The sequence below is a fragment of the Alosa alosa genome, chromosome 12, assembly GCF_017589495.1.
Source record: "Alosa alosa isolate M-15738 ecotype Scorff River chromosome 12, AALO_Geno_1.1, whole genome shotgun sequence".
NCBI lineage: Eukaryota > Metazoa > Chordata > Actinopteri > Clupeiformes > Clupeidae > Alosa > Alosa alosa.
Genome location: NC_063200.1, coordinates 26949657 through 27021745, shown reverse-complemented (window position 1 = coordinate 27021745; position 72089 = coordinate 26949657). Strand labels below are relative to the sequence as shown.

The window sequence follows — 72089 nt, the reverse complement described above, 5'->3', positions numbered from 1 at the left end:
ATAGTCATTATGAGCTGTCTTCAACATGCACATGAGTGATGACAAAACCAGAACTTTCTCATTCACTCCACTTGGTTCTTGTTGGAATAATTAGCTTTTTGTTGGTGCGCTTCATTCCATGTCCATTGTTCGCCTTCACTGTGGCTGTCTGTGGCCAAGTTGCCACAATGCATACGATCACCTTGCAAATCCTGTTGCCTCACTAGTGGAAGTGTCAAACAAAACGTGATTGTTGTTTGGGGAAGGGGGTGACTAGGTGATGGTTTCTTGGAAACAATTCTTTTTGGTATCCAAGACTCAGTCTCCTTGTGGATAGAGGAGTTAATTTGTGTTAGAACACTTTCAAAGCGAAATACATTACTGGTAACAGGTGTTGTGTTTCATGAGTTGTGATTAGGGTAGGGTCAATGTTCTGAATAAAATATGGCAAATTATGTGATGTACACTGATAACAACAGTAAATATGAGTTCTATAAAATAAAGTGTTACATGTTATGATATATAGTAAATATATTGTGTATTATTTCATCATTCAAACCCTTGTGCTTTTGCATTTTGATGATGAATATCCAAACTATCAATCAGGGTGATGAAATTTTGCGCAGTTCGTACATTGATGTTTGAATTTACCTGAATGTCTGGGTATAATTTCTTGATTGATAAATTGCCTTCAGTCACCCAGTTTTTGACCATGTCTTTACAGATTGCATGTTTTCTTCCGAGTCCTTTCATATTATATGTAATGGTAATAGACAGTTCCATTCAAACTGTCAGCCTCTATACCTTCCATTCAAGCTGTCACACTTCCATTCAAGCTGTCAGCCTCTATACCTTCCATTCAGACTGTCAAGCCTGCCTGTTAGCCAAACTCTTGCCCAGTTTACAGGCTTGTTGTCACAGATTAAGGCTTCTGTCCTGTGCAGCCTTAGTTTCACAAAGGTTACTCTCGGTCAGATGTGAGACTTCATAACAAGAGTCACTTTCTATACAATTGGCCGATGTAAGCTCTAGCTGTTTGGCATCGCTCGCAGTGTTCACATTTCGCCCACACGTTTTCTCATATTTCATGCCCATCAGGGATTCGTCTGTGTCGGTAATAGGACCACAGCTTTCTCTGTGCAAAAAAACTGAGCACTCCCACTGTTGTTATCATGGAAGCACAAATTAGCCATGCCTGCCGCTACAATGCAACAACAACTCCGAGGTAATTATCATGGTAATAATGCACTGGCATTGTTTATTTCAGGGGTGCTTTGATGAGATTCACAAACGGGGGAAAATAAGGGCTGTTTTGTTCACCAGAGTTTGAGTAGGTAGGAGAGAAGAAGAGAAGAGCGGGAGTAGGTGAAGTGGAAAAGGACAATATTAAGAAGTTTGGAAGTGGGAAAGAGATAGAATAAAGTAGATGATAAAAGGATAGAGGGAGAGGAGGTACCCAAAAGCAGAGGTAGAGGAAGGGAAAGGACACCCACACACACACAGAGGAAGAGGGGCCAAAATTCAGCACCTGCTGTTCTCAGCAATGAGTATTTATTTCCTAGTAGGTTGTGAGCCAGGTTGTAGTGAGCAGTTTATATCACCTGTGTTCAGATCCAGCCCTTCTTATAGTTAGGTGCCCCTGTAGCGTGTGATTTGATGATTTCATCATGTTTATTGGGGCTGCATATAATGCAGCAATGATGGCCAGACTTGTCTGCTTCATCCTCATTCATTTCTGTTACCCCCCCCCCTCCTCCTTCTCCCTGTCTCCTTTCTCTGTCTATGCTTCATTGCCTGATATAAGTGTCTGTCCCAGATTTGCCTCATCCAAATCAAACTCGAGCCCAAGGGACTCAGCTTTCCCTGAAGATGACAAAGCCCAGTGGATTCCTATTGATCATCTTTGTGTGCACGAGAACCCACTCTTCATCCCCTTGACCAAGTGCCACATTAAACCAGCAAGAGCATGAAAGGCCTAATGGTCTAATGACAGAAGTCAAGTATGGAATTGGATCTGAGGGAGTAACGATTGTGTTCCATTCACATTTATGTGCCCATGTCCTGTGCTTGTCCTATTTATAGTGCCAGTGTTATACAGAGGGGTTTTATAGGCCTACTGTAGCCCTACTCTCATGTGTTGTTGCATCCTTGCTAATTTATTTGTTTTTTTCTGTTTTAATTGGAGGGCAATCTTGCTTGCTTGCTTGTTTCTGCAAATGTTGGTGAGCCCAGGCCACGGTTCCTGCTAATCTGAGCCCTAATCTGGGTGTAAGCTGAGGCCTGCCGAGCTCACGACGCTGCCAGTGGCCAGCACAAACTTTGATCCACCTCGATCTCCCACCCGGAGTGCATGCACACCGCACGTCTCCCTACTGCTCGTCTGTTCAATGTCCGCTGGGCACGGCTTTGCATCGGGAGGACATGCACAAACATTATGTGCCCACACAAAGACATGCATCGATGAACACACACATACACACACACACACATGCAGTGGTGAGACACAGGCTCGCCAAACTAACTCCCAACAGATTTGCTTAACAAATTGCCTATGTTTACCATCAGACTTGAATTTAGTTTGAGTGTAGCACTCCACTCACTGTGGCTTCCAGAGTGTCCCATGTACCACATGCTGTGATTGCCTCAAGCCAGGCAATGCAATCGAATTGCATATGAAGTTTTTCATTGTTGCCACAATTATTTAAATTTGTAGGACAACTTGTAGGCTACCATAATGGGAGTATGTCTCTTTAAAATCTATGTGACTCTAAAATCTTTAAAAGATTTTTTTATTTGGATTTTATTTATGTGGATAGGAGAAGCAATTCAATCTGAGTGTCCTCATCTGCACTCCTGCACTTGCAACCCTGAAGTATTATATATTAGAGGGGCAGTTTAGAGGTTCTGTTGCCCACCTGTGTTTTATGACATCAAGCTCGTTCATGTACCTAAAGTGTACTTCAGGAGTGCTTTGGGCAACTGAACTGCGAGGAATTGGACACTTTGGCTGTGTCTCAAACCGCATACTTCCATCAGTACACTGCTAGAGTACACTGAGAGCGTTGTGTCCACTTTTCGATGGTTAGTATTGTCCCAATATCTGCACTATATAGTATTTGAAGTGTGCAAGTAGGTGGTTTGTCGCTTTAAATTAGTGTCTTTAATGAGTGCCGGTGCTGCCACTCGCAGGTGAATAGAGATACTGCATAGATTGCATTAAGACAAACAGGAATGCAAAAAGGAGATGCCTCTGGGCTGACTCCAAGCACACGTCGAGTCAAGTGTCTATTTAAAATGCCTTTATTGCAGCATATCAGACTTTCTCACAAAGAAAATGTGGTTTCACCCCCACTGGGCCTTCTTCAGGAAATGTATGTTATGTTATGTAATGTAATTTATGTTATGAGTCATTAGAAAGGGCCCTACAGACTTTATTATTGTCATACTTGCAGAAAATGTGTTGTTACATGTAGTTGAATGTGGAGCAATGGCATATTAATGAGAAATGTACTTTGCCTCCTCACCGTCTGTCTCACAGGAGAGCAGGTTGCTGTGTTCCGGGGTCTAGATGGGAAGGCGTATGTGGTGGACGCCTACTGCCCGCACCTGGGTGCCAACTTGGCAGTGGGAGGGCGTGTGGTGGGCGGATGCATCGAGTGCCCCTTCCATGGGTGGCAGTTTCGGGGTGAGGATGGGAAGTGTGTGAGGATCCCGTACGCTGAGAAAGGTGAGCACTAACGCTTCTTCTCATTTCTGTAAAACAAATCCTGCTGTATGATAATATGAAGCAGATAACTTGTTGTGCAGATGTCTATGTCAGTGTGTTTATGTGAGAAAGTACCATATCAATGTCAGCAATCGTATCACCCATTTGTGTCTATTTTATATAGATATCTATTTATATTCCTTTTAAAGTTCTACTCATCCAAGTTTACAAAAATATCGCGATTAATTCACTACACGTTGTGCCTACATTATGCATTCAACCCCTCATTAAAACCCTGCTAATGACGATATCTGTGTGCTAATTTATGTGGGTGTGTGGTGCCCTGTGCTGTCCTCAGTGCCAGAGTTTGCTAAGGTGCGCTGCTGGCCCAGCTGTGAGATTAATGGGCAGATCCTGGTGTGGTTCCACTGTGATGGGGATGAGCCTGGCTGGAGAGTGCCGGAACAGAGGGAGATCACCCGGGCGAATGGGTCTACCGCGGACGCACCGAGCACTTCATCAACGCACACATAGAGGTAGGATGTGTGTGTGTGTGTGTGTGTGTGTGTGTGTGTGTGTGTGTGTGTGTGTGTGTGTGTGTGTGTGTGTGCGCGCGCATGTGAATATGAGTGTGCGTGTCAGTGGTATAGCTCATAGCTTCAAACCAAGTATTCAAAATCACACATGGCCCTCGGACAGATACAACAAATCCTAAAAGAAAGAGAATTGACACGACACAATGGAATAATGAGGAACTGAGAAAATTCATTGATAATCATTGCGAGTCTTGGTTTGTGTCCACTGCAGGAGATCCCAGAGAACGCTGCGGACATCGCCCACCTGGCACACCTGCACACGCCTGGCATTGTGAGCGGGGTGGACCTGCGCTACACCAATAGCAAGACCTGGGAGTTTGTACGACATGACTGGAAGGTGAGGGAGCGGTGTGGGAGAGACATGTTCGCTCTGATCTGTGTGATGTATTCATCATATTTAGACTTTGTTTTCAGTTGCATTGCTTTAGTGGCATGCAGTTCTGAGAAGAGACTATAGCCCATAGAGTATCACAATGTAAGAATTCCCCCTTTCATCAATTTTCAACATACTTGGTATCTATTTAGCATTAAGGAGGTACCCAGTTCACCAGGAACAGATGAAAGGGTCACATTCCAAGTCAGAACCACAAAGTTACATGTACAGTACACTGTAGAATACCATACCAGGCATTCTGGGTGCACATTGGCATGAACAGAGATGCAATTCTACCTATTATAAGTCTGCATATCATCAAAATGACCATGGAGCCATTATTTTAAGGTAAAAGAACTGTGAAGAAGAAATGTGTTGCTTTAGCCCTTAGCTCTTTATCAGGGGAGTGAGCACTCGGCAAAAACGTAATAAGGTAGAGCAGTGTGGTGCAGTAGTACAGCAGAGAGCAGTATGGTGCATTACAGAGAGCAGGATGATGCAGTAGTACAGCAGAGAGCAGTATGGTACAGTAGTACAGCAGAGAGCAGTATGGTGCAGTAGTACAGGAGAGAGCAGTATGGCGCATTACAGCAGAGAGCAGTATAGTGCAGTAGTACAGCAGAGAGCAGTATGGTGCAGTAGTACAGCTGAGAGCAGTATGATGCAGTAGTACAGCAGAGAGCAGTATGGTGCATTAACAGCAGAGAGCAGTATGGTGCAGTAGTACAGCAGAGAGCAGTACAGTGCAGTAGTACAGCAGAGAGCAGTATGGTGCAGTAGTACAGCAGAGAGCAGTAGTACAGCAGTAGTACAGCAGAGGCAGTATAGTGCAGAGAGCATAGTACAGCAGAGAGCAGTAGTATGGTGCAGTAATTACAGCAGAGACAGTATGGTGCAGTAACAGCAGAGAGCAGTATGGTGCAGTAGTACAGCAGAAACAGTATGGTGCAGTAGTACAGCAGAACACAGTATGGTGCAGTAGTACAGCAGAGAAACAGTATGGTGCATTACAGAGGCAGTATGGTGCATTACAGAGAGCAGTGTGGTGCATTACAGAGAGCAGTATGGTGCATTACAGAGAGCAGTATGGTGCAGTAGTACAGCAGAGAGCAGTATGGTGCATTACAGAGAGCAGTATGGTGCATTACAGAGAGCAGTATTGTGCAGTAGTACAGCAGAGAGCAGTATGATGCAGTAGTACAGCAGAGAGCAGTATGGTGCAGTAGTACAGCAGAGAGCAGTATGGTGCATTACAGAGAGCAGTATGGTGCATTACAGAGAGCAGTATTGTGCAGTAGTACAGCAGAGAGCAGTATGGTGCATTACAGAGACCAGTATGGTGCATTACAGAGAGCAGTATGGTGCAGTAGTACAGCAGAGAGCAGTATGGTGCCGTACAACACAGAGCAGTATGGTGCATTACAGAAGAGTGGCGGTTTGGTTTGTGTCTCTCTCAGGTGGAGTGGAAGCCCGAGCCGGAGCCCAACAAGCACTGCTCCCAGATGCTGGTGAAGCATGCACTGACCGTGTTCGGCCGCCGCTGGCCCCTGCTCGACCTGGATGTGGTGGCGAGACAGGTAAAACAAAGACAACAAACAAAAACAACAATATGGATATCCCCAAGGCCTCTGTACACTCATAGCCTGTACACACATTCACACCATACATACGCGCACATACACACACACAAACACACACACACACACACACACACACACACACACACTCACACTCACACACACATACACACAGACACCCATGCACCAGCATACACACATTTATTTCTGGCCAGGTGCATTGTTTTTATTTATTTTGTGTCCACACTTATTTCCACCTCAATGCACTTTACTTCTGTACTTCACATTTCGTGTCACTGGACTCGTGCCACTTATATAACTGATATAACTTTCTGAAATAAATATAAAAAACCTTTAAAAGTTGAAGTAGTTGGATATTTGATGTGCAGCCATAATGCATGTAAAAGCCAGGGGGAGACAGTGAGCTGCTTCTTGTGGATATCCCAGATTGCTGACAGTCACTGAGGGCTGCTGCAGTTTCTTCTGCCGGTGCAGTTGCTCTGCTGTAATGAGCTGTGATTCGTTTTTGTAAATTAGATATTTATTCATTGATTGCAAATTCTAACTCTGATTTATTACCTGGAATTATCCATACATTAATATAGTCTATCATGGGAAAATATTGTATATTTTAATCCTATTTATTGCACATATTGGCTGTGAAGTTAATCTGAGGTAACAAAGTGTGAGGTCCAGCACCACCAGTACCATAAGGCCATCTCGTCTCTACACTGAATTACAGTAAACACAGGATAAATACTATCCTGTCCTAAAGGCCAAATCCAGTTGGAATTATCCTTATAACGACGTCTAAGCATCAGAATTTAACACGGAATACAATCTATCCTAACCCAGAAGTTCAAATGTTCTCTGTTAAAGGAACACACCAACTTTTGGGGACTTTAGCTTATTCACCATATTCCCCAGAGTTTTCATTCATTTCATTCAGGCAAAGCTCTGCTCCTTGGGGTTTGAGGAAGTAACACCTGAGCTTTTCAGGTACTGGCTGCAAATCACTCTGCCTAAGTAGCAGTGCTTCGCCTGAATGTGAACATACTGTAGTACCAAGTATACGCTTACAAAATGACTCTGTCTCATTTGACATTGTTATTTGTACATGTTGTAACTATACAAATCACAGCATGTAAATAGGAAAAATTGGAATTATTTTGTTCAGGGGAATATGGTGAATAAGCTAAAGTCTCATAAAGTCGGCGTTTTCCTTTAAGGAAACATATAAGTAGAATCAGACAATAAGTCAGACTATAATGTGTATTTATACACGTATATGTGTACCATTTATACACGTATATGTGTATAACTATGGCTGAAGTTCATTGGTTCCTCTTATAGGGTTCTACTTTTGAACCCAGTCATCAACTATACACCCTGCTGTGCCAACCATTTTATACTCATACTTTTCCAGCCCACTGACAGCTGACTACTCAGTTTAGAGCTAGAGGGATGGCAGTGTTGTCACCCCCACACACACACACACACACACACACACACACACACACACACATACACACACTACCCTCCCTAGTTCCACCTGTCTGCCTCTGATTTAAGCCTGGATTCTTGGTTCAGGATTTGGGAGCTGTGTCTTGCTGCAGCAACAGCAGCTAACAGCATCTTAAAGCAAGTCTACAAATCTACTGCCAAAACTAAACCCCGACACTGTTTAATAGCCATCAACAGTATTTTAAGAGCCTCCTGACAGCTCTCCTGACTCATGGGGGCACACCTCAGCCAAATGTTTCCATCCATCAGCTTAGTGCTGTCAGTACTGTCACATATACCATATGATGGAGGCCAATTTGACCTTGTCATTTCGACAGTCTGATCATATATGTTTGTCCAGTTTAGAAGTATTATGAGTAACTCGTCTACTTTACTGTGCCACTGTGGTCATCATCACCTGATCTGAATAAAAATAACATTCTTAAAAAATCACTCACTGGGCTTCTTTGCCTGTTCTGGTACAAAACAACCCATCTGAGTGGGCTCCACATCCATAACTTCTCATCTGTGCCACCTTTGCTTGTCTCTTACTTGTCTGCCTTTACAGCAGCCATGTTTGCCAAGACCAGATCTACAGTACTACCATGTACCAACCATAAACAATTCTTTATAGTCCTGTCCTAAATGAACTGTTTATGGGCAAACGGCAGCCCAGCATTCGCATCCATCAGCTGAGCGGTACCAGCCCTGTCCCATATATTGTGCCTTTGCTGGCTTTACCGCTTTTGTGCTTAGACATTGCGATCAGGGCCCCTTCTAATACTAGCTTTCCTCTCTATGGTGATGCCAGCCTTTCCCTCTGGTATTCTGAGATGGGCATCGCCAACTTACTGGCATATTACTTCCCAGCTGAGGAGGCTAACAAGAGAGCAGGTTACATTGCTATTTTAGTGTTGTGACTTTACTGTAAGTGGACATCCAAATGGCTGTGCTTAGAGAGAACATAACAGAAAATGTGTCAACTGAGGAACACAAGTCTCATGCTTTGGTCAGCGTGTATTTTACTCAGTGTTTAAATGTCTAAAAGTAGTGCTGCACTCTTTGTTTTACTCCTGTACTGTTTTTTAGAATAGTCATGCTCAGTTACTTTCATTCTGTGTGAACAAATGTTGCCTAAAGGCACTATGGTCTTCATCACCACATATGCTCAATTTTTTAGCTCAAGCATTTCTTATTTGTTTGTGTGTGTGTGTGTGTATGTGCGTGTGTGTGTTGTGTGTGTGTGTGTGTGTGTGTGTGTGTCTGTGTGTGTGTGTGTGTGTTCATGCCTGTGTGTGTGAGTTGTGTATGTGTGTGTGTGTGTGTGTGTGTGTGTGTGTGTGTGTGTGTGTATGTACATGTATGTGTGTGTGTGTACTTTCAGGTGGGCCCAGGCATTGTGTTCCTGCTCTTTGACCACAGTTTCCTGGGCCACGGGGTCATCATGCACTGCGTGACCCCCGTGGAGCCGCTCCTCCAGTGTGTGTCCCACACCATCTTCTACCAGAGCAGCATCCCCCCTCTGGTCCCCAAATTCATCCTACGAGCTGAGTGCATACAGGTAAGGCACACATACAGTACACATGCACACACACACACACACACACACACACACACACACACACACACACACACACACATACTGAGAGAAACACACACACAAACACATGAGGGAGAGAGAAAGATATATATATGTATATATATATATACAGCAGGGGTCTCAAACTCAAATGAGCTGGGGGCCAATTCTGCCAACGTCATCTGATTGGAGGGCCGGCTTTTTCTGAAAATGCAATGTTCTTTTTTTCAAATACCACACAAAACTTCAAACAGAAAGTGCAAGTGTTTTTATCTAGTTTTAGACACCTGTGCTAGCAACCTTAGCTTATAAATAAAATAATGATAAAATAAATATTAATACAAATTATAAAACTAATGAAAAGCATAAAAACAGGTATGTGTGTGTTTCAAACCAAATAAAAATATTTTCCTTTCATAACTTTTTTAAACCTGGCAAACTATAGGCGTCAGGGTTAAGAAAGCAACACCATTGGATTTTTAAATCAAAATTTCACAAGGCCATGGCTTGAAAGTGGTCAGAGATAAAGTCCTACTGTAAATGTAAAAATCTTTGAGTAAAACAAAAGTTAATGAAGGGGGTACATTTACCCATCTAATTTGCCACTGGATGGCAAGCACCTCAAATTATGCACCTTTCAGTAAATACTGGATGAACATATTTGAGCAGGTTTACTTTCCTTTTTTCATATTACCCACATAACAAATTAACAGGAAAACACCTTCGATGTTTACCAACACCTAAGATGTATATGGTTTCTAAACTACAGCCTACAATAAAGTATTCTGGTCAAATCAGTTCCTATCGCGGGTAATCTGAGTACCCAGAAGTTCGCATCATATTGCGGGTGACTTTGTAGTTTAGAGCCCTATTTCTACTAGCCCTGCTGTCTGTACCACGTCCATTACGGACACTATCATCACGATTACCACTGCAACCTCCAAGCTATGTTGGGCAGAGGGTCGAAATAAGCATGGTATGCTTAGTGGACACCGTCGTATACACGCAGACGCACCTCCATTCAATAGACGATCGATCATAATCTCCAAAAGGATATTCTCCTTCAGATTTAAAATAGGTGAATAACATAGCCTACCTAAGACTTCATCACACGTAAACGTTTTTCAACATTTGGTGTAGGCCTATTTCTGCTTAATTTCTGCTTCAATTTATGCAACACTATGGCCTGCATCGCTTCCGTGTCATTACAAATGCACGTCTTTGTGTTTCTCGCTACAAGTATTTCCTGAAAACTTTGCACAGCGATTTTGGGTTTGAATGAAGCTCTGGATGTCTAGCACATAGTGGAGCAGAGTAGGCTACAAATGAGATTTGTCACCGTACTTGGAACTATCGTCTATTTTAATCAGTATCGTTGTTTGTCGCAATTAAAAAGTCTCAAGGGCCGGATTACATTATTATTTTGACATACGTCGCGGGCCGGGTGTTTGAGACCCCTGATATACAGTATAGAGAGAGAGAGAGAGAGATAAAAACACACACACATACAGACAATTGCACACACAAACCGAACATACATACACTCACATGATAACTCACACAAAGGCTCACAATGCCTACAGAATGCCACAGTCCAGGTCATCCATATCTGACACGCGCACACCGCCCTCACCAAATGAGGAGCCTGGTGCTATGACACCACCTCATTTATAAAGTGTCAAAGGAGGCTCTACAGAGTACACACATTCAAAGGTACATGCAGACTGCAGTGCAGACAATGATAGTTGAAGAGGGATGCTGAAGGGAATCCACAGTCGCACGCTGTTTTAAGAGATCCCCAGAGGTCTTGGGCAGAAATCGAATTTTGTTTTGACAAGAAACCCTCTCCGGTCAGAACATCCATTATTCGACGCCTCATCGGGCCACATGCGCAATCGGCCTCTTGAGAAACAAGTTGCCGTGCCGGCACAAACCGAGCCTGAATCACCCACTTGGAATTGTAAGCTGTGAACGCTAGCAGGTTTTGTTCTTTGGGAATTGAGGTTATAGGTTTTCCTTGAGATAGCATTCCATGAAAGCAGCACCTTTTTGTGTGAAAGAAAATAATAGCTGAATTAAAGCATGAATGTACGGGAGGTGAATGGGGGTCGCCACGGGGTAAAATGTCCTTTGAAACTCATCCATTGTGCTGTGTCTGGCAGTTTGAACGAGACGTGATGATCTGGAACAATAAGACGTACATCTCCAAGCCCATGCTGGTGAAGGAGGACTCAGCCATTCAGAAGCACCGTCGCTGGTTCAGTCAGTTCTACAGTGACAACAGCCCCCGACTACGCTACCAGCACGACACAATGGACTTCTGAACATGCTCTGGAGGTATTTATGTCGATCTATCTATCTATCTATCTAATCTATCTGTCTCTCTGACTGTCTGTCCATTCATCCACGTGTAGATACAGTGATGGCCAAAAGTATTGGCACCATGCTAAAGTTGACTGAAAAGAGGAATATAAAATCATCTTTTGGAAATTGATCTTAATGCCTTAAGTGACAAATGAGGAAATATCTAACCTTTAAGGACACCAATTTTCTTAGTGAATTAATAATGTATCATAAATAAATACATGTTCTTCCTTAAAATACAGGGGTCATAAGTATTCCCACCCCTATGTTAAATTCTCATAGAGACAGGCAGATTTTTATTTTTAAAGGCCAGTTATTTCATGGATCCAGAATACTGTGCATCCTGATAAAGTTACCTTGGCCTTTGGAATTAAAATAGCCCCACATCATCACATTGGCATGGGTGTTATTTCAGTTAGCCTATTAGCTGGTTTGATTTGCATTGAGCTCAGACTGAAGTAGATCAGTAAAAGTTTAGGTGCTTTGCCTTGAGAGACAGGAGATTTTGAATGGAGGCCCCTCAAGCACACTGTGTGGGAGAAAGTGCTTATTCAATTTCCATATGAACTACAGGCCTTAGAAATTCAGTTTCTCATAAAACCTTGTGGAAGACAGTCAATTGCACTACCCATACTGTGTCTACACTCCCACAGAGAGAGACAGAGCCAGTGGCCAAGACAAATACAATTCTGACAGAAGGTGGAGAGCAGAGAGAACAAGATGAATGACATCCTAAAGAAGGCTAAATGAACTGCAATGAAAGGGGACCGACTGTGAGAATGAAAATGAGTGAAATCCCCGTTTTTATCAGCACAGTTTCTAAACCTACATTGATTCCATCTCACCTAACACCGAGCCCATTAAAGCTAATGGCTAATTATCCGTGGATCGTGTGAATAGGTGCGTTGGGGATTACAAAGAGTCAAGAGTAATAAAGCCAACACACTCATATTCTTAGCTGCCGTAATTAAAGCTTAATTGCAAACCCAAGCTCCACCACTGAGACACGTCTCCAAAGTAAAGTTACTGTTTCTCCCCACTGCTTCCATAGGTGTGTGATGGAGCCTTCCAGTGGACTCTGCATCCCACTGGATCCAGATGCTGTTTGGATGCATTTTTAAAAAAAAAAAAAAGACTTTTGATGACTGAGGGTGAACAAAAATTACTTGTGAAGAGGACGATCAGATATCTCTAAGGGTAGATGAGGTAGGAAAGGGTGTTCACTAGGAGTGTAACAATGTGCCAATGACAAAATGCTCAAATTAGGTGATCTAAAATGAATTATACAATTGAGTTTCCCATCTTAAACATAAGAATGTAACCAAAAAATTTAATTTTAGAATGTTGCATACCAGAGTAAAAGCACCCAGTTGTGATTGCATACTGCATTGAATTGCAAAATCATGAAGTTGTGCAATTATTATATTTCAAACCGTTGCACTCCTAGTATCAGGCATCTCCCATATTTGATACCAAGTGCAAGCTTTCCTCATGGTGGGGATTAGGAGAGGGGGTTAAGGATACTTTGAGAACCTAATAGTCCTTGTTAAAGTGCCTGAGAGGCCTAAGAATCCGTGGACTGCGATAGCATCTTGGCCTGTTTAATACAAGGACGCATCAAAGTCAGGCTCCCTTCAAGCACCATGCTACATGTTCAATCTCGAAAGCCATCCCAAAGAAACAGATGTCATGAATCTGCCTGAGAAAATCGAACAGCTTCAAAGCCAGCAGAAGATATCCGAATGCCAAGATTACCTCAACCTTCTTGCAAGCCTGAAGGACTCATTGCACAAAACTGACACTGACCTCACAAGCTGTTTCAGCAAAAAGTGTGTGTGTGTGAGAGAGAGAGAGAGAGAGAGAGAGAGAGAGAGAGAGAGAGAGAGAGAAGTGGTTTGACGATGAATTTGTATGTGTACGATGTTACTGTCAATGCTTTTGCTGTAGCTACAGGATCATAGGTCATGTCAGCTATGCATGTCTTGTTTATTTGTTTGATTTTGTTCGAGCCGAAGAGGAAAACAACATGCGTGCGCTTTGATCTGAGCGTGTTCACTGCACTGCTGTCATCACGCTCAGTGACCCACGACGATGGACTCTGTTCCATCCCGGTCCCCTGACGGCCACACCTCAGCACAGATCTGTGAGGGGCGCTGGCACGAAATGGGCACAGATAAGCCTTAAAACACGACGTCACTCAGTCCTGGGCCATGCCCAGCAGACTGCCCCCCACTCCCCGAGTGCCCCATAAGCCAGCATTCTTTAACCACACCAGGCGTGTTTGTCCTGCAAAGTCAGACGTGTTTGCTGTCCAGCCCCTGGGGGGTATGGCATGGCACTTATCTAGAGTTAGCAGGGCGGCTGATAGCGGATTGCATTAGCCACACAGAAACCTGATAGCGCAGGGCTAGTCCAGCGCTGGAGTGGGCACCTGAATTGAATTTCATATTTTTTGCACCATCTTAGATTCAGATAGATTTAGGTATATATAAATTAGATTTAGATATGCATTACATGGATAAAATATATGTATTGTTGTTTGACATAAGACATATAGTAAGTAGGCACATCTTTCATATACAAGAATATTAATCTTTGACAATATGAATATACTGGCTTTCAATCATTACATGTAATAAGAGTTAGTATGCATAATGAAATTATAGCAACAACAAATTTGGAGGATGTAAATTTAACCCCCATATGTTGAAAGAAATACTACTATAAACTAAGAGGTCATCTTGTTGGAAAAAAGATGGCAAAAAGATGCACTAATGATGACCAGGTAATGCTTTTGTCTTTGCTTAGTCGGAACTCCCACGGAATTCTTGTCAGCTACTGAAATAAGTTCAATAAGTTAATGTTACTTATAAAACAATGAATCAATTCATAATGCAAATCTGCTTTCGGTTGAAGTTATAGTAGTGAAAAATGACAGAGCTTTGCATAACACTTCCTATCTCTTGAGTATTAATTCTTCTGTATTTTCTGAGACAACTAAGGCCTCCAAATCTAATGTAGCTTCTTCTAAGACCTGGATCACCTGTCATTTGTCTTCAGCCTACACGCTGGCTGCATCCAAATCCCCAGCATTTGGAGCAGGCTGGGCTAATGGGCTAACATAACTCACTTCGCTGCACAGGCTTCATGCCAATGAATATAATCAAGTGGGTTGAAGAAAGGAGGGAAGAGGGGTGGAAATCTCTTTGCCTGCTCAGCATTCATAGCAATCCTTGAACTGCACTTTTATTTCTGGATGAACACTGGTTGGAAGAGATATAGATGACCATTTACTGTTTTGAGATTTTTAAAAAATGGTGCTCTGTCATCATAATTGTACAGGTGTCTTTGAAATGACTTGAGTCATTGTGAAAATGAGTTTTACATAGGATGGGCCAACCTGCTGATCAGGCCTATATAGAGGAGATAGCCATGACGTTTGTCAAAAGCTTATAACATTGTTGTATCTTGCTAAATAGTTCTGTGTCCCACACATTGTCACGTTACAGTAATTTCCAAAGTTTGTCCTTCACCTTTCAGCCACAAAAATAAGTTGTAAGGGTGCCATTGTTTTATTTCTATGAAGTTTCCAGTCATATTGGCTTCTTAGCTGCAATGTTACTCAGAAACGCCAGTGAGTGATTTAGAGATGTTTGAAAGACTAATAGTTGATGGGAAAAACAGTACAAATGCAGCTTGACTGATAAGAAGTTTAAGTCACTGAGGCTGTTTCTTGATTTTTGTGCTTTTGACTGTCTGTTTGATTTTCATCTAATTAAATCTGTGAAAAACTTTGTTCATGTGAAGACTGGGTGATGCTGTACAAATCAATGATCTAAGGCTTTAAGCTGTAACTGCATTTCTGTAAAGTGCATTTCCAATGTATATGTATGCATGTGTCTCTACCGAAGCAACCAGAGGACAAAACACGACTGCTCAAATTCTCTTTAACAGCAGCCACTATGTAGTGGCTAATTAAGCTTGATGGTGCAACGGGAAGAGCATGTTCAACACAAGTCTACATCATTTATGCCGCCCTCATAGCAATATTTAAAACATTTCTCTGAAAGCCTATTATTATTGCAGATTATTTTTGTAAAAGCCTAGACATAACATACTAATGCTATCATTAAAACAATCTCCTCACAATGTATTCTGTATTTAATATTATATCTGTATTAGGATCATTTATGAATAAAAGTTCCTATGTACATTTCTGTCTAACTGCCAGAAATGCTGCATGCTGCTAACCATTTTAACAAGGCCGTATGTGTGTTAGAAAGGCTCACATACTCACATAAAGGCTCACATACTATGCTGTTTCTAACAACCACTGCCATAACTGCTGTTGTTGGTTGCAAGTGCCAGTATGATGATAATGTTGTTAGTGGGAGCTGCCAGCTCTTCTCAGTGGCGGGCCTAAGGGCTTATCACACCTTATCACTGTGAGTAGCGGAGGGCCAGGAGGAGGCTTTTAATGAGCGAGGCCCCTCCTTACGGCTGATAAGCCAGAGAGAGTGCCGGCACCCCCGCCAGCTCGCCTGCTTCATTAAGTTTGGGACACGTTTTAATTAAAGCATGCGCTTCGCCGAAGTGCTGGTGCAAAGTGTCCGGAATATTTCCACGCGGGAGGGCCAGCAGTTCGGCGGAAATCTCCTGAGAAGGTGAGAACTTTTTTTTTGCCGTGGTGGTGGAGTTTTAATCGGACACAGGAAATGAGAAACGGCAGTGACCTTGACACAGGTGACCAGGAGAGCGGTATGTCGGAAAAGGAGACTGCTTGTGTCTCAGTGGGAGAGTCACCTGCTGCAGAGGTCTGTCTAACAGGTCACCCCCCACCACCTGATAGGCAATCACACTGCGGACTGCAAGCACCGTGGTTGTCCTCCAGAAGAAGTCTGCCTGACCTGGATAGCCGGCCAAAAGAGGACACCTTTGATCAGGGAAGCATGCGGCAAGAAGCTGGCCCGGAGTGTCCTCTTTCAGTGGGCAAACTGGGACACCCAGACATGAGCTCGAAATCGCTGCAGCGCTTAGTCACGGCCAGCCTACTTCTAGAAGGCCATGTCTTGACAGAAGACGCCGAACCAGTGGACTCAGCAATTAGGCTGACAGATGACGTCCAGCAGAGTCCTACAGCTCTTGTGTCAGACATGTCTGGGAATGAGGATTTGATTGGCGGTTGTGATGATAGTGCCCAGACAGATGAGTGTCCAGTCTGCAACGAGCTGTACAGGTCTGTGGGCACACACCGGGCGGCTTTGCTCAACTGTGACCATACGCTGTGCGAGGACTGCCTCTCCAAGATGGTGCGTCGCACGGCTGACCCGAGCCGCGTCCAGTGCCCACTCTGTCGCCAGCGGACGCCGCTGCTCTGCTGGGAAATCCGCCAGATGCAGGAGGAAACCATGCCCTGCGGAGCCGTCATGGTCGACATGGACCTCGCTGACCCCTTCCTCGACTCAACAGTGTCGTCGTCGCCATCATTGTCGTCTCGTGCAGCGCCCAGCTCCCGGTTCTGCGTGGCTCTGGAGCGGCGGCTGTGCACCCGCGCTGAGTCGGAGGTGGTATGCGGCTGCTTCCGGCGGCCCGGCTGGCTGGCGCGGGCCTTAGGGCGAGCACGCCGACGCTGCCGCTGCTGCTACGTGGCACTGCTCCTGGCACTGGGGGCTGCCGAGCTCGGCCTTCTCCTGCTGGTCTTCCTCCCGGTCGCCATACTTGTGCTTCTCTTCACACTTGTGGGCAGATAGAGGCCGGCCCAGGTCATGGCCAAAAGGGACATCCAGATGAAAAAAAAAGTTAATGTGGACACACCACAGGCAGAGTGGAGGGAGACATTTTCTATCATTACATATTTTGTTTTGTGAAAACACATAGCTGAATGCAGAAAAGATTAGAATTTCATTATATCTGGGTGACATTCCCAAACTCCCGATTCCCAAATGGTTCCAAAATACACCTACGTCCAAAATGATCCAGACTGAGAATGGATGTAGTTGCTCATCTGTCTTCATTCGTATTAATGTATGGCCATCACATTTACATATGTGCATTTCGTGAGTCTGACACCGTCATGTCACATCAAATGTAAAACATCTAGGGCCATGTTGGGCTATGCAGGGCCAAAATCCCATAAAATAGTCCACAATATTTTGCCCCAGCCAGAGAAAACATGTGAACTGCTTTGGCAGCTGCTTTTATTGTGCCACTCTCATGCATTCTCCTCTTGGTGCAATATTTTGCAGATCCTCAGATCTCTGCCTGCTTTTCTTTTTTTCTCTCTCCTTTTGCTGTGGCCTAGTTTGAGGCAGAGTTGTTGCAGCTTTATAAATATCCAGTGCAACCTTAAGAAATTATCCAGTTATTTCTGTGTGGATGACGTGGGCTTGGGCTGAAAAAAAAAATTGTGAAGCCACTGCCCTCTGAGTCAGTTGGCCTTGTTTGAACACAGTAGTTTCTTTTCTCTCTCCCAGCTTTGAGCTGGCCTGCATGAAACCAACATCCTGTGGTGCCAGTCTGAATTTCACCCCACGGGGGAAAAGAAAATTATCTTTTTTTTTTTCATTCAAATGATTATCTCACTTTCTGCCGACTAACTGAGAGATTTGCTGCAGGACTGTTAGCGTGCCATCTAAACCACTGACTGTGTTAGTGGTGATGACCAAGGCACTGATGGGATGTACTGTATGGACTGGGCCATCAATAATGCATGTCCACTTCATACACTACATGGGAGACATCAGCCCACACACGCAGCCATGGGAAAGGCTCTCATCCATGCCTTCATTACTTATGTTGCATTGCAATAACTCGTCCCCCTCCCCCGCAATCAGACCCATACTATTTCAGACATGCACAACTTCCGGGAGGCTTCTAAACTGGCAAATAGTGTAGTGATGGGTCTTCTCTTGCCTTCTTAAGCCTGCCTGCAAGGGAAGGTACACAGGGTACACAGTCTCAGTTTCAGACCACCTCTCGTATGTTTTTCTATTTTCATACGACACTATTCTCTCATGCCAATAGTTTTGTTATACAGTGAACTGTAGTGTAGGTCGATAGTCATTGCCCTCAGGGGCTTGTGCATGTATTGTGTATCTGTGACCCATCTCTCTCTCTCTCTCTCTCTCTCTCTCTCTCTGTGTGTGTGTGTCAGTGTGTGACGGTGTATTAGTGTGTGTGTGTGTGTGTGTGTGTGTGTGTGTGTGTGTGTGTGTGTGTGTGTGTGTGTGTGTGTTAAACTGACTGATTTGCTCTCTATGTATAATTGTGCCTGTGACCATATGTTTATCACCAATCAACATTACTCACTCCCAGTGTGACAGTATTCACTGTTTAGGCTTCTCTCTGCATGTTTTCACCACTTCTACACTTTAAGTGTTTTGTTGTGATGGAGAGCTTCTTCTTGGCCGGGGACTGTGTTACATAATGGCTGCATTGCAGGCAACCCCAGCTATATTGATGTGTGGAGTGTTTGGGGAGGCGGAGTGCAGTTGAAGCAAACGCAACTGAGGCCAGTGAGAGCCTTTATGTGCAGCCAGCCCTTTGTGTGGCTCGCACAACAGGCAGGGCTCTGTCCACTTAGTCACAACAATTTATATGAGCAGTGAGAGAGCCCGCCTCGGCTCAGCAATGACCCTGACCCAGACTCAGCTCAAATGCAGGAGATAGCTCGGTTTTCACAGCCATAACAATCACTGATATTCCCAGCCCTTTGGTCTTCTGTCCACTTAGTCACAACAATTTATATGAGCAGTGAGAGAGCCCGCCTCGGCTCAGCAATGACCCTGACCCAGACTCAGCTCAAATGCAGGAGATAGCTCGGTTTGAATGGTCTCTGTGTGGCAGTTTGGGGGTTGTGGAAATGTAACATTGCGTTTAAAATCACAGCCATAACAATCACTGATATTCCCTTTGGTCTTTACCGCTACACTTTAAGTGTGGTGGCCTACTGGATAAACATTGACTCGTACAACCCCAAATCAGAAAAAGTTGGGACGTTGTGTAAAATGCAAATAAAAACAGAATGTGATTATATACAGTACAAGTCTTATAAACCCATAGTTAGCAGAAAAAAGGACATAGACAACATATTTTGACTATTTTATGGAAAATATATGATCATTTTGAATTTCATGCCAGCAGCATGTTTTTAAAAAAAGTTGGGACAGGGAATGTCCACTGTGCTGCTTCACCTCTTCATTTAACACAATTCTGTAAATGTTTTGGAACTGCGAAGACCAGTTGCTAGAGTTTTGAGAATTAAATTCCTGCCTGGTATAGGATTTCAGTTGCTCAATAGTATTAGGTATTCTTAATCATGTTTTTCATTTAATGATGCACCTAATTTGACAGGTCTGGAATGCAGACAGGCACCTGGACTCTGGAGAAATATTGTTTAAATATGTGCAAAATGCATTTTGGCATTGTTTTCCTGAAATGTTCAAGGTCTTCCCTGGGAAAAGAAACATTGCCTGGATGGCAGTATATGTTGCTCAAAACCTGTATACATCATTCAGAATTGATTGTACCTTGCCAGATGTGCAAGATGCCCATGCTGTAGGCACTAATGCACCTCCACACAGTCATAGATGTTGGGCTTCGAACTGACCACTAAAACAAGTTCGATAGGTTGGATACTTGGATAGGCCCTCTTTTTAGCCCAGATGAGTCCATGATTTCCAAAAAAATTGCAAATTTTGATTGGTCTAACCACAGGACCTTTTTCCATGTTACCTCAGTCCATTTTATAGAAGCTCAGGCCCAGATAAGATGGTGGTATTTTTGTTTTATGTCTAAATACAATTTTGGCTGTTGGTTGCATGCAAGTTTACACTAGCATTTCTTGAATATCAAACTGTGCTAATAGACAATGGTTATCAGAGGTTTTCCTGAGCCCATACAATGATTTTCTTTACAGAAACATGTCTGGTTTTGATGCAGTTGATGAGTGGAGGTGCAAAACGCACACCAGAAAAGGAGGTGCTGGCAACCAGTAAAACACTTGCAAAAGGACAGAAGTGCCGCACACTCCCGAGTTACACATATAAATCTTTAATGTGACAACGTTTCGGCCACAGGCCACAGACCGAAACGTTGTCACATTAAAGACTTATATGTGTAACTCGGGAGTGTGCGGCACTTCTCTCCTTTTACAAATGGTTTTGATGCAGTGCCATCTGAGGTCCAAAAGACCACAATATTGTTTTTCAGCTCTATCCCTTGTTTGCAAAGATTTCTCTGGGTTCTCTGAGTGTTTTAATTATATTACATCCTGTAGATGATGATATTTCACAATTTCATGTTAAGAAGCATTAAAATGACATTGTTTCATTTGTGCACACAGGTTTACACAGAGTGATGCATACCCCTACATCTTTACTTCTAAGAAACCTCTTAAACCTCTTAGCCTCTCTGGGATGCTGCCAGTTACCCTAATTAGTAATGAAACATTCTTCCTTTTGTTTTCTTTATCATTACACAACTTTTCCAGCATTGTGTTACCCCCATGCCAACTTTTTTGAAACATGTTACTGGTATCAACATTAATATTTTCCATAAAATAGTCAAATTTGTCATATAATGTATGAGATCACATACAGTAGCTTTAGTAAACCATATATATATGGCTTATTTCATGTGGGGGTTATTTATAATTTAACAGGCTGTAGATCTATTGTGACCTAAATTTCCAAATCCTCTTTCATTTCGATTTCAATGCGGTCCTGACATTCACATAATCGCGCGCCCATGAGTCGGTGGCAGGAGGTTTATTTCCCGCTAAATGAAATATTCATCAGGTATTGATTAGCCTACACGTGTATAATGCGAGTATATCGCATGTGCGTGTGTGTTTGCGCAGGGTGAGATTAAATCCATAGGATTCAAAGGTTCTTCTAATATAAAGTGCAATTTTGTGTGGGAGGATGAGCGTTTTAGCGCGCGCGCCTGTGTGTGTGTTTGAGGGGGTTGAGTGGGTGGCATAACCCACACTCTGGCGCTGTCACTCAGAGCTGTGGTTGTTCTATCACCTTATGTGTGTTTATTTTGGCAGCTGATATGCGCTGCCTTTAACGGAGGCATTTCACACGTCAACAGGAATGTCAGATTATCTTATTAATATTCCCTGTCGCCGATAGCCACAGATTCAGATTTCTCAGCAACTTCACGCTCACGGCAGAGATGCTTGTTTCCTTGGTAACCACTGCTTTTTTGCCACCGCTACTGATTTTTTATTTATATGTTAAACTTTGACTCTCACCTGAGTCATCAGTCAACTCAAAATTATTTTCCATGGATATTTTCACATAGATACTGTCAACATCTAAATATATAAAAACTCAGTTTTCTCTGAGAATGTTCAACAAGGCGTGAGCAAATGCTTAAAAAGGAAACGCTGCGAAATTATTCAAGCGTTTCCGCTCTCTTCTTTTGCTCTATATAATTGATTTTGTCAGTCTAGAGAGAAGACATTCACTGGAGTAAGGACTTGCAAGTTTGTGCATGATTGAGAAGTTTTAAATATGAATGACGTGGTTGCATAATTGATCTGCCTTGAGGATGTGGAGACGCCTCCCACCAATGACAGCTACAGCGGGTTGGAGGTGTTTAGCCTTTGCTCGTGCATGCGCACGCGTGTGTAAAGATGTAGACCATGTAGTCAGAGGTCTATACACTGTTCCACTGGTATTCAAACAATTTACTCTACGTTTTGCTCATGAATATAAATAAAGGAAAATATTTCTCTGTCTGTCTCTCTCTCTCTCTCTCTCTCTCTCTCTCTCACACACACACACACACACACACACACACATAGAGAGAGAGAGAGAGAGAGAGAGAGAGAGAGAGAGAGAGAGAGAGAGAGAGAAAAGAGAAGAGAGAGAGAGAGCTACTACGGATTTATACTAGTTTCCAAGGCTGGGTATGCATTCCAGTGGAAGGAACAGATAGCCTACCGTCCATCTGCGGTTTTATGGGAATGCTGTGGGGGGTGGGGGGTAAATCACACACAATCACCAGTGGCAGATAGCCTATGTTTGGTTGATCTGTGAATTGGGCTATGTTGATGTAATTCACTATAAAGACATATCATATAATCAATCAAGTGTTATCCAGTTACAGTCTAAAATGTTCATGATTTTATAGAACGAGAGTATACTTTCATGTATTTCTTTACACTTTATTGGCAAATCAGTCCTTGATGCTGAAGGCATTGGACCTTCATCGCCTCGCATCTGAATAAAACGACACTCGTCCTTTTTCAATGATATGCTTCATTTACTGAATATAATGAGCATTCCAGCAGAACGCCAACGCATAAAAACAGGAGGAGGTGAGGGATGGTTCGAACACGGGTACGCGCATTTTCTGGCGCGGGCACAGCTGTCAGCACCAAGGACAGCAGCTGAGCCCGGAGCGCCGAATCAGTTAATGTGATCACCTCTCTGCTGCCAACGGACAGAGAAACCGGCGATACACCGCCGGCCAGAGGCGCATTCCATGCGAAGACACTGATTTGAAATAGCATATAACTTGCCTCAGCAACAAGAAGGGATACAGGATGAAACAAAGGACAGAGTCTATCAGGATGTTGAAAGGGAGCGAAGATGCAGCCAGCTTGTGCATGGAGAGACAGTGGTTTGAAGTCTAGAACCATGCACATTCCATCGCAAACGGAATAGCTTAATTTCTTACAAACTCTATTGGTGTCTTTTTTAATTTCCTTTTTCTTCGTTCTTTGTGTGAGCATAGGGGACGGCTTGCAATTGCGGTTTACTAAGGATAAACCGTGCCGTCTAAAGGCTATTCTCATATACCCACCGACAGTAGTGGGCGAAGCAACCGGGGTGCTCTCTGCGCGCTACTCGCTCACACAATGCGTCTGTTTTTGCTAGCCGTTTTCTTCTCGTGCTCCTGTGTGCGGGGCGGCTGCGAACCAAAGATTGTGAACATCGGGGCCGTCCTCAGCCAGAAGCGGTATGAGCAGGTGTTCAAGGATGCGGTCACGCAAGCTAACCAGGTCTACGGCAGGGACAAATTCAAACTGACTGCAATCTCTGTCACCCACAAACCCAATGCGATTCAAATGGCGCTTTCCGTCTGTGAGGATCTCATATCAAGCCAGGTGAGAATGTGACTAGTGTTGGGTTTCGGCTTACCCCACAATATTTTTTATAGACTGCTCTGTTCTTATACACATCAACTCGTCATACTTGACGATACATACAGTGATGATGACACTGGAAAGTAATAGTCAATTAGTTTTTGTGATAGGCTAATGTGGTATCCTAGTTACCGTCCTGAAAGCATTGGAACAATGTCCTCACTCATGCATAATCTAGCTGTGAGAAGAAAAGACCAGTTTGGAGTGAAATAACTACGACAGAGAGGTTTGAGATTCATTACGCGTTGTCGTGTTGAATACTAGTGAAGGGCAGTTGAGGTCCGTGCCGTTCCAGAAGCGCCAATAAAACAAATACACACGCACACATCTTCGAATCTCTCTCTCTCTCTCTCTCTGACAGTGAGAGGGGGTAAGCCATTAAACAGTGTTATATTTTATTACAAGGGTGGTTAAGACAAAGACTGCGAAAATACGCATTAGAATTAACTATATAATATAATAATCTTTGGGAGATTAGATACTCTCGTTGAAATAGACAGAAATGCTATACTGTAGCCTACTTAAAGAAAATTAGTAGATTATAGTTATTTATACAGTATATAAGGAAAATCCTGAAGGATGTATTAGGAATGGGTCTGATCAGTTAAATAGCCTACTGATAGGGCTTTGCAAGTAGATTTGCACAAATATGCTTATATCATTACTGATACATCAGTTACGTAGTAGGCTACAGAATAAGACCATGAAGATACAGTTCAGAGGAAGGGAATCAGTGGTAATAGTCCCATACTGAGCAGGACGCTTGAGGCGGCTTGCCACATGTCACCCAGCTATACTTCTTCCCGAGCAGCTGTAGACTCGATGGAGCGCGAGGAGCAAGCTAACTGTGAAGTGATTGACGCATTCGCAATCATAGCTTTACGCCGCAGTTGCTACCTCCACAGCCCGTGCCATACTATGTTGCGACGCAAAAAAAAGAGGCCAACATGGCCGCATCTGCAGTGGTAGGTTTGTGAGAGGTAGGAATGAGTTGGGGAATACAAGATGAGGTACATCTTAAATGCGAGGCAGGCGACAGCAGTTCCAACGTGATATTGTTCCTCACAGCAAGTCTGGTGACAGCTTGTGTAACACAATGACGTTGGAGTCAAGATGTAAGCTACACTTTTCACTGAGCTTAGCAGCATACTACATTTTAATTGACCAGATGCTTTGCTAACACCGTCTTAAAAATCTATCTGAGTCACTGTCTCTAGGTCTATTTAGCCACAGAACCATGAGGAGTGCACATATGTGTAGGGAGCAGAGTCTGTTCAGACAAAGCATTCCTTCATTAAAAGCTTGCCTCCACCAAATCAAATTAAGTGCTGTATTTTAAGTGTTCTTTACAGCAGTGATCTCATTTAAAAGAGCTGAGGGAAGCATTTCTCTCCCTCTCTCCCCATCTCTCTTTCTCTCCCCACCTCTCTCTCTTCCCCCATTCATTCATCACATCACCTATTACTTTAAGCTGTTGGTGCAGCAGACCACAGTTTTTGCGTGGTGCATGGTAGTAGTTAGTCATGGTTTAGTTATATTTTCTGTTCTGTGTGTGTGTGTGTGTGTGTGTGTGTGTCTGTGTTAGAGAGAGAGAGAGAGAGAGAAAAGATAGAGGGAGACAGAGAGAAAGACAGAGAGACCGGTGATGAGGCGCAAGATTGTGTGTGTCTGTGTGTGGTGTGTGTGTGTGCGTGCGTGTGTGTGTGTGTGTGTGTGTGTGTGTGTGTGTGTGTGTGTCTGTGTGTCTGTGTGTGCGTGTGTGTGTGTGTGTGTGTGTGTGCGCGCGTGTGTGTGTGTGTGTGTGTGTGTGTGTGTGTGTGTGTCGTGTGTGTGTGTGGGCGCTATCTCTTGGCTCAGCGGAGGGGTTTGCTGGGCTGTATGTGTTGGGATGGCTTCTTCATGGCAGATGGTAGATGCCCGTAAGCTCCCTCTGGATGAGGAACTGTGTTTGAGGCCCAACCATACGGCCCAGCTTGCCTACAATGCCATCATGGCTTTGCACTATGCCAGTGCAGTCCACCCCCACACAACCTTTCTGTTCTTGTTTTTCAACTTTGTGCTATGACTGAGATTGCCTTTCTCCAGATTCCCCCATTTCCTAAATGTTGATCCATTGGTTCATCTTTAACATCTGTAACTCAGTCTAGGAGAAACCCAATGCAATTGTCAGCTATGTTCTTTATAGCTTTTGGTCTTGTTTATTGGTCAGATTGCCACTATTTACTAAGAGCCTGTAAACAGAAAAACAGTCAAACAGTCAAAAGCTGTCATTTCTGTCGGTCTACGCTCGGCGGGTGGCTGGTATTGAGTGGTTTCCCGCTGAAGCGTTCTCATTTGTCTGCGTCAGTCCTGGCCCGAGGTGGCCCTGGCGTGATGCCGACACAGTGGCTCAACAGAGGTCGTGTCGGAAGGTGTTTATGTCTGTCTGACCGGTGTACGCAGGTGTACGCCATCCTGGTGAGTCATCCTCCACAGTCCAATGATCACCTCACCCCAACACCCGTCTCCTACACGGCCGGCTTCTACCGCATCCCCGTGGTGGGCCTAACCACCCGCATGTCCATCTACTCCGACAAGGTGAGTCACAAAATGGAAAGGAGGAGAGGAGAGCGGGGGAGGGGGAGGAGAGGAGTGGGAAAAAGGGATACTAAGGACAAGAAAAAAATGAGACTTGATAGAACTGGAGAGGGGTGAGGAATTAAATGGGAATTAGCAAAAGCGGCAAAGAAATGAATAAAAATGCTACTCACTGGGAAGGCTGGGTTGGACTGACAGTGAGAATTATAATTGTGGAGAAAAGAGGAGAATGAAACTGTGGATAGCTGAAGGACAGAGACAAATTAAAGCAATTTATTAAGAAGAATGGACAAAAGAATGGACAAATTAAAAAAAAGTCTGCTTGAGAGTTTCAAGCAGAGATTCCTCTCAGGCATAATATTGTTCAAGGACATCTTTGTCTGTGAAATAGAAATGCTCTCTAGCGAGAATTCTAATGTCCATGTCTCTCTGGTACCCTTTGCTATTCTCTATTGTCTTTCGGAATTAAGTTACCAGAAAATTCTCTCTCTCTCTCTCACTTTCTCTCTCTTTCTCTCACTCTCTGTCTTGCACTATTTCTCTCGGTCTTTCTCTCTCTGTCATTGTTTCTCTCATCAGAGCATCCATCTGTCCTTCTTGCGAACTGTCCCCCCCTATTCACATCAAGCCCACGTTTGGTTCGACATGATGCGCGAGTTCCACTGGAATCACATCATCCTGATCGTCAGCGATGACCATGAGGGTCGAGCTGCCCAGAAGAGACTCGAGACGCTGCTCGAGGAGCGTGAGACCAAGGTGAGATATACCTGTGAACACGGGCCGAACATACGCGTGCTTGGGCGTATACGCCAGTGTGTGCGTGTGTGCATTAACGTAACTATCTCAAAGGTCTTCTCTGTTACGTAGTTATTTTCTTTTCTGTTGTGTGGCCACATCTTTCTTCTTGTTCTCTCTCCCATCGTTTTTGTAACTGTTGGCTAACCCTCTATTGCTAGAGGCATCAACAGCGTCTTAATGTGGTCCTAATCTGAGGAGAGTCTGTACATTTTTACCCATTTCACATTGCTTTCTGCCATAGTCAAATTCTCCTGTGTCTTTCCACTACGGGAGCAGAATGAAAGAGTTACTTAACCTGGGGCTCTGCAAACCATCAGTGACTCCCGACAGTTTCAAAAACATCTCAGTCTCTCTTACAACAATCTTATATGGCATTTAGGGACAGTTGTTAATGGGCAGCATATTGTGTCATGCCATTCTTCACAGCAAAATATAATGCGAGCTATTGAACAGCAACTTATGCAGTCAGCTAATTTCTGTATGAAACAGCTGCTGTTGTTCACGTGGAGTAGCTTTCATGAGAAGGATGTGTGTGTGTGTGTGTGTGTGTGTGTGTGTGTGTGTGTGTGTGTGTGTGTGTGTGTGTGTGTGTGTGTGTGTGTGTGTGTGAGCATGCTAAGGGAGGGGTGGTGGTGGTGGTGGTGGTGGTACAGAAGCAATGTTTTGTCTCAGGGCTGAGCCAACAGTCATGACTTGAGGTTATCTGACATCATGTCAGCTCCTAGCTCCCTCAGGATAAGCTTGAAAACGTTTAATCAAGACAGGGACCTTCGTTAATTACAGTGGGCCAACCAGCCCCCCACCCCACCCCAACTCTGATGGTTATTTATGTCATTAATAGGATGACGTGTTGGGTTTTATTCAGTCGATGCGCCTCTCCCCGGGGATGTTTTCAGACGGAGCGTGGCCTGGTTGAGATGTGAAGCAGAGATGAAGGGCCATCTCATGAAATATGAAGAGCTGCTTTCGGAAAAGCAGTACTCTCTCTGCCTAGATGCAGGATGCTGCTCGGAAGCAAAGTGCAAACATTTTTGGTGCATTTCTTTTTGTTTCTGGGGCATCTTCCCATTTCATATCGTACATGGAAGAAGAGGAGGTATACAGCTCTGAAAAAATGAAGAGACCACTGCACATTTTTTTTTATGTCATCCTACGGTTGTTGAGTGACATTCGAATAAGTTGACGGTCATATTTAAAATTAAGAGACCACTGCAAATTTGAATATGACCGTCAACTCATTCAAATGTCGCTCAGCAACCATAGGATGACATCAGAAAAATTGCACAGTGGTCTCTTCATTTTTCCAGAGCAGTATATCAGTGTTCACTTCCCAGCGATCTGAGAATAAAAAATAAGCCATGCTATTTCTGGAGCTGAGTGGGTATGTATATGGCCAGAATACGGTGTACCGTGGCAGCTATAAATAGATGGGAGATACACGCAGTAGGAATATAAAAATATCTTATTTCAACTCTATACTACAGTATGTATTTGTTCTTCACACAGGAGCTTCCTAAATAATTTTTGACTGAGTGCTCTCTCCATGTTGTGTAAGGCATTGTGCCATTTCGCTTATATGACTCATGGTCTGTCAGTCAAGGAAGGTTTGCCCCCAGATCTTATCCACCTACCCTGACACTGATAGACAGCAAGAGCAACCCCAGATCAGATGGGTGATTCACGTATTATGTAAGGGAATGGTGAAAACACTGTGTGTGTGTTTATATAAACAGTGACCTTTTATAATGCTACAACGAGGGGTTTTGGACAAATATCTTGCTACTAGATGCTTAGGAAGAGTAGACAGATAATTGTAGGTTCAGGGGTTCATTTTTTGAAGAAAACTATGTATATTTAATATTGACTTTGCTGTAATATGTAGGTTAGCTTTAATCTTAAGCAAATTACAGTAAGGCAGACATTTAAACACCATATGTGTTCCCTGGGGCTTTGAGCCATAACAGTGGCGCTGAAGAGAAGAACAGATCCCATTGATAGACATTCTGGCTTGATAGCCTGCGTTTTGCTTGTTGTTCTTGTACAGGTTGTGGACGTCACATTCAGCGTTGGAATCTGCATAAACTGCGCTTTGTGTGGACGCAGAGGAATTCTGCGACATGATTTATTCAGGGCCGTTTAAGCTGTGTATATGCAAGCTCTCCATTCCTCTGGGACTTTAGCCCCCTCTTAACTGAATACTATTCATTGCTGTCTGGTAGCTGCACTCTTTGCATCTCTTTAGATTGTCAAGGAGGCCCAAAAATTTCTCATCCAGGCTGACAGCCAATGGGTTAGCTGCAGTGCGTGGCCTTAATATAGATTTCAGTGTTTACATGAGATGTCAAGTTGAATAGCTACTTGCACCTTCAGGAAATTGTTGGAATACGTAACTAAACCTAGGAAAATGAAGTGCAGCTCTGTTAAATTATTCTAATCAGCAGGATTAGAGAAGCAAAGCCACCCAGCCATCAATGCAGTCAAAAATAGATCCCACATTAATAGATCCTATTTAATATTGATTTCAGAGAAAACAGCATATATTATATTCTCATTGCAGTAGTCAATGACTATAAGGCAATAGGTAATGTTTAGTTATATCCATTCTATTTTGGAAAAAAACAGTGCAGTATCTGCTGAAACAGAAACTGACTATTTTTAGTTCACATACAAAAAAAAGACTATTGTCCGAAGACTATTGTCCGATGTTGTCCCCCCCCTGGCAGGTATCATGTCAGGCTACCACATGGCATTTGTTTCTGAAAATAGAGCCACATACAAAAGTGTACAGTAAGCTATGGCACGGGTGGAGGTGTCTGGGAGCAGAACGGATGATTTGATATATATCCCATCCACAAAATGGTCACTGTTTGGCCTTTGAGATTCCCCCTGGGGCCATGACGTCAAAGTGTTCTCAGGATGGGACAAGATGGTGGCACATTCGTGCTCTGTCTCCTCCTAGTCATGGAGACTGTGCTGTAGGAAAGCCACACACACACACACACACACACACACCCACACACACATACACACACAAGTATGCAGGCACACACACACCCACCCACATACAGCTACATGCGGACATTTTTGGTGGTCTGCCGACTAGTGACAGGCCATTACTTTGTTGATTCATCTCTGCGTATCCAGACCTTAACGTGCACCGTATTGATAAAGCTGTGGTTGAACCAAGGCCTCCTTAATCAATTTCCCTTTGATATTTTATTACTGTCATCACGAATGATAAATGCACTACTCAAGAGCTTTTCACCTTGGGACACTTTTCGCTTCCAGTCCACGTTATCTGGACAGTACTCTGCAGCAGACATTGTCAGTTTCATAAAGATCGCAGGCCTGACAACCCCCCCACTCCCCGAAAAGCAATTAACTTGATCAATAACGAACCCACTTAGCTGCAACAACACCATAACTCAGACCTGGCATCATATCAAAGGGTATCTGTGAACCTGTGGCAGTCTTTGATGTCTTTTGCAAGCCCCAGTGTTAGGAATTCCAATTTGGCACAGAACAATGGGAGATTTTGTTGGATGCTTTGCTGCTCTTCATTTCAACTGTTTATAATACTCTTCTGTGTCTGCATATTTTCTCTGTGCACATTACTCATCAGAATAAAAAAAGGAACTATGAAAACCTCGACCAACTGTCCTATGACAACAAGCGAGGACCAAAGGTATATTTGCATGGTCAATGCACGCCGCCCACCAACTTTGTAAAAGTAGCAACTAGAATCCAGCCCAAACCAGTCACTGGCCAACCCACAACTGCCCTTATCACTGCCCTTATCTTGGTAGCACGTTTTTTTTTTTTTTCGTTGAGACATTTTTTTCCAACCCTTATGATTTCAATGAAGAATGGGTTTGTTTTGAGCGATGATTATGATTTCGATTATGAAGGGAAAAAAAGGAAGCTACACTCCGCTTTGATCATTATCATTTTTTTGTTCCTTTAATGAAGGAATGCATGTCCTCAAGTTCACCCAGAGAACAAAAAAGTTTGCAAGCCTTATGGAGATCCGGTAGTGTTAGGATCCAGTATTTTCCCAGATACTACCGCCTCCCCCGTTTTTTTGTAGCACTTCCTGATTTTTTTTTAGTTTGGGGAAATGCAGTCCCCTCACTTCCTCCTCTCTCACCACCCTTTTCACCTGGTTTCCTTTCCGATTGCATCGGTCTTATTTTGATTCCTGGCCTCTAACTTGCACGTCCTTCTCTGGAGCCTTGACAACCTTCAGTTTGCATGCAAACAAGAAATAAAATTGCAGATTTTTTTCTCTCTCTCCCCCCTCCAAGGCTTTTGTTTTATCTCATTTTTCCGTTTTTTTGTTTTGTTTTTGTTTTCCGTTGAACCGATTCCCTTGGAACTCTGTCCCTTTTTTCTCTCCCCTCCTTTTTCCAACACCAAAAAAAAAAAAAAAAATCGAATCAAGCAAAAGTGGTTCAGAGGTCTCGGTTCAGAGGTGGTGGGTAAGTAGACCTGCTTGACTGATTCTGTGCCCCAATCACCAAACAGGCAGAGAAAGTCCTCCAATTCAGCCAGGAGACTAACTTAACCGCTCTGCTGCTGGAGGCCAAAGAACTGGAGGCACGTGTTATCATCCTGTCGGCCAGGTGAGCACCATGTGTAGTGTGGACCATAAGACACTGCACTGCCCCTGTGGTTTTATGAGGACTCAATAAATCAGGTCACTTTTCATACACACCTACCTGACATCAATGAAACAGATCACTCTTTCTGAGGTCCACACACACACGCGCATGCACACGCAAACACACACAGACACACATCGTCGTTTGATGACAACTCCTATAAAACACATAGCTTCACACTCCATACACACTTGTCTATTGAGGACTATAAAGCATATTCATTGATGTGTCGATCTTGTGAGGACATATCATATGAGTGGATATATCAGTGGACATATGTAGCTCTCATAGAGACATAAATTCACAAACTAGTCCCACATGGTTTCTAACTTGTTCTGCTTCTTAAATACATGCCTGTCTGCCTCCAGCGAAGAGGATGCTGCTTCAGTATACAAGGCTGCACGCTTCCTGAACATGACCGGTTCTGGCTACGTGTGGCTGGTGGGAGAGCGAGAGATGTCCGGTAAAGCACTGAGCGAAGCACCAGACGGTACGTATGGCCTTATCTCTTGAAACAGTCCACAACGACATCAGAAAAATAAGCCCGGAGAGAGAAAAAAAGCACAAAAAAAGAAAACAAATGGTGGCCTTTTTCTGATGTCCCTTCATTGTCAGCATCATACAGAGAGACATCATGCCAGGGAGCATAATCGTCCATATGGTGTGAGTGGGTGTCTGTTGTGTGTGTTAAACGTTTAAACGTTTAAACATTGGATATGTTTAAAGGTTTTAAACGAGCCACCGTTGAAGACACTGTAGAAGCTCTGGCTGAGTGTATCTGATGGAGTGTGTTGTGTGTGTGTGTGAGGTTTTTCAAAGAACTGTTCTTTGACTCAGCATCCTTGCTGGATAAAATAACCTCCCATATGTTTTATTTCAATTCAAAACATATGCACGGGGAGATCTGTCTGTCTGAGTTTTGAGTACATTACTGTGTGTGTATGAAATATTAATAGACTGGCTCTCATGAATTTATGAAGGGTCTTTGTCAGTCCCCTACTTTGAAGTTCTGTGGTAAGCGATAACTGTCCTTTCTCTGTCCTTGAATACTACACTAGTCTGTGTGAAGTCTGCACTTTTTTGTGGTCACTGTCTCTCCTTTAAGCACCGTCACTCAAAAAACCCTTGTTTCCGAGTCTCACGTCACGTCCTTGTCTAAGCACTAATGGTATTTAACCGTTCACTGTGCAGATTTTTATTGTAAATGTTTATGAAAATGTGTTGATGGTGTAGGTGTTGATATATTGAGACACTACTGGGGCCATTTGCAATAAAAAACTCAGCTGAAGTTGGATTTGAATATGAAGTATATATCGCTTTGGATATATTTCATAGATAAATGTGTGCTGGTCTTTCACTGATGCACTGAGGTGTCGACCCTCCAGATATATCTGGTCCTGTGATGAAATCCAACCTCAAGGGTCTGTGGTAGCCATTCTGGACAAAACACTTACAAACGAAACCTTTGTCTGATGGTCTAGCGAGCTTTCATCTGGTTGTCTTTCCAATCCCCCATGAATTAGAAAAACAACCGATAAAAAGACTCACCAAATCACAAAATGGAGGTCAACCCTTTGTCCTGTAATGGTTATACAAGAGACCCTATGAGTTTTTTTCTATCCACTTCCCCCCATGTCATTGCAAAGGGGTGCCTGAAGGTCAGCCCATGGGAATTGTGGGTAATTTGCTTGTTTTCTGGTGTGGGCGTATGGCAGGTCTCATTGGCCTGCAGCTGATCAACGGGAAGAACGAGTCGGCGCACATCAACGACGCAGTCGCTGTGGTAGCACAGTCCATCCAGGAGCTGTTTGAGAAGGAGAACATCACAGAGCCCCCGCGGGGCTGTGTAGGCAACACCAACATCTGGAAGACCGGGCCGCTCTTCAAAAGGTCAGGCCACGAGCATGGAGAAATGTCAGCCTTATTAGGAGCACATACTGTATGAACCTGTCTATCACAAGTCAACCGTGATGGAGTTGCACTATTTTTAAACCCTGTACAGCACGGGTCATAGCTGTACATTACTGTATGTCACACATGTTGTTTGTGTTTGTGTATGTGTTTCTGTGTTTTCGGTAAAAAAATGAAGCAACTGTTTGTTTGTCTGTCTCTGTGTGTGTAGCCTTCTTGTTACTTGTGATTTATAACCTACTATCAGGTCTGTGGCTGATAGGTGAAGGTCATTCATTAATCTCACTCTGTTATGTCCTCACAACCCCTCCCCACACACAGACACACACATACATACACACACATTTACAGAGATTGGGTAATTCTTTTCTGTCAGGGTGCTGATGTCATCAAAATACCCAGAAGGCCTCACGGGACGTGTGGAATTTAATGATGATGGTGACAGGAAGTTTGCTCACTACAGCATCCTCAACTACCAGAAGAGCAGACTTATTCAAGTCGGCATTTACAACGGGACCCAGGTAAGGAGCACCAGAAGTTTTGCCAATATGCCCTACTCCACATTTATCTAAAATATTATTGATCGTCTTAATTTGTTATTGCACAGTCTCTTCCAGCCTCCAGCTTCCCTCTTCCAGCTTTACATTCTGAAAGCATGTGGACCAGACAAAGGACATTTAGTAATGTCCTTAACACTAAAAACATTGGCGACATAGAAAAGAGATGTTGATCGAATCATAATAACCTTGGTTAAAGTAGGCTAATATGGTTCTTCTTGGTCTTTAGGTGGTGTTGAACAAGCAGAGGAAGATCATATGGCCCGGAGGACAGACAGACACACCAAGGGGTTTTCAAATGTCAACTCGACTAAAGGTAGCTAGAATATTTTTACTGCAGGACCTTACCAGCATTCAGTCATGATTACACAAATGCTATGCTACTTATGTTTAGCACATTTAAGTGCTGTTGGGGATGGTGACACTTTTTGATGGTTTTGATTATTGCTGTGATATCCTGTGTCAACGATACTAATAATGATAATAATACATTCCTGTCACACCTTCCAAGAAGCAAAGACCAGTATTTCTGGGCATCTCTCACAGAGCTATGGCTGTACACTTGGACTGCTGTTAGTGGCTCATATGATGTATTGCACATGCAGCAGAGAGTGGATATCTAAAGGTCAACTGACATCGAACTGCCGCTGTGCAAAACAAGTACTGCCAATCTCACTGCCTTGTTCTCTCACATCTCTCTCTCTCTCTCTGTCTGTCTCTCTCTCTTTCTGAGTAGATAGTGACTATACACCAGGAGCCTTTTGTGTATGTGAAACCGACAAGTCTGGAAGGAACATGCAATGAGGAGTATACACCTAATGGAGTCTTAATAAAAAAGGTGATCTGCACTGGGCCGAATGAGACCATCCCAGGTAACATCACAGGGACGTTTATGATATCACTGTGCTTTTACTACGCCCGCCATTCCAACTGGAGATGCATACATATATATGCAGTAGGTATTTATATATGTATGCATGCAGCAGCGTGTGCCATGTGCTGTGTGTGTGTGTGTGTGTGTGTGTGTGTGTGTGTGTGTGTGTGTATGTGACCATGGTGGTGGTGGTGCGCATGTTGTGTGTACATGGGTGCATCTGGGATTTTTCATCAGGGGAGGTGGGGCTCTGACCTTGTGTGAGTGTGTGTGTGTGTGTGTTTGTGTGTGTGTCTGTGTGTGTGTGTGTGTGTGTGTGTGTGTGTGTGTGTGTGTGTGTGTGTGTGTGTGTGTGTGTGTGTGTGTGTGTGTGTGAGAGAGAGGGGTGTGAATGTGTGTGATATCTTGTTTGCTCTCCTGCAAACTCACTCATTTGCTTTGCTGTGTTTGCCATCGATCATAGGTTTGTATAGGTATGTAATGTGTGTGTGTGTGTGTGTGTGCGTGTGTGTTGGTTGTGTGTGGGTGTGGGTGTGTGTGTGGATTTAATCATGTTAAGTATTTGTAGAACCAGTGTGGTGTGTCTGTGTGTGTGTGTGTGTGTGTGTGTGTATGTGTGGTAAGGCAAGGTAAGCACTTATGTAAGCTGTGTGGGTTGTATCTTAAAGATAGAGACAAGATTAATTTCTCAATTTGCCCCCCGAGGCAGAATGTGAATTTGAGAAAAACAATTGCCTCTATTTATGAAGAGTGTGAGCCTGCTTAAACCTATCTGCACGATTGTATATCTGGTTGGATTTGGGTATATGGTTGAATGTGTGTGTGTGTGTGTGTGTGTGTGTGTGTGTGTGTGTGTGTGTGTGTGTGTGTGTGTGTGTGTGTGTGTGTGTGTGTGTGAGAGAGAGTGTGTGCACCGTGTGTGTGTGTGTGTGTATGGTCATCCAATCATTAAACCATCCCAATTTGAACCTTCAGTTTGATGTAAACTGCAATCCCTTTCTGGTTTGATTATAGGACGCCCAATTGTACCTCAGTGTTGCTATGGTTTCTGCGTTGACCTTCTGATTAAGCTGGCAATGACCATGAACTTTACCTATGAGGTGCACCTAGTAGCAGATGGTAAATTTGGAACACAGGAGCGGGTGAGTCACCATGAAGGACCAGCTATGAAGGATTTAAACAATTTTGACAAGGCTTTTAGGCTGTGAAATTAAATTTTCATGGTTCATATTGAGCAGATGATTAAAATCGTATTTGACAACCTGTACAGTAAACATGCCGATGGTCTTGACACTCCAATATCAACCATGAGCTTTAATGAATTGTTGTAGAGTAACATGACAGCTGTTTGTCTTTGACTTTCAAACGCTACGGAAAATCAATACCCTTTTTGTGGTAGCTGCTAACTGCCTGCTGTTTTAAAGTGCTACTCCATCTTTGAGAGAGGACTCTCCTAGCACATAAGCATGAAGCATGTATACCTTGAGAGCCATGGAAAAGTAGTGATCTGATCAGTGCTCCTGCCATGGTGTGGACAGGAAGTAAAAAGAGATATGATCCATCCCTCTATCCTGGAGTGGCTTGGTGGTGAGATCCAAGCGTGTGTTGACATGCCAAGATCCTTTAGATCTTTCAAACAAGCAAGATGGGTTGCATGCCGCTTTTCCTGAAACAATTCCACAGATAGAGCCCATACTAAGAAACGCGCATTCAGCCCATTTGTGCTTGTTTGAATCTTGAGAAGCTGAAAAAAATATTTTGTAAAAAATGCTGAAGACTCATCAAATTTCATCATGTATCACTTGACATCTCATACATGAACATTGTAATTAATATCTTTAGTATACTAAGTGCAACAGAAAATGATAGGGCAATAATAGTTTAAAAACAGTTTCAGAAATTACAGTTCAAATTCAGAGCCTTCCCTTGGTGTGGGAGCCTATTAGACCTCAGAAGTTAGCCTACAAAAATTACCCAAAAGCTGCCATCTTTGCCCATATAAGCAGATCTGAGTATCATCTTTGCCCATATAAGGAGATCCGGATCTCCTTGTATGGACAAAGATGGCACCTTTGGGTCCTTTGTGTAGGCAAACTTCAGAGGTCTATGGGAGGTCCTTCTGACTTGAAAAGTTTTAACTTCCTTTTTTATATCTCCCCACCAAAATAGAAGCCCTCTGTAAGGCCAAGTGTAGCAATTTGATAGGTGACTGTAAATCCTCTGTTTCTGTGTAGGTGAACAACAGCAACAAGAAAGAGTGGAATGGAATGATGGGTGAGCTCCTGGGTGGTCTGGCAGACATGATTGTTGCTCCGCTCACAATAAACAATGAACGAGCCCAGTACATAGAATTCTCCAAGCCATTTAAGTACCAGGGCCTTACCATCCTTGTCAAAAAGGTATCAAGGTTTAATTCTCTTCATTCATGATTTCTGTGTGTTTTTGTTTGGTGTTGTACATGTTTTAAAGGGATAGGACCAAAAACCGGCAATGAAGCATCACTTTAATCTGGTTTGTTTCAATGGATGGATTTCAAAGATTATACTGGATTAACAATATACAAAAATGCTACTATTTTACCAATAATACTGTAAAATACAGATGCAATTGATTGTATAACTTGTAGAAATCTACTGCTAATGTCCTTCTGCCAGTGCTCAGACAAAGAAACCTTGAACATTCCATATAAATGACTCTGATGCACTGCACTGTGGCAAGCCAACTGGCACATATATGGGATGAGCCAACTTTTTTATGAACAACTTCACACAAAAAAAAATGTATCTGATCAGAAGTATGTGTGTGATGAAATTGGTCTGAACAGCACTTGCCGCTGCCCGATCGTGCTCTTTGTAAACAGCAGAAGAAGTCTCTTTACTCAACTCCTACCACTGGTCCCTCCATCCATGTCCTATTCTGTGTGTGTGTGTGTGTGTGTGTGTGTGTGTGTGTGTGTGTGTGTGTGTGTGTGCACTAGGGGGCGCTATGCATGGGAGGGGGCCTAACTTTGTGTGCTGTGTGTTGCAGGAAATCCCTCGCAGTACGCTGGACTCGTTCATGCAGCCCTTTCAGAGCACACTGTGGCTGTTGGTGGGTCTATCGGTGCATGTGGTGGCGGTGATGCTTTACCTACTAGACCGGTTCAGGTACAAGGGGGAGATTATGTGTGTGGACGTATGTGTGTGCGTGTGGATGTTTGTCTGTCTGTCTGAGTTTGTGTGTGTGTGTGTGTGTGTGTGAGAGAGAGAGATAAGAGAAAGAGAGAGAGAGAGAGAGAAGAGAGAAAGAGAGAGAGAGAGAGTGGATAGAAGCCTGTGAGACAAGCTCGACACACATGGCTTGTCTGTGTGTGTTTGTGTATGCTTGTATGAGTGTGAATGTGTTTGTATGAGGGTTTGTGAGTGTATGGTACACATGTGTGTGTGTGTGTGTGTGTGTGTGTGTCGTGTGTCGTGCGTGCGTGCGTGCGTGTCTGTGCTTAGGGGGGGGTGAAAAAAATGTCTTTTTTTTGCTAAGCCTCAGGACCAACGCTGGCCATGCATCATTGTCACTGTCGGCGTGGAAATGGGGGTGTTGGTTGACTGCGCTCTGTGAGGCCATTCACTTTATTTCCTCTTCCCCTGGCACTTATATCTGTCCCCCTTTGTCTGTCTTTTATTCGACTTCTTCCCCTCTTTCTAACTCTCTTTTGACCTCTGTCTGTTCATCTGTGTCGTTTCTCCTTCTGCCTCTCTGCTTTAAGGGTCAAAGGTCGTGATGTCTGGAGTCTGACAATCTCTTGTCTAGTTTGTTAATCTATCATTTTTTTCTTTCTTGAGTCATTTTTCAAGAGTTGTTCTCACGCGATGTCACTTGTGTTCTTTTAACTCCAATCCCCCTCCAGCCCATTTGGAAGGTTTAAAGTGAATAGTGAAGAGGAAGAAGAAGATGCCCTCACGTTATCGTCAGCCATGTGGTTCTCATGGGGAGTACTACTGAATTCTGGGATTGGAGAAGGTAGCCAACCAGAAATGGCACCCAAGTCTGTTGCCTGATCATTCTCTTTTGCTCTCTTGGTTTTGCCATTAAGGAGACCATCTCCTCAAATATCATATGTCAGAGGCCACTGCATATTTTTCTGATGTCATCCTACGGTTTCCGAGTGACATTCAAATGAGTTGGCAGTCATATAAAAATTTAGAGACCACTGCAAATTTAAGTATGACCGTCAATTCATTCGAATGTCACTCAGCAATAGAAAGATGTGCAGTGGTCTCTTCATTTTTTTCCAGAGCTGTAGATGATTGCCATATAGCCAACAAATTTCACAAACTCTGTCATTACCTTCAGTGACCTTCAGGGTTCTTTGATGAGGTTTCTAGTTAAATGGGGCAGACAGGTGTGAAGATAGAGCACTTTGCAAAAGGACAGACAGCCCATATGTCACAAGTAACAGCTTAAATGTCCTATTCGCTTGGGTAACCCTCTCTAATGTGCGTCTGTGCATTGGCTGAGCTTTCTCCCAGGCATCCGCAGGTCTCTCAGTGTGCCCCTTGTCTGTGCCCAGGTGCACCCCGCAGCTTCTCCGCGCGAATCCTGGGCATGGTGTGGGCAGGCTTCGCCATGATCATCGTAGCATCGTACACTGCCAACCTGGCTGCCTTCCTAGTGCTGGATCGGCCTGAGGAGCGCATCACCGGCATCAATGACCCAAGGGTGCGCATTCCCCCTGTCTGGCCCATTATCCACTTTATCATCTGCACCTTCAGCACACTAGCACACACTAGCACCTCCTGATTATCACAATCAGCAAATCTGATCTTGACAACTGAGCCGCATGTGGTGATCTGGGTGCAGCTCCTTATCACTGACGTGAGAAGGAAGATGACAGTATCATTGCTACAGTTCCAAGTCTACCCCAAGTCAATCAAATCAGATTGTTACTCCTCATTAAAAATACAGTCATTACAATTACATACTCTAGCATAGCACTCTAGCCAATGCTATTATAATTATGTAGTATAGACTGGACTCACTAATCATTTTCACAATATATCTACTGTAAGTTACCAGGAGCTAGCCATAGTTTTGAATCCTAAATAATTGTTTCTTGCTGTCTTTTCCCCTATTATTTCAAACAAATACCATCCAAAACAATTCCGAACCGCAGCTGAGGAACCCGTCAGACAAGTTCATCTACGCCACAGTGAAACAGAGCTCGGTGGACATCTACTTTCGGCGGCAGGTGGAGCTTAGCACCATGTACCGCCACATGGAGAAGCACAACTATGAGAGCGCCGCCGAAGCCATCCAGGCTGTGCGGGACAAGTGAGTCACCGCTGGGTCGACACGTGGCAGTCTGGCCGCACCGCCTGGCCCGGTCAGTCGGTCAGTCGAGGGGTCCTGGGCCTCGCTGGGATCGCAGGGCGCAGCGGCAGCACTTACTGCCAGCTAACCTGCGCTCCAGGCTCAAGACTCAGCCCAGGAGAGGCCTACCTATGTCTCACTCATACTAACCCCAAATTTAGCAAAAGGAAAAAAGCTGGGAGATTACCCCGATTTTTCAGGGTTTTCACAGTCCCAGCCAAAAAAAAAAAAAATATGAAATAGCAATTGGCATGGAGTCCAATGGGGGACGACACATGGACGACGTGTCATTTCTCGTCCATCGTTGGGTTTTTACTCTAAATTTCTTTCATTTGAAATTGAAACCAAATGTAAACAAAAACGCATCCTATTGAGACGGTGGAGGCGGACCCCAAATTGGGTAGCACACACTCATGCACATACACACAAACAACAACATCATCGGCGTGCCAACCCAAGGCGGCGGTGACAGGGTGGGGAGCGGGGGTAAGCCGCGAGGCCGTAAGTGTGTCTTCTTCTTCTATTTCCTTGTTACTCACTGTACTGTTGCATCGTAACTCCCCCTCCTCCTCCTCCTCCTCCCTCCTCCCATGCCCTCCAACTCCCCACCCCCAACCCCCAACCCAACCCCCCTGCCCCACAGCAAGCTGCATGCTTTCATCTGGGACTCTGCGGTGCTGGAGTTTGAAGCCTCGCAGAAGTGCGACCTGGTGACCACGGGAGAGCTGTTTTTCCGTTCGGGCTTTGGCATAGGCATGCGCAAGGACAGCCCTTGGAAACAGAATGTGTCCCTGGCAATCCTCAGGTCTGTCCCAGCCGAAGCTGCAAAAAAGTACAACATCGCAAAAAAAAAAAGTTCCCACTCTTGTAATCCATTTTTTTGTTTCTCTCTCCTTTGTGTTATTTTCTTCTCTTCCTCTTCTTCTTTGTTTCAGAGGTGAGAGACTCGAGTTACATGACTTGACTCGAGTCTGATTTAAGTCGCAAGCATTGATAAAAGATATGACTTTACTTTGACTTGACACCTGCCTTAGACTTGAAACAAATGACTCAAAAGGACTTGACTTTCTAAATGAAATGTTTGCATTGCTTTAGACATTGAGACAATATGTTTTCTTCTTGAAAAATTATTGAGTGATGATTAGTGCAATGTATGCAAACCTGGCAACTTGCCAGTATGCAGTAGAGACACAAAGGGAAGCCCTGCACTTTAAGACTCATCCAAAGAGAATCTAGATTCATAATGTAACCCTGTGGTATTTGGCGGTGTGTGTTGAAATAAAAACACTGACTGAGTAGAGAGTGTGAAATTTTAATTATTTCTTAATTGATAATTCAGTTTTCTCTGCTTTCTGTCATGCCTAACAATGCCCCTTATCTGTTCTAAAACCACCATCCCACAGCCTCTTGGGACTTATTGCTTAACAAAATACTGTATGCATTCAGGCAAACTGGAAATACCAACAGCTTCAATGTTTCCAAACACTGCAAAGCAAAATCGAGATAAATGACGTGCGTGAATATATTAGTTAATTTTAGAATATTAGTTTTAGAATCTGTGTAGATCGTCCATGTGTTACATGACTTGACTTGTGCCTTGACTTGAGTAATGACTTGACTTGACTTACTTGATGAACTCGACTTGTTTAATTTTCAGCTCAGTGATTTGGGACTTACTTTAGACACGTGTGTGACTTACTCCCACCTCTGCCTTTTAACCCCTCCCCTCCCCACCCCTCCATCTTCACCTCTTTATCTCTTTCTCATCGTCTTTCTCTTTTTTTACACCCCCCTTCCCCCCTTCTCCCACCCCACTCTGTCTGCCTATGAATGTTATTTTTGTGCATTAGTATGTGTGGCTAAGTGTCTCAGCTGTCATGTTAGCATTGTGTGTGTGTGCGCGTGTGTGTGTGTGTGTGTGTGCGCGTGTGTGGGTGGGTGTGTGTGTGTGTGTGCGTGCGTGTGTTTTCGTGGCTTTGATCGTAGGTGAAAGAGCATCTCATGGCTGCTCAAGCGGGTATATTTCTGGATCTTGAAAGTAACCTCTGACTCTTCTCCCCTCACCCCCACCCCCTACAGTTCCCATGAAAACGGCTTCATGGAGGACCTAGATAAAACCTGGGTGAGATACCAGGAGTGTGACTCTCGGAGCAATGCACCAGCCACACTCACCTTTGAGAATATGGCAGGTATGGTCGTCCTCTCGCGAGACAGAGTAATCTAAAAGAGATTGGACAAAAACTGCAGTGGTAAGGTACTGTAGCCATTTTTTGTCCAATTCCTTTTCCCCTTTTGCTGTTGTTTTTCTTTATTTCTTTGTCGCCGTGGGTGTTGTAACATTCCGTGATCTACTTTGAGTCGTATTTTCATGTCAGTGCGAAAATATGCCGAACTTGCATGGCTTTACAGCAGTCGCTGTTACTGGATTGTGACCGTGGCAATCGATAAAGACGCTCCCTGTGCCTGGGTGGCACAAAACAACAGTTGTTCTCTCGATGTGTGCTTGTGCGCCGTGCCCACGTCGGTGTGTCTGTGTGTGGTGTGCTGCTGTCTGACAGTGTCACCTCCCTCTCTCTCTCCCCCATCCAGGCGTATTCATGTTGGTGGCTGGTGGCATTGCGGCGGGGATCTTCCTCATCTTCATAGAGATCGCTTACAAGCGCCACAAAGACGCCCGCAGGAAGCAGATGCAGCTGGCCTTCGCGGCCGTCAATGTGTGGAGGAAGAACCTGCAGGTAGGGCGCTCTCCCTCTCAACCCCCTCAGGAGGGAAGCCTCTCTCCCACCACCGCTCGCTCTAACAGGGGGCCCTCAATGCCTCCCTTTCTTCCTGTCCTTTCCTGCGGTCCGGGGGTCCACGAGTTTCGCTGTTCGTTCCAACTCCTGTTGGCTAGCCCAGTGTGGAAAAAGAGTTTTTTTTTTATAAATTCCCACTGGGCCATGGCCAGTTCTTGGAACAGTCGTGTGGTCAAGGCTGCTCTGTTCTGGTGAAAGACCAAACTGTGGCAGTTGCAAAGCCTGAGGCAACCTCGGAATTATTTAGGCTCCAGTCCTGTCCAAAACTGGAGCACTGTCTTTTGTTTGTCCCAACAGGACAGTAAGGAACCTTCTGGAAGTCAAGTTTTGGGCGCAGCTGCAACGCCATCTTTAGTACGTAATACACAATAAGCTAAGCTAATTCTGTTGCCATATCACTTGAGGCGGAAAAAAATTCATCAAGAAGTGAATTAAGCTATTCTAACTGTAAATGTCTGATGAAATTGCATCTTCAAAATCATGGCTGTTCATTTTGTTTTTGCTATTCTCATTTTGAAAGATTGGGCTACAAAACAGACATGTGATGACACATCGCACATCGTTAACACCACATTAACACTGCATAAATATAACAGTTGTCATCATAAGTCACCAAAACGATTAGCTAAAATATTCCCTCACTGTTTGGAACGAAATCACATAAGATTCAAACAAACAAGACTACACACATTGGCTGTTAGAGAGAAAGTAACTGTCAAGTTTTTTTCAAGGCAACATAGCACATAACGTATCAACATAACACAGCTGATGAAGGCTGTTATCAGTGGTAATCCACAGACTGTTTTGGCCTGATAAGTCAGATTCTTTGGAGCGAAGTGAATAAACCTCAGCCCCCTATGTAATTACTGCTTTAGCTCAAGTCCCGCTAGCACCTCAGGTAGCCTGCCATCAGAGAGGTTAAAAATAGAAAACCAGGCAGGGAGAGCATTTCAAACACAGTGGCAACGTTGTGAAAGCCCATCTATATTTCACAGAAAATCCATTAAAATCGCACATCGCTTCTGGCTCATCAAGCATGTAGAAAGAAACGGAGAATAAAGATGCTATAGCCCAGCGACTTCTGCTTTATCTATCCGCTCTCCCCGACCCCAATCTCTCCGGCGGGGCAGGGAGGGATCGGAGGTCTCTCCCCTCCTCTCCATCCTTGTGCTATTTCTGGCCTCTCCCACTGCTGTTCTCTGAAGCAGCAGGAGAAGAGAGGGGGGGGGGTGTGCAGGGATGGCGGTGGAGGCAGAAGGTGGGGGTGGTGGTGGGGTTGTCTGAGAGGAAGCAAGTCAAATAGCGTGCACTGCGAGACTGTGCTATCAGTGGGCGGGTGGGCGGCGGGAGTCAACCAGCCGCACGCTGGGTCTTTTGTGCATGTCTGACAAAAGGGCTCCCCTGCCGCTACTGTTGAGCGGGCAGCGGGGCCCAAGACAGGTAAGGAAATCACAGTCTCTTGGCTGCCTCAGGGCAGCGCCAGGTCTCCACTGGATAGCGTCTGTCTGTCTGCTGCCTCCAGTCCAGCACATACTCTATATGTCTCTGTGTGTATTTTATCTATGTGTAGGCAGGCACACATTTGTCATTTAACAAATGCATGTAGCCTCCCTACCTGGAGGACAACCGCGCACAAACTGCTGACCTGTGTGACACTGCATGCTCCTGAGGTAGTTGAACAAATCCCTTCTAGTATGTTGGAACTGGATCTCAGGTAGCGGAGACATCAGTGTGGCTACAACTGCAGATGCATCTGGAGTTGGGATGCAGTGTAGCAAGCAGATCAGCAGTATGCATGGTCTCTTTGTGTCTCTGGGAACTCCCCAGTCAGTCTAAACCATCTATTTGACTGCTTGTGTCTCAGTGTCTGTGTATTTACGTGTATATATCTGTCGGTATGCTTGTGCAAATGGAAGCTCATTTGCACTTGTGTACAATGAATTATACGTAATTCTATAGGACTGGGTACACTTCTGAATAACCTGTCTCTTTACCTGTATAACTGTCAGCACCAGGCTTTGTCAGCTTCGCTTTACTGTGGAGAGGTCTCAAAGTGCATGTATGTTTCTCAGCTGTTGTTGTCCCCTTTGTCAATAGCACCCTTGCAAATAACTAGCATTTTGTCCTGAGCAGCAGTTATTCAGAAGTGTACCACTTGAAGGAGTGGGCATGGGCAAATTGGAAACAAGCCTGCTGAAGTGATGACATTTCAACTTCATTGAATCGAAAGGGTCCAGAGAGCTACAGTCCAGTTAGCATTACACAATGCTTCCTTTTGCATTTGTACATGCTAATGTGAAAGGCAGAGAGCAGTCATCAACTGCTGATGCCTATGACAGGCTATTCCAAGTCCACAGCAGCTTGCCTGTTGGACTCTAAGGGCTCCCCATAACTAAGCTAACATCACAGCTAATGGCCACCTTACACCAAACAACTTTGACAAGATTTGGGAAAGATTCTTGAAAAATTGTAGTCTTTCAACTAATGCCCCCCCAAATCTTGTCAAAGTTGTTTGGTGTAAGGAGGCTATAAGACGCACACTTGAGGCTATTGTCCAAATTCTCTACATTTGCTAATTAGTTTCCTGTGGTTTCTTCTTCCTTTGAATAGCTTCAGCTACACATTAGCTGTATCACTTCAAGCTATATGGACCACATCCACATTATGACTCATCATTTTACTAAGATGATGAAAGGAAGACAGTTGGTGGAAGGACTAAAAAAAAGCAAAGAAGGAAGCTAATTTAGAGGATTGGAACTAAAGCCTAGAGTTCTAATGGATCTTAATTAGTGTACATGTGTCACAGCGTGCAGCTTCCAATTGGTGTAGCATGCGTGGCAGAGCCGGGACTGTGCTGAAGCAGCACTTCGCCATTGGTCAGGGTTACACATCAATCAAGTTAGCAGATGTCTTCAAGAAATCAGAACAATAAAAGGTTTAAAGATTGTCGGGTAAAGTAACATTCATCTTTTCAATAAAAGGTAACCTAAATGTGAATGTCAGTTATCTAGGCCTACAATTCACTTGTAGTTTTTAATTTTTTCCATTCACATTTCTTACAGATATTCCATTTATTTCTCTTTTTTTACTCACCATACATTTTTTCAACCATAGGTGATAATTTATTTACATACCCATGAGTGCAGTAGAGTGGTGTGTCTGCGCCACTACTGTCCATATAATTTGCCACCATCTACAGTAGATTGCGCTTTGCCCCTACTTCCTTGAGCCACACCTCATGGCATTCCCTCCCTAAAAACAACTAAAGAGAGATGAGAACACTGACCATATGACCTGACGTAAGGGGATGTCCTGCTGGTCCAGTGCTGGCCTGGGTTGAAGTATATACAATGTTCTTTTTTCGCCTCTATTCCTTTCCCCCTTTTGCTGCATGTGCTAACCAGAAATTCACATCACACTGCTAGCTAGCTGTTAGCTATTACCACAGACAGTAAAGAAATGGATGAACAGTATTACATGCAATACTGTATCTTTCCGGCTTAGATTCTGTTATTTAGTCCCCCTGGTGGCCACCATACTTAGCTTATTTTGTACTTTATTGAAATAGTGTAGTGATTACAGATACAGATACACAGATATGATTACAGATATTCAAACCTGTATCCTACAGGAGGTAGGCTGTAATTATAACACCAGTCTGGTGTAACGTGTGTGAGGTGAATTTCCGTTATACCCAACTAGTGGTATAATGAATATCGGGGGCTTTTATAGTTCTCCATTTTGATATGAATCTCTTTATTTGTCTTTTTTCATTCCTATTGCTTGCCATGCTATATATATCTGCCAGTATGGTTTTCAAGTGTTTGGCTTTTGATGTTGTCATTTCTGCAGCAAGCTGCTTTCTTTTCTTTTTTTATTATTACAATTTTTTTCCGTTCCTTCAGCTTTCGCTTCTAAATCTTAGAGTATAACGATCTTATAGTAAATAAGATGATTATTCATTTATTTTTTCTTTTCTCCCCCCCAATGCAGCCCTCTTCCTCTGTAGAGACACAGGATGTAAGGATACCTTAATATGACCTTTATTTCACACAAACACACCACAGTCTTGGTCTGTCTCATGCGCATCATAAGGAGAGGTCTGAGAGTAGCCGAGGGCCACGTTTACGCTTGAAGGGAGAGGGGTCCAAATAGCCAAACCTCTTGGAGCATGTTTCTTTTCCCTTGTTTTAATCATTGTTATACTGTTGTGAATGGAAAGTGCCATAGCTGCAGAGGAATAGCTGGGTGAGACAGTTAAGAGGAGATCGTCCCTCCCAGCTGATGTGAAGCCTTGTTTATTTTGTCTTTGTGTTGATCTTGGGTAAGGTTGACTCAATTAGGGATATAGATGCCTTAGCAGTGGCATATAGTGATTGGTTGTTCGTGGCCAAACACACACCCATCAATCAAACACTCTTCCCTGATAAGACAAGCTGGAGACAGACAGCGTCCCATTCATCATAATATCAGATGGTGTCTGTCCATCTTTTGAGTGGGAGCGTCCCAGTCCCAGAGGATGGAAGGGCGAGCGCTAATGCGTCCCTTCAGAGACTGGTCAGAGTGGCATCAGTCATGCTATGGTCCCCATCTGAAGGTCACCTCTGTGAGATAACAGAACAGTGAGTGCATGTGCACTTTGAATGCGTTAACGCAATAAATGGGGAATGAGCCCACAAGGGTAGGGATGCTGGCTAAAGGGGGTTGATGGGATGGGGTCAGAAGGATGTAGGTAGACTGACACTAGCTGTGTGGCATAGCCCGAGACCATGAATAATTGTTGTGCGTATATTTATTTTAGGATAGAAAAAGTGGTAGAGCAGAGCCCGACCCCAAACAGAAAGCCTCTTTTAGGTCCATCAGTACGTCCCTGGCCTCCAGCATCAAGAGACGTAGGGCCTCCAAAGACACGGTAAGGAGAAGACAAAACGGCACCTTCCCCTTTACTCTATCACTCAACCTCTCCCTCTGTCTCTGTTTTCTCTTCATCCCTCTCTTCTTTCTTTCTTTCACTTTACCTCCCTCTCTCTCTCGCTCTCTCTCTCCGTCTTCTCTTCCTGTCGCATCTCCACTGGGGCGTTGTCCTTCACACATCACATATGGCGACTGTTGCCATGGCCACGTGTCTGTCAGTCAGCCATCGTTCTGCCATTCAGACACCATCTCTCAGGACACGCCCCCCTAAGGATCCTAGACAGGCAGGCAGGAGGGATAGGATTCAGGGTCAGCATTCAGCTGGGGGATTCTGGAATACTGGAGGGTTTGTGGAGCAGGGTAGGGGGGCGAACACATGAACTACAGTGTTGTTTTAAGTGGTATTTCTTTACTTTTATTTACTTCTCCCACTTCTTTTTTTTATTGAGGAAGGGCCAGCCAGAGGGATGTTTGGGCTGCTGTTTACCCCAGCGCTGTGTTCATTTCAGTGATTTTTATGTTGTGGTTTGTTTTGTCATGTGTTGTTTTGTATTCTTTTGATTGTGGTTGTTATGTTGTTTCCTTGAATCTGCTTGACCTTGGTATTTATGAACTAGTTTCTATGTCACTCGAATCTTGCATTTAGTTTTGTAGTGCATTTGTTGTCTGGAAATGCATGTTTCGATGTTGTGGCATTTTGCCTGATTTCAACACACCGTCCCTGACATTATCCAAGATGGAAGTCAATATACTGGGTGAAACTAACCTCCTTGCTTCAACAGGAGATCATCATTTCCAGAACTCTGTTTTCAATTATATTATTTTGCATGTGTTGAAATTAGGAATAATCTATTTTGAGGATCCAAAATCATAATTTTCAGTTGCTCTTATTCTATTTCTTATTGTCAATTTTCCATGGTACCATCTACAAATTGGTTTACTGGGACCCAAATAGATTATAAATTGTATGCTATACTTTGGCCATATTATTCTATATTAATTTATAGTTTTATAGTTGCCAAAGAATAAAAGGTCTCCAAATTTAGTCTAAGCTAGTCTATGGTCCTGATTTATGGGAAGATATGGAATGATTTTTAGTGTTATCTCAAAAATAGGACACTTTTGGAGCCCTTTGTTTCTTCTGCAACCATATATAGTTGACCCAGAGTGTTTTTACATAACTTCCCTAATTACCACTTGCCATTAGGAAAGCATGGTTAGCTGCTGCTGCAAGAAAACACCAGGGGAGCACGCAACAGTATTTCTTCCTCACTTCTCTTTCTTTTTTCCCTGGCCTTGGTTTCGAAACCACAGAGGTTTCATCATTGCGATTTCTCTCTCTTTTGGTTGTACAGTTCTGTGTAGACATCTTGTGTTATTTCTCCCCTGATGTGACGCAGGTGTGTGAGCCTCCGGCCGCGGGCAGGAGTCAGTTGTATGAGTGTGGGAGATTTGTGGATGCTGGGTGGGAGGGAGGTAGAGGGAGACAAAACCCAAATCAAACCACAGGGAGAGGAGGCGCCCAAACCAGGTGACATATGACAGCAGAAGACAAACGACAACAACAAACAACATCAGCAACAACAACAACCAAACAAGCACTAACCCCTGTTGCAGCCATCCGTTTCTCCTGACCCATCGTTTTTCTTTTGATATCAATGTTGTTTCTTTTCTATATGAATGGATATCTATGGATCTGTTGAGTCTCAGTGTCCCTACCCCCTTCCACTCACATGCCACACAGCTCCTCTCCTCCTCTGCAAGCATGCCAACTCTGTTCTTTTATCTGTCCGTAGAAGTAGTTGATTGTCGTTGGTCATTAGTAACAGTAGTAGAAGCGATGTGTGCTGGTGGTAGTGGTGGTAGTCTTAAGTGTTGTGTCTTCTCTTGATCCACTGTCTCTCGGCAGGGGGGCACTGTGGTCAATGAGCATTGGGAATGCTAGCAGCGAACCTCCGCAGTGATAATGAGCACTTTTATTGACAGCGGTATTGAAAAGCATTCGGATGACGATGATGCAACTCCACGGGCCCTGTGTGAGGCGAGCCATTTGGCACATGCCAGTATTGCTGACAAACGCGCCAGAGAAGTGGTTTCTCGGCAATATAGGAATGGCGCTGAACGCCAGGCTCAGAGCGTAGCAGTTGCATCATAAGTTTTATTTTTTTTTCTTAAAAAGTGAATGCAGTGTAAGCTTGTCCTGTGGGCAATGCACTGCCCTGATGGAGCACTCCATCACCGATTCAAACATAGAACAAAAATAATTATGCAACATGCAAAAGATTATGTGCAATACAAAAAAATAGATTCTGCTTCTAAAAAAAGAGAATCACTTTTAGAATAAAAATTAATTTCATTAGAAATTATATTTTGGATTTTTGTGAAGGAAGAAATCTATTAGTAGTATCTGCTTTAAACAGATCATTTTAGTATGAGGAATGGTTTTAGATTTATTTTATTACGGATAATATATCAAAGTCCATTGAATCATTTGATAAACATGCTGGAAAAATCTGAAAAACAGACCTCTAATATGGAGAGACATGAATAGCAATGTGGTAAATTAATACCATTCAGGACAATTTGATCAGCTTCACAAAAAACTGTTGTGATAAAGTGCTTAAAGGTTTTGTACCACATTTACAATAGATAAGGAATTAATCACTACCCACAAGATGTGTTTCACTGTGGAGGAAGTATCCTTACTATTGTAATCTGTGGTCACTGCCATAACTGGTATCCAATTTTATGGCTCACTGCTTCAGTTGAATTTCTCACAGCACTTTCTGAGATACCCACCCGGTGAACAGATTCTCTGCATGCATCTGGGTGTTCAGAACACCCAGCATTGCAGAGACCCTTGAGTGAGAATTTACTGTCGTCCTTCAGAGTCGTTCACTTCAGGAACAGAAAAAGGACTCCATCTGTAAAGCTTGTGTCAAACTTAATAACGGTAACCTCATGTACAAGTTTTTGTTGATAACTTATTACATAACTTTAGAATAATGAGGTGGACAAACCCTTAAATATCAAATTTGCTTTACACAATGGACTTCACTTTTCCCTTCCTGGTTGTGATTCTGCCAACCCACTTCAGGTATAATTGCCATAAAATATGGGCCAAGATTTTAAAAAGATTAAAAACTCATATATCCACCATAAGGTTGTGCGACTGAATATTTCTTCATGTGCACCATTACTAAGCACCCAATTGAATTACCAAATTTGTAATAAATTTTATTTTAAGACTCACTATTTGATCAGTTTTCCAAATGGCATTACCTCTGGTGGGATTTGAAGGAACCATTGGTTTGTCTGTTGAAGTATGTGGTCACTGGTTACCCTGCATAGCAAGTGAACTGACAGCCCCCTCTCCTGTTGTTTCTTTTCCTCCCTTCTCTATGCCCCTATGTTCGCAGCAGTACCCACCCACAGACATCACTGGGCAGCTCAACCTGTCCGACCCGTCTGTGAGCACGGTGGTGTAAGGAGCGAGAGCGAAAGACAGAGAGAGAGAAGAGGGAGGAGATGTTCACTCCGAACCGACAGAGAGAGCGCGAAAGAGAGAGAGAGAGAGAGAGAGAGAGAGAGAGAGAGCGCGACAGGAAGGGGAAGGGGTGAGAGATGTGGGCCCACTCCCAGCTCCCCCTTGTCGACTCATGGGTCAATCACAGCTTGAACACTGACGCTGAACTTCAATCCCCAAACTTGACATTCCCCCCCTAACCCACCCCCCGGCACTTTCCAGTGGAGCCGAGAGAAGAATCACCCCCCCTGCAGGGAAGGAATGCTCATCAGAACACTGAAGCTGTCAGAACCCATGCTTGACATTGCACTAGCCTCTGAGTCTGCAGATTAGAGCCTAATCAAAGCCACACAAACACCCATACACACACACACACACACACACACACACACACACACAGACCGGGATCATTTATACAATGCACTTTCAATCTCAGTTTATTTAGTCTGTAGATATTTTTTCTCTTATTTTTTCTTAATATGTACAATGGATTTAATTAGTTAAATATGTTATGTTAATACAGTTAATACATAGACTTACAATACTGTACATATCAAACCCATATTGTAGGGATTCAGATATGTGACTCATTTAAAGCCATTATTGTTCTTATTTCTCCAAGTCAGTATAATCTGTATGATCTTAGGTGTAGTATTTATTGTATTTTTGCAGACAATATTATTTCTCAGATTAATCTATCTTCATTTCAACATCTGAACCATATTTGCATTTATTAAGCACTAGACAAGTTTTAATTTCACCATATACACACTTGCTATCTTAATATGTAATCAGTCAATATAGCAGATAGGATTGCATGTAAACACATCCATGGTGCAAATTATGTTTTGTGCATTCTTTGTTGACAATACCTGATATTTGAACAGCTATTAACAGTACTTAATAACATCCTCTGACCAGTGAGCCCATAAGAATGACTTTCACTAACTCTTCCCTTTGCAAAGACACTTCATATCTTATTGGGATGTTTTTGCACTGCACAGACTTGCACAGAATGCATGGTTCCGCAGTTAAGACCAATGATTTTGACCCCATCAAAACTAACTTGCAGATTTCAACAAAGGGGATTGTTTGGCAGGACCTAGTGATGCGTGTTTGCATGACGATATACGTCACTACACATTTCCCTCTTTTTATGTTACTGCCAGTTTAATGGTAGATTTCAACTACTTATATATATATATATATATGTATCCATCTACACACTCTCTCTCTATACGTCAAGTCACTGTGTGCGCCGTTGTGTGTAAATATAACCTCTCTCTCTGCCTGTGATCTTCTGCACAGTATTTCTAGGCCTCACTCTCTTCTGGGGTGCATCAAAGGGCCGGGTTTAGCATCCAACCAGCTCTTGGTCCTTCATGCAAAACCCTAACCATGTGCGGTCATTCCCAGTGGTGGTTTGCCCCCAGGTTGGCTTTTGCATGAGCCCTACCAAGTGTCTCCACCTTTGGAGAAAAAAAACCCAGGATCGTTGCTTTTTAAAGAGGAATTTGCCGGTCCGCTTTGGTTTGGTGTTGAAACAGGCCGTTTCCCGAAGACTGAGGCAGAGAAAAAACCCTGCTGTGTCAGAACACACAGATTACATGCACACAGATAACCCCCAAAAAAGATGTGCAATTTGCAACACAGCACTTTAATTATGGGAAGTGTTTTTTCTATACCATCCCCTCACATGACACTGAGAAAATATGTACAGACATGCATTTGCATATATTTTATGGAATTAGTTCAAAGCCTATTAATCTTCATGTCACATTGAATTTTGAAATACTGTAAGAAACACCTGTCTGAACCATGTAAATGGTTAAGCTGTTATTTTGCTGTTCATACTTACTTATACTTTTGGCTGTTTTTTTATTATTTCAAATGTGTTGTCCTTGAGCCACCACTGATTAGTTGTAAACAGGACAATCGTTTGACTTGTCATCACATCTATGAATTTGTGTTAGAATTTCTGTTTGTTTTGGCCATTTTTCTCATACAGGCCTATGCATGAGTGTTTTGAGAAAGTTTTCTATGGTTTGTGGATATGTAATGATGATGCACGTGATCAATTAATACGCAGTGTTACACTACCAACCCTGCTATCCAAACAAATGTATTCTGAATGCATTGTACATAGCATTTAACTTGATCATGCTATTGAGGCAAAATGTCCGTTTTGAGGAGCTGGCAGTATGTTTAGAAGCTACATGCATTCACAAAAGCTCCCCCATACCATGCAATACTGGCAAAGGGATTGTTTATTTATGAAAAAAATGCATAGGTCAAACAAGAAATTGATTTTCTTTGTAGTTTGGATAAGACAAATATTCTAATGGAACACATATGGTAAATAAATTGTAAATAAAATATATTTCTATGTGCCAAATTAAAAAGCGATTTACCTCACTCAGATGTCCACAGTGTCATTTTGATGGTCTCTATGCCACAAAGAAAAGATCTGGATTTATAGAAGGCATATTTGGCACCAACACTGTAGCATCTATTAGAAGTCGATCGGGTTTAAATGTGTAAGAATATATATTTTGTGATTTGAAGCATTTTAAAATGGCTGTGAGCCCATGGTACTTTCTTGCAAACCATTCCCTACATACCAACTCACTGGCAGGCAGAGATGCTTGGCTCTTCATGGATCGTACGCAACTTTTAATCATATTTAGATTATTATTACATGCAATGGCAACTATAACAAATTAGGGCACCATTTTGAAAGCTGAAAACAGAAACTTCTTCTAGATTATCACGGGTGTTTATTTACCGTCATCAGTCATAAAGTATAGTCATAAAATAACTGACAAAAATTACCCTCCCTGCAAGTTTATTCCGAGGGTAACCGAGACCAATTTAACACCACTCGCTCCCTTTAGAGAGTCCAATTTGTGTGATGTGCCCTACATGTGTGATGTGCCCTGTCCCTGTTACTTGTTATATGTGCTGCAGAACAGGAACCTGCTGGAAATCAGTTTTTTACTGAGTCAGGCCTGCTTTAAACTGTAACTTTGTTACTTTTAAATACTTTCCTGTATAATAAATATGAAATGAAAATTTGTAGCAAGTGTTGTCTGGGGCCCTGGTGCCCCATGGCTTTTTGAACCTCTGTCATTCACTAAAGGAAATAACCTCTCGGACGCTAACACCTTTGTTTGCAGACTCAGTGATAATCGAGTATAAAGTCCATAGAAGTTTAATGAATTGCCTAGAGACAAACCAGCAGCAGGGATGCAGTCAGATGATGAAAAGGGTGAAGGAACACCACCCATGGTTTGTGACGGACCCTCTATGGTAGGCCTGCAGGTGACTAAACAGGGCCCCAGATTTAGCCTCCATCCGTTATGCAGTTTGATTAATTATTACTTTGATTAAAGCACATTTCAAATTTCCAAATAAGTTAACACCAAAGATTCTAGAGCGCTATGTTCTATGTTACAAAATGAGAACCCTGACTCGATTTACCTCTCTTTCTCTTTCGTAGATCTGTTTGATTATCTGGGCCCCTGTGAAGTGTGACCAGCTTGTGTCTCATGGCTCAGACACTGCCCATAGAATAATCCTGCTTAATCGTGCCCTAACAGGTAACTCAGTCATTGCAATGACTGATACAGCCCCTATTGAGTTAGAAAATATCCTGGTAGTTTGTACATTCATAGGGTCTCAACATTACAACCGTGTCGTTGCTAGCTTACTGATGTGAATGTTAATAAGCTGGCACCAGAGATAAGGTCTGGAAATTATGACAAGTCATGCTTCGCCTCACCTTATTCCCGGGGTCAGTGAGTGTGAATGAATGTGTGGCTTAACCTAAGTGCTGCCTCCTGCAAGTCAAAAAGCAATTAGACTACAAATATAGCCTTCAAACATTGCAGTGTGACATATATCAAGATCCAGACAAAATCCTGACAAGTTTTTAAATGCTAAATTCTAATCAGATACCTATTACAGTTTGCTTTACAGTTCGCTTTAATGCTTGTGTCAACTCTGACATTTTCAAAACAATTAACACACAGGTCTGAACAAAAGCATTCTGGCCAAATGGCACATTTTGCTTGCAAAAGGCTCTTACTCTCTCAAAACATTTAAAACATGCAGCAAAAGCTACACATATTGTAGTCAAATCACTGTGTGATTTCAATCCATCACAACACACTGGACGACACAAAACATAATTCTCAAAATGATGAGTTTCAGCCTTCATTATTGCCATGTCTGTCATTTCTTTCTCATTTGTCTGGTACATTTGCAGGAGATGACTTCTGGTGTGCAAAGAAGGTGTTAATAATGAAGACCAAGTGTTTCCCAGTTTGTTTAAGCAGGTAAAAGCAGGAAAAACTGTAAATAGGTAGGAGATCTTAAACCAGCTATGATGCCTGAGTGGGAAATTAAAGATAAGACTGAAACAGGCCAAGCAGGTTTAACAAACCTGCAAACAAAAAAGGTTTAACCTTGAATTTCCCCTGGGGATCAATAAAGTATCTATCTATCTATCTATCTATCTATCTATCTATCTAACAGGCAGGGGTGTAGCACAAAACCCTGGGCCTCTGCATAGGCAGTCCTGATGGGCCCCCATGTTGCTCAAACCAGAGCCATATAAAGGTACAGTTGCAACAATGGGTGTTCAAAATTCGTTAAGGTCACGTGGTTCATGTAAACTTCAAAAAGTTCCCGGAAGTGATTGACAATGGATTAGAATGCATTAAATAAGCTACTGTTCAATGAGACACAGAGCCACAATTTTGGGTAATTGACAGACAATAAATGCATTTTTATACAATATTTATAACACAGTGTAATTATTGTGTAAACTGTGTAGTTATCATACCATTACAACAATACATGGATTTCTATGCAACGTCACAAAACATGCGTGCGCAACCAAGAGGCAGAAAGCACCATAGAACAGCATAGAGCAAGGGGTCTCAAACTCAAATGAGCTGGGGGCCAATTCTGCCAACGTCATCTGATTGGAGGGCCGGCTATTTCTGAAAATGCAATGTTCTTTTTTTCAAATACCACACAAAACTGCAAACAGAAAGTGCAAGTGTTTTATCTAGTTTTAGACACATGTGCTAGCAACCTTAGCTTATAAATAAAATAATGATAAAATAAATATTAATACAAATTATAAAATAAATGAAAAACATAAAAAAACAGGTATGTGTGTGTGTTTCACACCAAATCAAAATATTTCCTCTCATAACATTTTTAAACCTGGCAAACTAGGCATCAGGGTTAAGAAAGCAACACCATTGGATTTTTATATCAAAATGTAAAAGGCCATGGCTTGAAAGTGGTCAGAGATAAAGTTATACTGTAAATGTAAAAATCTTTGAGTAAAACAAAAGTTTATGAAGGGGGTAAATTTACCCATCTAATTTGTCACTGGATGGCAAGCACCTCAAATTATGCACCTTTCAGTAAATACTGGATGAACATATTTAAGCAGGTTTACTTTCCTTTTTTCATATTACCCACATAACAAATTAACAGGAAAAACACCTAAGATGTATACCAACACCTAAGATGTTGTGGTTTAGTAATAGATTACTACAATATAGGCCTACAATAAAGTATTCTGGTCAAACAGTTCCTATCGCGGGTAATCTGCAGTAGGCCTACCCAGAAGTTCGCATCATATTGCGGGTGACTTTGTAGTTCTTTAGAGCCCTATTTCTACTAGCCCTGCTGTCTGTACCACATCCATTACGGACACTATCATCACGATTACCACTGCAACCTCCAAGCTATGTTGGGCAGAGGGTCGAAACAAGCATGGTATGCTTAGTGGACACCGTTGTATACACGCACCTCTATTCACAGACGCACCGTGACTATCACTGTCATAGACGATCGATCATCATCTCCAAAAGGATATTCTCCTTCAGAATTAGAATAGCCTAGGTGAATAACATAGCTTACCTAAGACTTCATCACACGTGAACGTTTTTCAACATTTGGTGTAATTTCTGCTTCAATTTCTGCAACACTATGGCCTGCATCGCTTCCGAGTCATTACAAATGCACGTCTTTGTGTTTCTCGCGTGTAATAGCCTACGATTTTGCGCAGCGATTTTGGGTTTGAATCAAGCTCTGGATGTCTTGCACATAGTGGAGCAGAGTAGGCCTACAAATGAGATTTGTCACCGTACCTGGATCTATCGTCTATTTTAATCAGTATCGTTGTTTGTCGCAATTAATAGCCTCAAGGGCCGGATTACATTATTATTTTGTCATTCGTCGCGGGTCGGAATTGGGCAGGACGCGGGCCGGATTTGGCCCGCGGGCCGGGTGTTTGAGACCCCTGGCATAGAGCAATGCAAAAGAGCAAAATAATAAAATGAGTTTTTGTGCTGAAAACTGCACCAATTCGAAATCACGATGGTTAAATAATGTTAAATATGTTCAATATCCCTAACGAAATGCATGTCTTCGCCAAAAATGACAAAATACAATGTTATATTAATAATGCAAATGAACGGCAAACTTTGAAATATAGTCTGAAATGAGATGTTATTATCATTGAGACAACAGGGGTATACAAAAAAATCCGATTGTAGCTTACAGCAGCTGACTATTTAGGTTAAGTTTAACGTTGTGGACGGCCACCAAGCGTCTTCTGCCCCACGGCTGCGCGCGCAGTTTTGTTGGTAAACTGGAAACCCGTGTATAGGCTATTAAATTAAATTCCAGACCGTAGCCTGCTAAATATCGGAAGCTTTTTTCTCCCTTTTACGTATGTGTCACTTAATATTAATTTCTGTACAAAACCAAGACGGGAGATTCTTTAGAAAACGCAAAGCACCCACCCCATAAATGTAGCCTAGGCCTATCTAAATTATCGTTATACAAAAAAATGACCTAGTACGTGACTCAAGAGCTGTAGGCCTAAACAGTGCTTTTGAGACTGCGTGTAGCCTACAAAAGCGCATGGAGATTTTAATTTTGCAACGAGAAACTGTAACACAGCTAGTCTAAGTCTAACATTAACTTGTTTTAGGTTTCTCCCCAACGTTTTCTCTGGTAGTTCTTCACTGATCTGAGATAATGAGCGAACTACCTTAAGTAGCTTTTCTAACATCTTTCCAGTGTAATGGTGGGCATGTTAAGTTAACCGTAGCATTACCTACACAGTAACCCTATGGTAATGCGATGCGAGTGATCATAATAACATATAAAACGTGATATAGTCCTTGATAAATAACCAGGCTATGAACTCATAAACAACAGCATTTTGTCACTGTTTGTCATTCACCGTGCTGTGAATACAGCATTAAGATGCTAGGCTAAAGACTAAAGAGCTTGAGATTCAGACAACCTGCATGGTTGTGCTCATCCTGTCAGAAAATAGCAATTTGATCAGTGATCATGCATCATCAGCGCAAGCTTGGTTTGAAACTGGTTTCTGGGGATGGGGTTTACACGATCCTTCACTGGGCTAGTGCCTGTGTTAATATGACCGTGCTGATGCTAACAGCTGCAGCTCCCTCAAATCTATATAGGTTCTCATTTTATATTAGGCTAGCTTTTGCCAATGAAAATGAATGCAACATAAAAAAAAAACAGTAGGCTACTGCTAACTGAAAAAACGTTTACGTTACTGTAAGGAACAGGGCTCTCAAGTTTTGAAGTTTGCAAGGAGTGAGACTTTTTTTCTCTGTGCACAGTGCCACGCCCCCCCTGATAGAAATACATGAAAGTCCTACATCTGCTTGAACTACTCGTGGCGCCACGCCCCCTCCCCCCTGATCAACAGACACACCCTCCCCATGTCCCATCGACCCAGCTTCATGAGAGAGCACAAATTCCATTATTTCAAACACACTATTTTATTTATTCTAGAACCCTATAGTAAATAATAATAAATAATAATAACATAAATTATAATAATAATTTTACCCAAATGGGCCCTTTGAACAGCAGTGGCTCATTCTGCTCTAAACAAACAGAAAACAACCAAATGAGAAAAAGCACATGTAGCCCCAAAATGGTCTCTTGAACAGTGGTGGTTCTGTCCGTGTGTGTGTGTGTGTGTGTGTGTGTGTGTGTGTGTTGTGTTTATGAGTGATGTTGTGTGTTGTAAGTGTTTGTGGCAGATTTTGATGCCTTGATGACTGAACCACAGTGCTTTAAATGGGAGCCCCCAGTATCAATGTCAGCCATTTTCACAGTCATGAGGCCATCCTTAAAAATATTCTTGTTTTCAGTAACAGCCAAAAAAATAAAAAAAATGGGTCGGTAGGTAGGTCAATATTTTTTTTTCAAGATTCAAAGTAAAAAAAAAAGTACAGTTTTGGTCATGGTGATTACGTAGGTATGAATTTAAACAAATGTGCATATTGTGGCGTAACTGACTGGGTCCTCAACCCGTGCCTTCAGGCATCATCACTGCAAACCTCAATCTGATGCAGGTTATGTAGAACAGCCTTTCTCAAACTTCTTTGACCTGAGGCCCAGTCATGGCAGACTTTGGGGTCATAGGGCTCATCTACACACTCCCTCCAAATCGAATTGTCATTATCATTATCACAATCATTATTATGCCTATATTGTTATACATGCACTTTCACTTAAATGTTTTGTGACATGCACATCAGAGGACTGCTTTACTAATGTAAGATATAATTAGTTTCATTGCTTTTGCATGGTTGCATGATGCTTGCATAAGAAAAGAAATACTTCTCAAAACAGCAACAATTATATGGGTGCTATTGTTTTGGGATGTTTCCCTCATGCAACCATCATACATTGGTAGGAAAAGGAGAAAAAATTTAATAAAAAAAGTTTAATTTGAATGCCTGAATGTAAGGATTCAGGAAACACAATACCAGCTTTTTTGGCGAGCAGATGGGCGTAAATCACTGATCTGTTGATCTTTAACAGATAGAAAAAAGGCTACAATAGCTTTTGGCAACGTTATATTCAAATTTGACTATACAATACTCAGTGCTATACAGTGTATTATACAGTCTCTGCTCTGTTTCTATGGAAGTTCCAAAAATCAACATTGTTCTATTTAAGTGTCGTTAAACAATTAAATAGCATTCAACAGGTTGAAGCGGAGCTTTGATACCAACGTTATCGATTAGTTTCAGTTTCTCTCCCGCAGACGCCTGCATTGAATGAACGCTCATACCACCACTTTATTATATGGCTCCATGTTTAATGACATCGATAGCAGAAACGTTTGTTTTCTTTTTTTGTCGGTCCGCGGTATCTTGATCAACTGCGCAGCAAATTATCAGCCGAAGCACCGGGCCTAATTTCACTCCACGACTCCGCGGACCAGCAGTCTCCACGTTACGGACCCACATCAAAATCTCAACAATCTCAACATCAACTATTTCCTGATTGGTTGAGAAATCCTATTTTCTGATTGGCCCATAGGTTAGTAACTGAACAGCAGCTCTCTGAGCTGAATGAGCGCATAGACAGCAACGTTGTGACACGTTTGTAAAATATAGGCCTAGCCCTTATAAATTTCTGTGTGGGTAAGTTAATAATTTCTCGGAGTGAGAAATGCCATGTGTGGCGTGTGATCGTGTGAAGTCATTGAAATGTGTGTGTCTCACGCTCAATGCGTGAGACTTAGGTCTGGTAAGGAAATTATTATCATTATGACCGCCGCTAGCGAAGCTAGCGACATTTAGTGACTGTACACTCATTGGCCTGTAGATGGCGGTGCACACATATATACATGCACACACACACAGGCACCCACATACTATCGGTATTAGAACGGCCGATACATAATTACAAATTCAGTAGGATTAAAAGAAAGCCAAAATATATATTCATCATCATCATCATGGCTGCATTTCCAGTATTGGCGATAAGTAGTCGTTTGTCCACTAGATGGCGCATCGTTGCAGTGAGACGTAATTTTGTTGGAAGTTAAACGTGGGTTGGAATAACAATGGACGCTTCTTACAAGGCATGGGCGTAGATTTAGGGTGGGACGCTGAGGACTAGTCCTAATCAAAATTTTAAAATTCTTTAAAAATTGTCCCCACCAATTGACCCCACCCGATCATTCCGACAGCCAGCACGACAATACAAGAAACGTCAGGGTTATCTGACATGCAGGCTACACGCATGGAGAATGCCAATGCACAGGCTACTTTGCAGTGGCAGTCAAGCGAGCAGGTGCGTCAACGACAACGGTAAGTTACCTGGGCTGTCTGCCAATACATACCCCATAAAAGGCCAAAGTAAAACATTTTGATATTGACTTTGACTGACAGAGCTTTCAATTCGGCAGCCGTGGCCTACTGGTTAGCGCTTCGGACTTGTAACCGGAGGGTTGCTGATTCGAACCCGCCCCTCATTGCTACCCGAAGCTGCTGTTGTTGCAGGCAGCTCACTGCTCACGGGATTAGTGTGTGCTTCACCTCACTGTGTGCTGAGTGTTTCACTAATTCACGGATTGGGATAAATGCAGAGATTATATTTTCTTAAATGCAGAGATTAAAATATACTTATACTTACAATTAACCACATTATAATCAATAGGCCAAAATCATAATTGTGTATCTGTGCCGAATTTCGTAATTCAAGTCCAGTGTAGAACTGAATAAGAAAATCATAAGGCTGTATATCTTGAACTTCCAGTATGTGAGAAACTTGACTTGCCTTAATATCTCCAACCTCAAGTATGCAGCTAATAAGGAAATATAATTGTTATTTAATTAAACAAGGTGAACTTCTCCCCACTGTGCAATGCAGAAAAGGATGCTATAAGGAAGGGAATTCAAACACACTCAACACCTTACCATCTATTGATGTCATTGTGGTTCATTGAGATATCTGCCATTTTTTCTGTTAATTGGCTTGGATACAAAAGGACATTGTTGCCTTTGTCGGTGTCCTTATGTGAACTTGCACAGGTAACCTTGCTCATCTTTACTTGCGTACGACTTCACACCAGTGCTTCAGGGCAGCCGTGGCCTACTGGTTAGCGCTTCGGACTTGTGACCGGAGGGTTGCGGGTTCAAACCCCGATCAGTAGGCACGGCTGAAGTGCCCTTGAGCAAGGCACCTAACCCCTCACTGCTCCCTGAGCGCAGCTGTTGTTGCAGGCAGCTCACTGCGCCGTGATTAGTGGGTACCTCACTGTGTGTTCACTAGTGTGCTGTGTGTTTCACTAATTCACAGATTGGGATAAATGCAGAGACCAAATTTCCCTCACGGGATCAAAAGAGTATTTATACTTATACTTCAGACCAGAGCTGATGCTTCAGCAAAAGGCTGTCACTGAAAAGCTGTGAATGTCGTTGAACACAGCTGTTCTCACATTAGCTGATTAGATAAACATTAACCATTGTTGCCTAATTACCAATTATTCATCAAGTAGTATCTACTTTTTTTTTTTTGTTTTTCACATAGTATTTTGCAGTATTTTTAAAATACAAAAATACACACCAATAAAGTATTTTGATACAAAATACAGAGCCATTTCCTTCAACCCAATAAAATAAAAATTACAAAATACTATGTTTCAGAAATCTTGACATGTCTAAGTTTTGGGTTGCAATATACAGGTAGTGGGCTCTGTTAATTTTAATGAGTAGGCCTAAGCCTAAGTTACAGCATTTCTATCACAATTGACCAGACTTTGACCTTTGGTCTGCTTTTAACAAAATTCTGGCTATGATTGTTCCTTGTATTGCATCATGAGCCATCACTGTGGCTATTGCATTCTACTGTTGTTAGCCTTCAGCCTAGCTCAGTCATTATGTTATACCACATCACCCTCCATTAGAAGTGCAATGAGCTGCATTGAGCATAATAAACTGCATTTAGAATTCCAAATTCATATTTCTAGATATTTTGGTGAAAGTAACTCAAAAGTAATACAATAGTAGTGTAATGCCTTACAATTCAGATACATATTATAATGTAACAAATTACTTTGAAAGTACAGTAATGAGTAATACATAATACGATTTTGAAGTAACTTGCCCAACACTGATGACAACCATCACTTTCTATGTATGTCTGTGTTTGTGTTTGTGTTTGTGTGTGTGTGTGTGTGTGTGTGTGTGGAGGGTCAATCAAATTCTATGATTGCCACTGATGTGAATGATCTCACAAATCACACAAACCAAATCAAGTTTTAAAAAATCGCAAAAGTATCGAAACTGAGATTCTTCACTTAGTATTGGTATTGAAACACTAATGTTGGTATTGTGACAACAGGAGTTGGGGATGTATCCCCACCAAAGCTGAGACCAAACCTACGCCCTTTCTACAAGGACTATAGTTTACCGCAGAGAACGTCTAATAAGGATAGGATGATGTTCACATGAAATGTAATTCCCATTTCTTCTTGAAGCCGAAATAAATCTGAGGATGTTTATCGGACATGCTTGGTTTTTACTGCAGGTACGTTAATCTTATAATATCAATAAGGACCTAGGTAATGTTACCGTTAGCGTTGGTTGAGTGATGGAGGCCAATTTGATTGATTGCATTTGTAGAAAACTATAAATGCGGTTATACCAAGCAAATTGATAGCAGCACTGTAATTGTATCTGTCGACTGTCATTTGTTGCATGTGCTACAAAAATCATTCTGTGCAATGGAAGATTTACCAACGTTACACCGGTCTGATACAGTTTTGCCTATACATGCGTGAGACTGAGACACCTGTTTATTTTGTTTTAAGTGCATGCAGGGTGTGAGAGGGGAATCGATGTGCTTTGATTCCAGCTTGGTAGTTGTAGTCTGTGAAATTAAAAACACGTGTGTGTGAAGTATCCAAACAATGACACCTTCATTTCATTATGGCTGCTTTAGCAACACACCTTAAGCTACTGTGTAGTGGGTCCCATTTAGAAGTGGCTACTTCATTCGGCGCTTTCCTTGACTCATGGAGCTGCGTGAATTTTATTACAACTTTTAAGCCACGATATGGCAGTTTAAGTCCGCTTGATACTGTAAGGTGTAAGCCATTGGTTTCCAAAGGAGATTTTATTTGTGTCGCCAGCATAGCCTATTGACAATTTATGTTGTAAATAGGCCTACCTTATAAGCCTACCTGTAGCTTAGGGAAGCTAACAGCTTTCTATTAGGATCTAGTGTGTTAGTTACAGTTTTGTCATAACTCCCTGATGCATTTTTGCATTTAGAATAGCCAGAGCGTGAACAATATTGAGGTTGGTCTGGTGAAAGCCAGACTAGCCATGGACCTCAGTTACACAATGCAAGGGAACATGAATCAGCCTATATTTGCACGGACAATAACGGACAACAGCTCTTCAACTTTGGCCCGTTAAAATGTGTATGAACAGTCTAGCGACGCATTTCATCAAGGCCCATTTGGACATGTCAGTTATTTGCACCACTAGATGTAAAACAGCATTTCGTTTCAGACTACTGTTACTTAATTTGTGCATTAACAATAACGTTTCAGACTACTGTTACTTAATTTGTGCATTGACAATAAAGTATTACATGAACTAAAGATGACTAAAATCTTATGTAGAAGAAGAAACATTCACAAAAATCCATCCATCCAAAATGACCTTTGTTTTTGATAGCTGTTGAAAACGGCACGGAACTGACAGAGATGTTTTTGTTTATAAATAAATAAATAAATAAATAAATAAATAAATAAATAAATAAATAAATAACATTATGCTGATACCTTTTGCTTTTCCCAAATACAATGTAGCCTACAGGTGTAAGTGACCTTTCATCAATCCAGTTGCAATGGATGAACTGTGATGAACTGCCCTACTTGTGATTGTTTAGAGATGTTAAAGGTTTTATAACAATGCTACATCTTCTTTGGCTATTCTACAATCTATTCACCTTTTCAGCACCAGTAGGCTACTCTCTGTGCAGCCGCGCACACACACTCAGGCATGCCAAACAAGCATACACAAAAGTTTCAAGAGTGGGGGATGGAGTAAAATATGGAGACAAATTGAAGTGTGATTTATTTTCGCGGAACGGATGTACAGGACTGAGCGGCGGTCATATTTTGTACCGCTATGCGGTACATCTAGTTGTATAACCGTTTGTGTAAGCTGTAAGCAGAAATATTGTTGTGCTGAGATCTAAGAACAGAGAGTTCAAGTTAAATGTTGTTGTGCTGAGTTCTAAGAACAGAGAGTACAAGTTAAGTGTGCACCCAGACAGACAGGAACTGCACCCTGTCTGTGTGTGTGTGTGGGTGAGATAAGTGTATGTCACAATAAAGTCGCTATGTCTTGCTTCCTATTTTCTGTGTGCATCTGTACAATAAAAGACACAGCTTTTGGGCTGCAGAGTCAGAGACTGATGGTGTGAGGAATTCTTCCTTATATTAGCAGGCTCTCCTCTTGGTACCAGAGTTTGTGGGCAAAGCCATACTACCTGTTGTGGTTCTTGTATCTATATGTTGGGGTTAAATTCCCTGACAGTTACCAACAATGTTAACAACAAACTCAGCTTCACTGCTGCAAACAAAGTTGGCTATATGCTTCGCCATATAACGAACCAGCTAGCCTTGTGATAACAAAATCTTTACCTTTTGTTTAGTCCACTGAAAGTTATCCACATATCAAACGATTAAATACACAGTTATGGATGAATTGTTTTGGGGAAGCAGTTGCACTATATCCCACTTTTGCTGCCTTTAAGCCACTTAAATCCATAGCCTAGATAAGCATTGCGCATACGTTACAATGACGTGATGGTGAAGCTAAATGCCCAAGAAACGTCACGTCATAAAAGTTGTAGGCCTACTAAACGCAAAAACTTAATGACAGCTTGTTCGTGGTGGTGTAGTGCTGCCTAATTGAAATGGGATAGGCAAGGGTTATCTTATATTCGGCTATTACGAGTGGCACATTTATTGGGCTTATAGCCTCTTTTAATTTATTTGAGGAACTGATAAAGACTGAGCAGCAGAAAAGTCATAGTCGATACATAAATCGTTTATTATTATAATTAGGCTATTGATAGCCTACTATTACTTTACTACTATTACTGTTATTATTATTATTATTATTCGGATGAGGCAAAGGAAATCTGAGTCTGAAATGTTGGCTACAAACAGTCTATACTGCTGTAACTGCACTACTGCTATTATTAATTGTTAACTTCCGGGAACTATTTGAGGCTTCCATTAGCTGCCATTGTTGGAAAAAAATGGAACATTAGCGTCAATGGAGTTGTCGCAACTCTACCTTTATATGGCTCTGGCTCAAACCAGGTAAATAATCCAGACTTTTCAAGGGCCCTCTCTCCCCAACACTGTTGCTCTTCCCTTGGGCCCCTATAATCAGATTTGTCAGTAACATTGTGTAATGTTTTTCAGATTCTGTTTTCCAATCTCCACCTCAACTACTGGAGTGCTACAGGTGTAAAAACAATGATCCTAAAATACCCCTGGCTAGTGACACATGTCCCTGCAGTATGAGTTCCATATCAGCCCTTATGAGGGCTAGAAATGAGAGACCCCCTGTGGATGGCTTGGTAACTGCTGCACCAAACTTTGTGGACTGGACCCGAAACCCATGACAGGCGGTCAATGATAAAAATGAGTGATTTGTGGCTAGCCCTAATATTTATTCTCAGCCTTTTGGCTTTGTTTACATAGCCCCATGAGCTTACAGTTCACATATAGAATGGTTGCTTTCAGTTAAACTGGTGTGGGCCTATGATTTCTATAACGTTAAATACCACTGCTAAATATTCAGAACAACAAACTATGACGGAGCAGGCATAGAAGCAAGCATAGAAGCTGCTAACCTGGTTGGACTAAATACTTCAAATTTCGTGAGGGCGTGACATCATAATTGACTGATAAATACGGTGGTTTCACAAAGCTCACGTCAAACAGGTTTCTTCTCGTGCAGGCGGCATCTTCGACATTTGAGTTAAACAGAAACAGAATATGGGAATATTTTGATTCGTCTTTACGGTGCAACCAGACCTTCATATTACCTTCTCCCACCTGCACGACTAGACCATCTAGATTACCAGTCCTTCTGAAGACTTTGATTTGAGGAATGGACGACAGCAGCGTGCCTTTCATTAGGAGCCATATCCACCACGTCGGTTCCTGGCTGAAAACATGGCACCACTGGACATGTAAGCAGTCTGAAGTATTTCCAAATGTGGAAATGGGTCCAGACGCACAAGGAACGTTCTGTAGCCCCCATCGGCTGTGCTCGCAAAGACGGATGGTCGTGGTCGTCCTTGTCTGCTTGGTTTTGGTCATCATGGTTTTGCTGCTACTTTTGAACTACAAATGTGTAGTAGTCTGGCGCACCTGTTCCCGTAACGACGACGACGACCCCTACGTGCCTTCGATTTGAAATTCAAAGCTGAGGGACAGTCTTGAGACTTGACGAAGATAACCATTTGGGATAAGATAAATAATGTTTCCTTGTTAAAATTAGTCTTATTGCCTCTCATTTGTTCTATAAACCTTTGTAAATCTATAACAAGTTTTATTACAACCACTGTAGGCCTATTTATGTAGATATTGTCATCTTTTATTGTCATTTCATTTTGTGAGAACAATAAAGTTGTTAGATGATTAACGCGTTAAGCAATTTACCACAAGATGGAGCCATACCACCGCTCAGACAAGAAATCTGAGTGTTATTAGATGGTTCAACCAGAGAATGTCTAATAAGGGGAGAACCGCTTTCTACCGAACTCTCGGGAAACTTCCGGTTTGCAGGTTGCAGTTCCTTTTCTGGTTCCACATGAGGGCGCTCACGAATAAGTGCAGAATTAATGGAGGTCTATGGAGCTGTACCCTTCAAATCCACTTTTCTCGGGATATATTTTTTTGCCCAGAAATTTGAATGTTGCATGCGAAAGAGGGGACAGAGAAAATACACACCGCTGAGTATTATATTTTTTGTCACTTATTTGTTCTAAAAAAGCCTTTCAAATTCGTCAATGACGTCATTCATTAGCAGAAAGCTAGTGTGTTGTGGGCAACAATGACCCTGTAAGATATCGAAAGGACGTAAGTACTCGTTCATTCAACTTTTGACCTATAATCCATAGTGAGTTTGCAGAAACCACAATCAAATCTTCGATTTTTCAACGACAACCAGGTGAAAGAGACAAATTTAGCCGTCTAGCTCCATAGACGCCCATTGTTTTTGTACTTTTTCGTGATCGCCCCTAGCGGAACTGCAACAAATTGCAGGTACAATGGAGTTAATAGGGAGTGGCTTACATGTTAACTGGCTTACATGTTTGCCTCTGGAGTTAACGTAACCGCCCCCTTCTCTTGCAGGTGTGTTCAGCTGATGATTTAGCCTTCGATACCTGGCCGCAGATTCGTCTGGTTAACTCAAGTTCAAATAGACATGTTTGTGATGCTCCACTTTGTTGTGTAATAAAGCTTTACAACACGATGTGTCGGCGTTGGAAGTATCTGTAGTAGCCTAGGCTAGGCTACATGCGCTGGACCATGAATATGCCACCAAATAAATAAAACTAAATAAACTCCACGTGGGTCTCGAACCACTACCAAATTAAACTGTTTGCATTGACCTGATATTTACCTGCGTGCGCCACTAACCAGACTAACACAACCTAGTGAAATTGGCCATACTTATTTACTAGGCCTACAAGTAAAAGAGGTCACCTAGTATGTTATTGTGTTTGTAGCAGGTTAACACAGTGGATCATGGTAACTGGCTACTGTGTTATCTTGCTACGTTGCCCAAGCTATTTAGACCTTCAAAGTATAGCCTAGGCTTAATGGTTTTTACGTTTCACTGACTGCTGGTCAGGCTGCCCGCGGCCACCTAGTCTATCTTCAGCCTAAATTGAGGAAACATTGCTTGTCTAAAAATGTATACATTTTAAAAACTGTGAATGGCGAGGATTGAACCCGTAGGCTAGACTGAAAGGAGCTTTATGAACGCATCAACCTGTTGCGCCACATATGCAACTGTCCCTTAAGAAATAAATTATTAAAATATATAAATCCAATACACCTCAAACCTATGTTAACATGTCAAAACACGAACGTAAATAGCCTAGGCCTACGTGTATCTTGATATTTGATATTACATATCTTTTGTGATATGTAAAATTTTGTGTAAAATGAAGACACATTAGACTTCTCCTCCACATTGTGCGTTTCAATGCGTGTTTCACGTTCGTTGTGATATGCATCAGGTTAATATGCAGATTATAGTTCTAGTTTTGTCATTCGAGTTCGAATCTCATAGTTTTTTATTTTATTTATTTGCTGGCGTTCATAATAAGACACTTCACGTAGAGGCGGCCACAGCCTGGCAGCAATCAGTGAAACGTTTGTAACTGAACCATGATTCACACCTTGCAGACACGTGACTTAAGTCACGTGACGGCTCCATGCTGGACGGCAAAAAGATGGGAGACGGACGGCAAATTACATTATGTCATAAAGATTATGATGAACTGAACACCATTACTATAACATCTTTGTAGTTCAATGTATTGCTGTTTGGGGTCTGATAGTCAAAGAAGATGCCAGTGGTGTTGTTAGATGAAATGGGTCATGATCGCAAAGGTAAAGTTATTAAAACTGGTGGTAACAGCAAGGGGAGATAACGTTAGAGATTGTAGTACTCTGCAGAGAGTAGTGCGCTCAGCTGAACGTACTATAAGAACTCAACTCCCTGCTCTACAAGATATCTATTCAGAAGAGTACTCCTAGAGCCCAAAAGATTCTGAAGGACTCTTCTCATCCTAACAATGGATTATTCCTACCGCTGAAATCAAGAAGGCGCCTATGTAGTCCACAAAGCCAGAACTGAGAGACTCAGGAGAAGTTTTTATCCCCAGGCCATCCGAACTCTGAACTCACACTATACTGACTTTGCACACATTCACTCCTCAGCACTCTCAAATATTTCCCAACTCTGAACTCACACTATACTGACTTTGCACTCATTCACTCCTCAGCACTCATGACCCCCACACACACACACACACACACACCCACACACACCTACAAGACTTTTAGCACTTTTACATCCCTCTCCCTATGCTACAGACCTTTTATTTGTTTTCTTATTTCATCACACGTCAAAACACACACACACACACACACACACACACATATATCTGACTTTCTCCAACTTTTGCACACTTTTTTTTATTTATTATTTTTGATTTCTCCTCCATCTACCCATGTCCTTGATTGCCTAGCCTTTCTGCCCCCACCCCCCCATCCCCAACACACACACTTACATCATCACTGTCATCACTTCACATACATACAGCACTCCTCTACATACTTGCTGCACACTGCCCCACATACACAGCACATTGTCTTCAGGATCTTCTCCAACACACATCCTCTACATGCCCACAGCACACTGCCCCCACCTACCCACACACACACACTACACACACACACACACACAGTCACTGCTCCTCCCCTCCCACACACACATCTTCACTGTCATCACTCACATACATTACATACAGTACTCTGCTTGCAATAGTAAGTCCCTGACCCCCAACACACACACTTACATCATCACTGTCATCACTTCACATACATATAGCACACTGCTTGCTACAGTAAGCCTCCTCTACATACTTGCTGCACACTGCCCCCACACATACACAGCACATTGTCTTCAGGATCTTCTCCAACACACATCCCTCTACATACCCACAGCACACTGCCCCACCTACCCACCTACACACTACACACACACACACACAGTCACTGCTCCACTCCCCTCCCGCCCACACACACATCTTCACTGTCATCACTCCCACATACATTACATACAGTACTCTGCTTGCAATAGTAAGTCCCTGCCCCCCAATACACAGCACATTGTCTCATGAGGAAGCTTCTCCAACACACATATTACACACTGCCCTCTCCCCCACGTACACAGCACACTATCCCATCTCCCCTGTCATCCCCCAACACACACACACCAAGACCCTGGCAGTTGGGTTAGCCCCTTGAGCCGTGGATCTGCCCAAGGTTTCTTCCTTGGTAAGGGAGTTTTTCCTTGCCCCTGTTGCTCTTGGGTGCTCCTTGTTGGTGCCCCCCACCCAATCCCAATCCTCCCCCACCTTTTTTATGCAGCCCTTGCCAGAGAGATATAAGATCCACCTTATGTCAAGATGATTGATGAGGGGTCCCCTAATTGAGGTCAAAGGTCAAATTATAAATTCGCTGATTCAGGGGGGCGTTACCTTCCAGATCATTCTTGATCACGTGATGTAGGCGTGGCTTATGACGTCATGATGAGGAGGTCTTATTTCTGTAGGCATGGCTTATGACGTCATGATG

General features: G+C 42.8%; 2 protein-coding genes and 1 long non-coding RNA gene across 18 annotated transcripts in view; all 3 read left to right on the top strand.

The window, feature by feature from the left end:
• The window catches only part of zgc:92275 (cholesterol 7-desaturase nvd), a 17062-nt gene extending 3513 nt beyond the window's left edge, over positions 1-13549 (top strand). The window contains 8 exon segments of the mRNA XM_048258214.1: positions 3518-3706; positions 4044-4163; positions 4166-4221; positions 4493-4618; positions 6112-6231; positions 9119-9295; positions 11476-11650; positions 12729-13549. Coding sequence (XP_048114171.1) covers positions 3518-3706; positions 4044-4163; positions 4166-4221; positions 4493-4618; positions 6112-6231; positions 9119-9295; positions 11476-11637 — 950 coding nt within the window. The 3' untranslated portion in view covers positions 11638-11650; positions 12729-13549.
• A 9465-nt stretch (positions 13550-23014) lies between these two features.
• grin1a (glutamate receptor, ionotropic, N-methyl D-aspartate 1a) lies at positions 23015-52078 on the top strand. 16 transcript variants are annotated; one of them, XM_048258329.1, is made up of 24 exons: positions 23015-23798; positions 26280-26414; positions 26994-27170; positions 30835-30897; positions 31737-31834; positions 32242-32363; positions 33589-33763; positions 34161-34305; positions 34571-34657; positions 35078-35213; positions 36230-36357; positions 37450-37614; positions 38243-38361; positions 39099-39211; positions 39762-39910; positions 40365-40522; positions 41205-41366; positions 42641-42750; positions 43151-43296; positions 43654-43710; positions 47350-47376; positions 48158-48268; positions 49671-49801; positions 51690-52078. In XM_048258329.1, exons 1-24 carry the CDS (start codon positions 23550-23552, stop codon positions 51742-51744), a joined length of 3018 nt encoding a protein of 1005 aa, XP_048114286.1. In that variant the 5' UTR covers positions 23015-23549; the 3' UTR covers positions 51745-52078. The 16 variants fall into 16 exon arrangements, with proteins under 16 accessions (XP_048114286.1, XP_048114285.1, XP_048114289.1 ...); XM_048258328.1 differs by having other exon boundaries at positions 35078-35225; XM_048258332.1 differs by lacking the exon at positions 30835-30897.
• A 15030-nt stretch (positions 52079-67108) lies between these two features.
• LOC125304844 lies at positions 67109-69189 on the top strand. The gene is made up of 2 exons (XR_007195285.1): positions 67109-67900; positions 69069-69189. It is a non-coding gene; the product is annotated as an uncharacterized LOC125304844 (long non-coding RNA).
• Positions 69190-72089: the final 2900 nt, after the last annotated feature.

Coding starts and splice junctions, on each gene's coding strand:
- grin1a (XM_048258328.1), top strand. CDS start 23,550: ATGCGTCTGTTTTTGCTAGCCGTTTTCTTCTCGTGCTCCTGTGTGCGG. Junction 31,835..32,241: donor GTTATCATCCTGTCGGCCAG/GTGAGCACCATG, acceptor GTCTGCCTCCAG/CGAAGAGGATGCTGCTTCAG. Junction 37,615..38,242: donor TTACCATCCTTGTCAAAAAG/GTATCAAGGTTT, acceptor TGTGTGTTGCAG/GAAATCCCTCGCAGTACGCT.